This window comes from Saccostrea echinata, unplaced genomic scaffold (genome assembly GCF_033153115.1).
Source record: "Saccostrea echinata isolate AGI-Se365-2 ecotype Australia unplaced genomic scaffold, CSIRO_AGI_Sech_v1 ptg000006l, whole genome shotgun sequence".
NCBI classification, from domain to species: domain Eukaryota; kingdom Metazoa; phylum Mollusca; class Bivalvia; order Ostreida; family Ostreidae; genus Saccostrea; species Saccostrea echinata.
In genome coordinates, this window is record NW_026889755.1 from 10,441,547 (window position 1) to 10,513,635 (window position 72,089).

Sequence of the window (72,089 nt, forward strand, 5' to 3'; positions counted from 1 at the left end):
TCCAGCAAATATTTGTGTTTCAAATTATTTTATCTCATACTGTTTCGATTCAAATTTTATATTACCATGTCTTTATAAAAAAATTGTAATGTTTTATTATTTAAATCATTGCCACAACAAAATAAAACATTTATTAATTTGTAATTCTTCAACAACACATTGATATTTTTTTTTAAAGATCTTTGAGAAAATATCAATCGTTGAATGCTGTGATCCACTAGAATATGATTTGAAATCTAACATTATTTTTGTTAATAATTGAAATTAATTATATTTGTTGCTGAAAGTTAAAAAAGAGTAGATGATCCCAATATATCATTTTAAAAAATATTCAGCCTCTACATGTACAATAAATTTGCACGGAGGTATTTAACTGTGTTAAAAGCAATATTAAGTACTATGTCTTGTATTTTCTAAAGAAAATCGAAATGGCATGATTTTGAATGAAATATTTGGTAAAACCCATGAAATTCCAGGGACTTCGCCCATGGGTCCTCATCAGGGCTTCGCCCTGGACCAACTTGTGGTCTCAAAGCGGACCTCAGCCGTTCTCTGCGTACATTTCACTTCCATTCTGGCTACGCGCCTATCTGTGTTTTTGGGTACCAACAAGAACTAAATTTCAGCATGTATATTGTGTTCACCTGTTCTTTAACAGAGTATATGTTTCTTGATTACAAAGTTTTACTTTGATTATCTTGTTTGCGCATGGATTGATAATAACTCAAAAAAAATGAGAGTAAAGCCCCCCCCCCCCCCCCTCCAATTTGTGCTACAATACCCAAATAATTAAAACCTGATGTAAACACTGTTTAATAATTTTTTTTTTCGTGCAGGTAAGGTATATGGTATCAAAGGAGCCAGAGGCAAACTGGTGATGGGGAGGGTGGGGGGTAGATCTGTAGAAAAGAAAACAGGTAATTAAATACAGGAATAAGCTCCCCAATCCCTTCCTCCTGTTCTTAAAACTTTTAACGTAGTCTAGAATCCCTAAACAGTTGAAGGTTTGATAACTAAAATAATCACATATGTAAAAAAAAAAAAAAAAAAAAAAAAAAAAAAAAAAAAACGAAGTTCTGTCGGAGATATTTTTTCTATGTGTCTGCTTGGGGAGAATAAATATTTTATCATTGATAGCGGCTGTCTATTCTTTATTACAAATGATTGAATCTTTCAATATTTTTTAACCATGGGTATTTTCCAATTGATTTACATGATAGATATTGCGGCAAATTTTAGGCCTATTGTTGACGAACGGAGGAAATGCGGTAGGTGTCAAATACGTCTTGTGTAGAGTATAAAAGAACGAAGATATACAAAATAAAGTAAAGTCAAGGATTTTTTATGCATACCGTTTTGATTTAGTGAAATTAAGTCCAGCACAGTCCGCAAGTATTATTTGTTCAAAATTGCGAGGTACACACACTCTATTAAGTACCACAGAGTTATCGCCCATGCTGGGTCAATGATGCGTTTGAAAACTATATTTAGAATGAATGTGTTAAGATTTCAATTTTTAATCAAAAAGTGCAAGGGCAAGGCGACAATCCAAGAGGTAGGTATTTATTTTAAATTCTTTACTTTACTGTATAGTTTTTAAAAAGTGATGCTCATTTCTTTGTAATTCATTTGGCAATTTAAAATTTCCGATTAAATGATGAAAAATACCCTATTTTTGAATACTGGTGTCTGTTTTCAATGAATAACTTAAATATCTCAGAAATCTGACTGAATGAGCATCAGTTTTACGATAGAATAGATACTAAGGGACACAATGAAACATTGTGCAGTTCAAATATTGTTTGCCTTGCCCTTGCACTTTTTGGTTAAATTTGACATTTCATATTTTGACCTAAAATTGGAGCTCACGTGACTGTAGAGGGTCACATGATGACAAAAAAATACCGATGTTAAAAGCGATGGACAAACTCTTCATAAAGCCATTAAGATATTTCAGATAGAGTTTCATGCTAAAAAATCAGACGGTTGAACTTTAAGTGTCTCGTTTTTGGTGCCTTTTTATAGAAAATGTTGCCTTAACTGTACTGCGCTATAGTTAACTATAGTATTTTTGTTAGGGTAAGCTGCGATGTATTGTACAGTACACGTAGTTAATGGGGTATTTTAAGGTAAACGACAAAGTTTAGAAAGTTGAATTCTTTGGCAAAGTCGGGTGCTTTAGAAAGAAAAACACTCGAAAAATTTGATCATTATACCTGCAGAAAGTGAAGTAGTGACTTACTGTAAAGTCTCAATTCCGTCAAAACACCACTTTATGAAAGAAGCTTTGGGCATGATAGAACCTCAAATAGGGGAAAGCTTTGCTAGCAAGATCAGTTGGCTATATATATATATATATATATATATATATATATACATATACATATATATATATATATATATATATATATAAAAAATGGAGAAATACCAGTCCAAATGATGAATCCATCCCATTACTATCAAACAGCGTTTCCAGGAACTTTGCAAATTTGAGTTTCTGTCGACAATGTGTATGAACCCTCATCTTCTGAAAATAAGCTGTTGTGCTGATGCTGATGTCCTGGACTGCAGGAGGCGGTCGGGACACTAGCGGACACGAGGTTCACTGAAGTAAGGGGACATGTATCAACACTGCTAATTAATGCTGGTGTTAGGTAGTTCGTACACAGTACTATTCGGTTCCACAAGACTCCTCCCCGTTTTATCTAAATTCCTTGCATTGCATAAAGCTAAAAGTTGATATTCTGGGCCAGCATTAGCAAGCCACAAAATACAAATTAACTGAAAACATCAATTAAACAAAGTATGCTTGAAAACGAACTAATAGTAACATATTTACAGTTATAAACATCCTGACCTTAAAAAATGATGTACTTGCTTAGGAAAAGTCATAATCTGCCAATGCCTTTGGCAGCCTAACACGCCGACGCTCTCTTGAGTTGGCTCTTGAAGCAGGACTTGAATTACAAGTGGCTCTAGGATCTTCACTTGAATTGTTGAGGGCACTTGAGTCTTGATTTGGAATGTTAACCTTCTGATCGCCATATAGATTTTCCAAGTAACATGCATCTTCCTCTTCCTCCTCCGCTACCTCTTGATCTTGTGGCGGTGCAGCTGTTGTCACTGCATGACGTAATCTGACCAGCCACACTGGGATGTCACGGTCAGAGCATCTCTTTAATATATCATGATGAACCTCTTTCTCCTTTCGTCGATTCTTTATGCGATAAAGGACTGGGGATCCGGAGAACTTCTCAGTCACAACAAATGGACCAATCCAAGGTTTTTGTAGCTTTTTGGATTGTCCTATTTTTTTTGACGAATCTATCATGTAGACTGTCTCCAACATCATATGTGTGGTTGTGAAGCCGCAAATCATAGGTCCGTTTTTGACGCATTTGTGCATTATGTAGATTTTCTCTGGCAATTGTGTGGACCTGTGACTTCACTTCTTCTAGCTCCTCAACATAGTCGGATGGTACTCGAGGCTGCTGGTTTTCACCCGTAACCATCATGATGTCTACAGGTTGTAGAATCTCTCTCCCTGGCATCATTTTGTTGGCGGTAAATCCAGTTTGTCTGTTTACTGTGGCCCTTATAGCACCAGCAATGAGCTGCAAATGTCGATCCCAATGTCGCTGGAAACGCACTTTCTTTAGATAGCAACGGATTGACTGCAAAATAGTTCTGTTGTACCCCTCTATCTGGCCATTTGCACATGGTCGATATGGAGTTGTGTGTGTTTTTGTGATTTCTAGCATTTTACAGAGTCGTTGGAATAAGTCACTCATGAAGTTCCTTCCTTGGTCCGAGTGGATCTGAAGAGGGCATCCCATTCGTGCAATGAATTCTTCAACTAGTGACAGAGCTACTTGTTCTGCTCCTTGGCTAGGAATGGCAGAGCATTCTAGCCACTTTATAAACTGGTCAATCATCATTGCAATGTAGCGATTCCCTCTAGCTGACTCAATGAAAGGCCTTAGAATATCTATATGTATTCTTTCCATAGGGATGCCTGCATGGTACTGGCCAAGTGGAGCTTTTGGTTGAATATGAGGCTTTCAAGCTCACCTGAGCTGAAAGCTAAGTGAGCTTTTCTGATCACCCGTTGTCCGTCCGTCTGTAAACTTTTCACATTTTGAACTTCTCAAGAACTACTGGACCAATTTTAACCAAAGTTGGTACAAAGTATCCTTTGGGGAAGGGGAGTTTAAATTGTAAAAATGAAGGGCCAAGCCCCTTTCCAAGGGGGGATAATTAAGAAAAGACAAAAATAGGGTGGGGTCATTAAACATCTTCTCAAGAACCACTGGGCTAGGAAAGCTGAAACTCATGTGGAAGCATCCTTGGGTAGTGTAGATTCTAAATTATTCAAATCATGACCCCCAGGGTAAGGATGGGGCCACAATAGGGAATACAAGTTTTACATTGAAATATGTAGAAAAAATCTTCAAAAATCTTCTTCTCAAAAACCAATGGGCCAGAAAAGCTGAATCTTATATGGAAGCATCCTTGGGTAGTGTAAATTCAAAATTGCTCAAAGCATGACCCCTGGGGATAAGACGGGGCCACAATTGGGAATCAAAGTTTTACACTGAAATATGTAGAAATTTTTTTTAAAATCTTCTTTTCAAGAACCAATGGACCAGAAAAACTGAAACTTATGTGGAAGCATCCTTGGGTAATGTAGATTTTAAATTGTTCAAACAATGGCCCCCAGGGATAGGATGGGGCCACAATAGGGGGTCATATTTTTACATTGGAATAGATATATTTTTTTGAAAGCTACTGGACCAAGATTGAGGAATCTTCTCTGTAAATTTTCTGACATAGTGCAGATTCAATTATTGTTGACTTTATGACTTTCTGTCTTTATGCCAAAACAACACTGGGCTCAAAACCGAGATTGTGAAATCAGCCCCCCTCCCCTTTTTTTGTTCATCATGGTGTTGTTATTGTTAATACCTGTAATTGTTTAAACCTCTAAATGACATTATTTAATGTTGATTAATATATTCTTAATGAAGGACCGCTGTATTTTTTAGTCACGCTGTTGTTTTTTCCATTGTCTTTAGATTTCTGTCCGATCGGGATCGTTATTCCGAAAATTACAATATCCGATATCAGAACGAGGCTCTTTTGTTTTTCACAGCCACGTTGTGCTGGAAAAAAAAGACAGAATTAGAGAACATTATTTTCGTTCATTTATAGAGGTAATATTTTAAACATGCATTAAATATCGAACCGATTCAAAAATGGAGATGCGATGTTTTCATTTGCTCATTTGAGTTGACTGTAAACTTTTTAAAGCCTTTGAAATTTTGCAAATTTATCATGAATTCAACAGTCATTCTGCAATCAGTATCGCCGATTAAGACTGACGATTTTATAAACGAAGCAATTCATCTTAACGCCATGCGTGTGCAGATACCTATGTATATTCACAAAGCTAAAAAAAAATGCACAATGGAAGCTCGCACTGTGAATACATTCTATTTCCACTATGGAAGAGTTATTCTTCCTTATGTGCTCTTTTGTGTAAAAGTCGGAAAATGTAAAAATCTCGCGGGATTTCTGGGACAAACATAACATAAACATGTTAACAGTGTGTTGAATGTCGATGAACAAATCCTAACAAAATGCAAATGAAATATTTTATTGTTGTGGATTTTATACATACATCAAGAGTAGGAATAACAACTATATCAATTTATATCTATTGTTGATCGTGTGACTCTATTTATCGTATGGTACTTCTAAATACAATACACATGCTTCGAAAATGTATTTTTTTTATTAACGAAATTAATGAACAGAAATTTCAAATGGAATATAATTTAAATAATTCTTATTGAAAAAAGCACCAAATATGATTTGATCTTTAGCATACAATTTCCAATGAAGATAATTTATTGTTACAATATAACATTATAATCAAGCAACAATAAAACACAACAACAAATTTCTGTTTAAGACTGTAATCTCTACTTGACCTGAAATATTTTTGCTTTAAAAAAAAATAACCATCCGTGATCAAACATCCCATGGTTACAGCAATGGGGAAGCAAATAATTGCACTGAATTGTTGAATACATTTTCCAATTTTCCATTGTGCAGCAATGAGTAATTTATACCCCACTCCGAAGGAGAGGTGGTATACTGTTTAATCCTTGTGTGTCTGTCCGTACCAAATTTTCGTCGCAGTTTTCTCAGCAAGTACTCATCACAGATACTTGAAATTTTAGCACACTTTTTGTTTAGGCATGCCATATGGTGGCATATTTTCGTACAAATCTGATGTCAACTTCCTTTTTATCTGTGCATCTCTCCGTACCAAATTTCTGTCCCAGTTTTCTCAGCAACTATTCATCACAAATACTTGAAATTTTAGCACAGTCTTTGTGTAGGCATGCTTTATGGAAAGGTCATTTTTGTTCACATCCGATGTCAACTTCCTGTTTATTCGTGCGTCTTTTGGTACCAAATGTTCGTCACAGTTTTCTCAGCAACTACATACTAATTGCTGATACTTGAAATTTTAGTACACTCTTTGTTTAGGCATGCCATATGTATGGATTCTTTTTTTTGTTGAAATCAGATGTCAACTTCCTGTTTGTCTGTGCATCTGTCTGTACTAAATTTCCGTCCCAGTTTTCTGATTTGATTTGAACATATTTTATTATGTAGAAACATAAATGGATTGGGCAGCAGGCATAGCCTAATTAAGCCCTCTCCCAGTTTTCTCAGCAACTACTCATTGCAGATGCTTGAAATTTTAGCACACTCTTTGTTGAGGCATGTCATATGGTCACGTGGGATTCATTTTTGTACAAATTAAGTGTCAACATGAGAGGGCTTACTCACATCAGAGCGGAGGTATTATTAGTGAGCATTCGCTCACAGACATCTTGGTGGTGATTTTTTTTTTAAATGTGCAGATATTTCCATCATTAGCAAAGCTTTATATACACACTTGTGCTTCAGAATCTGCTCATCTTTTTGCAATTAAAAGTTACAGAAGATTCTGCATGTGTTAAGGAGGTCCATCCCTGTCAGGAACAGTAACCCTATTAAATTATTATTTATTTGAATACGTCTCGAATAAAGCTTGAAATGGAAATCATAAGAAAATTGCATTGGTAGATACACATTATTTTGTGAATTGAGTGACATTTTCTTAAGTATTTTCAGTTATTAAATTGCAAATTTTCAGAGCTCGAAGGAAATTAGAAATGATTTGTTATTGCTCTCACTACTGGGCGAAAAAAGTGCTGAGAATCCCAAATTTTACTGATAATGTTTGATAATTACTGATACTGTGCTGTTCTTGCTGATAAATACTGTTATTTACTGTTATTCTTACTGTTGTTACTGATAATTTTAGTTGTTTCTGATAAATACTGATAATTACTGTCGTCTTTACTGTTGAGTCTGATAAATACTGTTGATGTGCTGTCGATGCTGAGATTTACTAATAATTACTGTGGTCATTGTTCTTGAGCTGAGAAGGTGCTTAAAAGCTTGAGTGATTATTAATTATTTCAAAGAAAGTATTTTATCAACAAAAATCATTACAATTTAATCTACTTACTAGTCAAATTCTAAATGAAAAAGTCACATGAATTATTTGTTCTCACATTTCATTATTCATCTATTTATTTTTATTTTATTATTATTTTTTTTTACATGTTAATGTTAAAATTGGATCATAAATGTTTATGTTTTCCTTTACCTTTATATTTCTCCTTTGTTGTCAATATATGAAGGGGGTGGGGATGTTCATGCAGTGGTTTCTCTACCGATGCAGTTACTTTTTAAAATTTTTTTTTCACAAAGGTTTTTTTAAAAAAAAGTCCCATCTCATTTTTTTCCGTGTGTATTTGTACTGTCCTTAAAAATTTTAGGAAGCATCTTAAATACATTCAATGGTTGCAATTAAACTTATATTTTCATGTAGAGAACCTGAATATTTGACAAGTAAGGTTCCGTCTGCTCTGTTAGTTGAGACCCCCCACCCCACCCCCTTTACAAACCATTCTCCTTTTTACAAGGCAGTATTAAATATTTCTCACAAAAAATCTATTCATATAACATATATTATGCCCTTTAATGAAGAATGTGACAGGTTCAAATAATAAGATTTAATCATGATCTTTAAATTTGTTGAATTATCTCTTTTAGCTAGTGCGCTTATGCCCTCCTCGCAATTTTTTTAATATCATTTTGTGGTATCAAGCTATCTATCTGTCTTTTTTTATTTTTATTTTCATTTTATTTTTTAAGCCACCAGGAACTAGAAATCTTATGCAGTGTGATTTTCATTCAATGAAATACGCATCTTTCTTTCTTCGTTAGTACGATGTACGTAATTACTGGTAACAGCTAGATGAATTTAAAAAAAAAATAATAACCTGCTTATACGCGGTCAGTCAGTTAAAAAACAAAATAAAACAAAACTTGAAATTTACTCGGTTGTTCTAAAACACCGTGTTAAATATTCACATGTCCACCACGTGTAGAAGTTTCTACTTTCGTTTTGAGAATCGGGTCAAATATTAGTACATTTTGTATGTCTTACGATATGCATTTAGTAAAATAAGTAAAATTAGAAATAACCTTGTACGAAGAGTATAATATTTCTTGTCCATTCTATTTCTCGTTTTGCGAGACCAATGTACTCAAAGCACACGCGACATGATTCAATTAGTTATTCAGACTATAGCAGTAAAAAAAAAGGGGGAGGGGGAGACTGTTTAAAACTAAGATGATAGGCGCAAGGTTGATTCTTTAGTTTTAAGTTCCATAAGTTATACATGTAATAATTACTTAATATCCATAATATACTTGAATAAATTATTTTAAAGAATCAAGGAACAATACAAAATTCAGCTATTATAATAACATTTATTCCTGAGTGCGATCAGCATCTTACTGACATTCATTATTCATAACAGATTTTTTTTTCTCGGATTCAGCGATGTGGAGTTTTCGCGTTTCTGAATTGTGAACAGTTGATGCTAATATCATTACACAAATTGCTAAATCATTAAACCATCATTTTAAAAAAAAATCTGGTATAAATTTTGCATAATTATTTATTTGATAAAGTCGAAATCTTCCTTATCAATTTCTCGTCTCCGTTTTACAGGCCCTTAAACACTGTTAACAGAGATTCAAATGCATTTACATGTAGCCCCCTCCCCCCGGATATTCTTTAAATTTTATCTCAAGAAATGTACGTAAAACTAGCAAATGAAATTAAATACTGAGCAAAGATCTACGTGAATTAAAATAAATTTATTTTATCTTAACATGTTTAAGTTACTTCATTTAATTAATAAGTACAATGTATATAACTTCATTTCTTTTCTTTTTTTTTATTTTGTGCTGTGTTCTATTTTGCTAAACATTTTTCTATCAATTTAATTTGTTAACAAAATCGATAACAAATATTAAATTTTTTGTGCGTCCATAAAGATTGTTCCTGCTACAAGTAGCAAGTACATGTACAGTGTAGGTTCATTTGTTTATTATTAACACCGGTGGCCGCAGACGCAGAACAATAGGTACTAGTAATTAGTGCCCATTGTTACGCTGACCACTACAACTTACATGGAATATACATGTTGTACCCCGTTCTGCCCCAGTGCCTAAGACATGTACACAATAAAGCCAAATCACGGGTTGATCTTCGATTTCTGATCAATACAAATTAATTTCAACATGTATTTTCAGATCTGTGACCTTACAATATTAAAATCGATCAACTTAATCATCCATTATTTACATTTGGTAGGTCCAATTTCTTATTTTCCATTCCATAAAATTAGATTAAATGAATGAGATTTTTAAAACTTACTGAATAAAAATGTTTTATGTGGTGACTTGTGAAATTGTAAGAGACCAACATCAAAATTACATGTACACGTGTACATGTATAACATTGCACTTACACTATAATTCTGACAAATAATTTTTGATCAGCCCCCATCTGCCGGTTGCACATGTATAAACATGAAGCAGAATTATATTCTGGGACGATCTACGAATGCTTGCATTAAGTATTCCTAAAAAAAAATAAAATAAATAAATAAATAAAATATGTGCTTACAGACGGAATATATTCACCCCTGTTTTCATCTCTCAATTTATTTTTTAAAAAGAAAGCAAAAAATATATCAGTTACGGGCAGATTTTCAGGGGGGAAAAAGACCAGAAAGACCCAACATTTATTTATTTATTTATTTATTAAACTATGCATATCTTTGGGAAAGAATAAAAATAATTGCTATCATGTAAGGCCATCTTTAAAACAAGAGGCCCACGGGCCTTATAGGTCACCTGAGTATCATGCAACAACTTCGCCACATTGGATTCATGTTTTAAACCAGAGGCCATGAAATTCACAATTTCGAAAGAGGCACACTTGCTCATCATAATTTTACATTTAGTAAGCTTACTTAATACCCAGAAAGAGAGCAGAGGATTATCAAAGAATTAATGCATTTTCACTATGTAATCATAAGAGCCCTGCCCTAACACAAGAACCATGATGCAGGGGCCATAAAATTCACAATTTTGGAAGAGGCATCCTTACATATCATAACAATACTCTTAGTTCATCAGCTTAATACCCAGGAGAAAAGAAGAAGATTTTCAAAGAATTATTGAATTTTTACTATGTAATCATTAGAGCCCCACCCTAACACCAGAACCCCTGACCCAGGGGCCATGAAATTCATAATTTTGGAAGAGGCACCTTTACTCATCATAACTATGCATCAGTTTGTTTGTTAAATACCCAGGATCAAAGAAAAAGATTTTTAAAGAAATAATGCATTATCACTATATATTCAACAGAGCCCCACCCTAACACCAGAACCCCTGACCTAGGGGCCATGAATTTCACAATTTTGGAACAGGCACCCTTACATATCATAACTATACTCTTAGTTCATCGGCTTATTACCCAGGAGAAAAGGAGAAGATTGTCAAAGAATTATTGCATTTTTACTATGTAATCATTAGAGCCCCGCCCTAAAACAGAACCCCTGACCAGGGGCCATGAAATTCACAACATAGGAATAGGCACCCTTATTCATCATAACTATGCCTTCAGTTTGTTTGCCCTGGATCAGAGAAGATTTTTCAAACAAATAATGCATTTTCACTATACATGTATATTCAACAGAACGCTGCCCTAACACCAGAACCCCTGACCCTAGGGCCATGAAATTCACAATTTTGGAAGAGGCACCTTTCATCATCATAACTATGTATTTATTTTGTTTTCATAATATCCAAGAGCACAGAAGAAGCTTTTTTAAAGAAATAATACATTATCACTATTTATTCAACAGAGCCCCACCCTAACACCAGAACCCCTGACCCTTGGGCCATGAAATTCACAATTTTGGAAGAGGCACTTTTTCTCATCATAACTATGTACTTAGTTCATCGGCTTAATACCCAGGGGCAGAGGAGAAGATTTTTGAATAATTAATGCATTTTCACTATATAATCATTAGATACCCGCCCTAACACCAGAACCCCTGACCCAGGGGCCATGAAATTCACAATTTTAGAAGAGACACCTTTCCTCATCATAACTATGCATATTGTTTGTTTCCTAAATACCCAAGAGCAGAGGAGAAGATTTTTTAAGAATAATGCTTTTCACTACATATTCAACAGAGCCCCACCCTAGCACCAGAACCCCAGACCCTGGGGCCATAAATTTCACAATTTAGGTAGAGGGCTCAATGCTTATTACATTCATGCCAACAGTTTTTCAGGTGACCTAAAATGATTGTTTGTCCTCTCTTGACTGAGTGAAAAATAAAGGTCCGAATCAAAATTATCAAAAATCAAATTATCAATTATCAAGAATCAAAAACTATTTTCACTTAAGTGTTTTTTTAATGGAAAAAAATCACCAACCTCCTTGCCCAAATTTCTTGAGTCGGGCTATCAATCCTTTTTTAAAAGCCTTTATGTTTTAGTATTACAGTGACTTATGCTAAATGAAATCTTCACGCATAAGGAAAATTCATTTAATCTGCTAACAGACATACATGTACTATTTTCATAGATTCTTGGAATACATATGCCTTTACGCTGACAATTTTATTTAATGGTTAACTTTAATTACAATTGTCAAGATTTTCACAACCGTATTGTTATCGAGATCAGTGTCATATTTTTGTCACAAGCATAAAAATGTTGTTGTGAAAATTAAATGAAAAGAAAGTAATGATTAAAGAAGGTTTTAAAAACCCTAAGATTCATGACTGGGTTTTCTTCCATATCCACCGTTCACGGTAGCTCAGTCGGTAGAGCGCTCGCTCCGTGATCGGGAGGTCGTGAGTTCGAATCTCGGCCGCGACAGACCTAAGTCGATAAAAATAGGTAGCAACTGTTCCTTCGCCATGCGCTCGGCACTTTGAAGTGAAAGTTGCGGGTCCTTCGGATGAGACCTTAAAAACCGAGGCCCCGTGTCACGGCAGGCGTTGGCACGATAAAGATCCCTCACTGCTCAATGGCCCTGAGTGCCGAGTAATCAAAATTTGAAGCCCTTCACCGGTATATGGTGACGTCTCTATATGAGTGAAAAATTCTCGAATGGGACGTAAAACAATACACAATCAATCAATCAATCGTCTCTTAGTTGTTGTAGGAGCTCAATGATAGTTGTTCTGTTTACGAACGAGTGTTCTTTTGTACCTGGTATGATCTCTAATGATTCGTAAGTGAGTGTTCCATTTGTGAAATGTGAAGGACACCATCGGGCTCCACCTGGTATTAATACGTTATGCGACATAAAGACTTTAAACCTAGTCTCAGTTGATACCACTATTAACTTTGGTCCTGATTTCTTGCATAGGACACGGTAGGCATGACTCTTGACAGTGCTGTGTATTGGCGGAGTAACAGATGGTGGACTTTGAATGTTTGCTCTTTTTTCCCTGTCTGGGCTGCTGGGTATTTTAAATACTGAAGAAGGAAGTTGTATATTTTCTCCAGTGGAACAGATAGCTGACATTTTTTGCATAGATGAGCATCTTGTCTGCACTTGTTGCATATGACTTTCCAATCTGTCCTTTCTATCATGAAACATCTATTCAGGATTCTACTGATAGGTTTGTTTACCGTCCTTCTTTCTCTCGCTTTAGTGCGTTTATTACAAAGAACGCATGGATACTGCTTTGGACCTTGCCCAGGCATCCTGGAAGTAGAGTAAATCTCTTGATAAAACTGTATATTTAATACTTAAATTAACTAGAACAAGATTAGAACATGTCAAAAACAAAACTCATTTACTTTTTTTCTCGTGAAATTAACTGTAGTATGAAAGGAAAGAATTACGTCGATATCAATTTGCGTAAAACTCTTAACCCCTCTCCCCCTTTTCAAAAAAATAAAAATGATGGAGTAAATATTAAATCATTTATTTATCTATTTAATTTTTAATGAACACTATTTTGTATTTTCTATTTGATAGTAAAAGTATTATGTTCAACAATACATTGGTAATAGACAGATGAAATGCAGGTAAACCCAGGAAGAATTTAGAATATATTAACTATAGTGAAAACATGAACAAATATGAAACTTTAATTCTGTAAATATAAAACAAATGAGTATTAAGCGGGAATTCACATAATTGAATCTGTTTTTAACGAACCACAGGCACTTGCCCCCCCCCCCCCCCGTTTCTATTTTCACTTTATTCCTATTCGTGTTTTCTAATATACATTACATGTTCTCAGTAATGTAACCCTTTATTGTTAACATGTAATGCATACCAGAAATAAGATGTGTTTGTGAAACACTGATGCCCCCGTATGGCAACTTGTAGCGAAGGTTAAACTTTCTCAAATGCAAATATGAAGGTACCGTACCCAAAGTGTACTTGTACCGAGGAATATACCTGTGAAATATGAAAGCTCTAGCAGCAACCATTGAAAAGATATGGAAATGGTTAAAGTTTTTCAAAAGTAGGTCAAACTCCAAGGTCAAAGGATCAAAGTTGTTGGTATCCAAAGGAAGGTCTTGTCACAAGGATTAAACATGTGAAGTATGAAAACCCTAGCATTAACCATTCAAAACTTATTGCCATTGTTAATGTTTTTCAAAAGGAGGTCAAACGTCAAGGTCAAAGGTGTTGGTATCCAAAGGAAAGTCTTGTCACAAGGATTACACATGTAACGTATGAAAGCCCTAGCACCAACCTTTTAAAAGTGATGGCCAATGTTAAAGTTGGGAAAATTTTTTGGTAAAACTGGGTCAAACTCCAAGGTCAAGGTCAAAAATGATGGTACCCAAAGAAAGGTCTTGTCACAAGGAATATACATGTGAAATATAAAAGCCAGAGCTTCAACCAATCAAAAGTTATGAGCAATGTTAAAGTTTTTGCGGATAAACAGACAGATAGACAGACAGACGGACTGACGGACAGGGCAAAAACTATATACCCCCGAATCTTCGATACGGGGGCATAAAAAGAGGGGGTCCATACCCCATATGCCTGTGAAACGGACTTGAAGGAAATAAATCTTTATGTTTACAAAACATTAAACATCATTCGTTCATGAATGATATATATTTATTATAAAAATTATTTAAAAAAAAAACATTTGAAAAATTGATCAAAAATAACGCGGAGTTGAACCCGGGTCGCCCACACGACAGTCTGGAATCATACCACGACGCCAACCGATTCTTATACAAATCAATGAAAGAACATGTAGTATATCTATCGGCTAAAACAAATTATGGATCTTTTCATATATCTGTGCCCTTTTTCTCTGTGCCTTTTTATGCCCCTGGATCGAAAGATCCCGGGGGTATATTGTTTCTGTCCTGTCTGTCTGTTTATCTGTTTGTCTGTCTGTCTGTTGTCAACTTTAACCTTGCCCATAACTTTTGATTGGTTGGAACTATGACTTTCATATTTCACATGTGTATTCCTTGTGACAAGACCTTTCTTTGGGCACCATCATATTTGACCTTTTGACCATGGAGTTTGACCCACTTTTGCAAAATTTTATGAGACTTTAACCTTGGCCATAACTTCCGAACAGTTGGTGCTTGGGGTTTCAAATTTCACATGTGTATTCTTTGTGACAAGGCCTTCCTTTGGATACCAACAACTTTGACCTTGACCTTGGAGTTTGACTTACTTTTGAAAAACTTTAACCTTGGCCACAACTTTTTAACAGTTGGAGCTTGGGGTTTCATACTTCACATGTGTATTCCTTGTGACAAGACCTTCCTCTGGATATCAACCTCTTTGACCCTTTAACTTTGACCTAGGAGTTTGACTTACTTTTGAAAAACTAACATTGGCCATAATTTTTGAACGGTTAGAGCTAGGGCTTTCATACTTCACAAATGTAATCCTTGTGACAAGACCTTCGTTTGGATACCAACCACTTTGACCTTTTGACCTTTACCTAAGAGTTTGGCTTACGTTTGAAAAACTTTAACCTTGGCGATAACTTTTGAATGGTTGATGCTAGGGCTTTCATACTTCACATATGTAATCTTTGTGACATCACCTTCCTATGGATACCAACCACTTTGACCCTTTGACCTTTACATAGGAGTTTGACCTACTTTTGAAAAACTTTAACCTTGGCCATAATTTTTGAATGGTTGAATGGTTGGTACAAGGGCTTTCATTGTAATCCTTGTGACAAGACCTTCCTTTGGATACCAACCACTTTTACCCTTTGACCTTGATAACGAGTTTGACCTACTTCGAAAAACTTTAACCTTGGCCATAACTTTTGAATGGTGCAAGGGCTTTCATACCTTACATATGTAATTCCTGTGACAAGACCTTCCTTTGGATACCAACAACTTTGACCTTGACCTTGATGTTTTACTTACTTTTAAAAACTTTAACCTTCGCCATAACTTTTGAACAGTTGCAGCTAGGGCTTTCAAATTAAACTTTTGTATCTTTTGGCCTGGATTTTGACTTGCATTTGAGAAACTTTAACCTTCGCCATAAGCTGCCATACGGGGGCATCAGTGTATCACAAACACATCTTGTTTTCTCTTTGTATTGTTTTTATCGTGTTTTTAAATTCCAGCTGACAGAAATAGAGAATTATCTTTTCTTTGAATTCAGTAATACACTTACGCTATTGCACGATTTGTTTACATTGATGATGATCGCCTCTGTCCTGTCTGCATTCTCTTTCGTGAAACGTTTCAAATATACATGCATGCAAACAAGGGATATATTGAAGGTTACTTAAAATGTATATATTTGAAAATTAAGAATGAGACGTGCAGACGGTCATTAACAAATATATAAGGTGATCAAATACATGTACGATGGTTAGAAACAGAGGATTGTCAGATGAAGCGGGACACATACACAAGATCTTCTGACGGATTTAGAAGGGGGCCCAGGCCCCCCTTTTGTGTCCAAAATATACATAAGATATAAATCAATTTGTTTTTGGTGTGGCCGTGGGCCCCTACCCCGACCCCAAACTGCCCCCCCCCTTTTTCAAGATTCCTGGATCCACCACTGGAATCTTGATAAATAAATATAATTAAATCAACTTTTTCATATCAGATGTATTAGGAAATAAAACGTACCTGTACTGTTTTGATTATCTCCAAAATAAAGTATTGCTGAGTATTAGCTAGGCTTATACAGTATGTTTCACTTGGTGGGTAAATATAAAATCCCAGGCACGTTGACAAGAACTACAGCCATAAACGATAATCAAAACTACGATTTAATTAGCCAAAACGAATACATACATAATTGTACAAATACGATCCATGTTAACAAAACGAATAAACATAACATGTTACATCTTTTCTCCTTTGTAAAGTTTCTTTCATTGTACAGTAAGTCCAGAACAAATTTCGAATTGATTACGTTCAGAGAAATCATCAACGTAGCATTGAGTTTGAAAATGCAGAATGAATGAATTACGATTATCAACTTCACATACAGATAAAATACAGTACAATAATGATAGTAATTGAGCTCTTGCTCAAAATTGGTAAGCCAGGGATTATTGTGCCCTATTCACAACTTACCAACATAAATTACATACAAATAATACACTGACGATGTTACTTGACATAGTCCTTGAATCGAATTGGCACTTTCACTTGGCGTCCTGATCTGGTGATTGCCTGTGGTGCCTTAAAAGTAACCTGCTCTTTTGCTGACTCGGTCATCTGTTTCGAATCAGGTGGTTGAATTGGTTTCTCTTGTTCGACACCAGTCTCACTGTATTCCTCAGGGACAATATCATCACTTTCGGACTGTTCCTGATGCTTGCTAGGTCTTAGATGACGTCTGTTCCTGCGGTAATGTTGACCATCAGACTGGACCTCATTAGAGCGATTCGGTAGAATTTTGGTCACCACTCCTTTCTTCCATTCTCTTGACTGTCCGATTCCATCAGGTGGTGCAATGCGCACAAGATCTTGAATCTTCAATGGTTTCAGGTCCTTTGCCCCATGATTGTAGTAATGTGCTTGTCGTTCTTTCAGTCTCACAAGCTTCCTTCCCTGCTCCTTCAGATCTGGAACTTCCGGCACTAGTAATGACTGTTTAGTAGGCAATAAGGTTTTAGTTCTCCTACTCATGAGACGTTGTGCTGGGCTTGTTCCCATGCCTTGTGTAGGTGTATTCCGAAAGTCCAGTAAGGCTAGATAAGGGTCAGAATTAGACTTCACTGCACGCTTCATCAACCTCTTTGCCATTTTCACGGCCTGCTCTGCTCTCCCATTGCTCTGGGGGTATTTTGGAGAACTCGTTATGTGTTTAAATTCCCAAAGGTGAGTGAATTCAGCAAACTCATCTGAGCTAAACTGCGGTCCATTGTCACTGACAAGAGAGTTAGGAGTCCCGTATCTCGCAAAATGTGCTCTGAGTTTCTTGATAACTGTTTTCGATGTCGAACGGGAGAGGTGGTCAACTTCCCAGAAATTCGAAAAGTAGTCTACAGTTACCAGATAATCTTGGCCATCAAATGTAAAAATGTCACAAGCAATCTTCCCCCAAGGTTTATCTGGAACTTCATGTGACCTCAGTGTCTCTTTACACTGTTTATCATCTAACGATCTGCATATTTCACATCGGCTGATAAAATCTCTAGTCTCCGCATTCATGCCTGGCCAGAATATGTTCTCACGTGCTCGACGAAGACTTCCTTCCACTCCTATGTGAGACTTGTGAATCTTGCATAGCATGTCCTGTCTCATGCTGATGGGTATCACAATTCTGTCTCCACGGAAGATAACTGCATCCTGAACGACCAGCTCATCCCGAAAATTGAAATATGGCCGCACTGTGTCCTTGACTTCAGATACCGTCTTGGGCCATCCAGTAAGTATTACATGAATGAGATCCTGTAATGTTCTGTCTCGTCGAGTTTCGTCCCTTATTTCTTGAAGACTATCTCCTAGCGTCGGCTGTAGATGTGTGAAATGAACTATTTCATCTAGGAGTGCACCTGTTCTGTCACTGTTCTGCAAGTATGCTCGACTAAGCGCATCAGCCAAGTGCATTTCCTTGCCAGGGCAGTACTCTAGCTTTGTTGAGTATTTCTGCAGTCGAAGCAGCATCCTCTGTAAACGTTTCGGTGCTGTATGAAGTGGCTTCTTCATTATAATCTCTAAAGGTTTATGGTCACTTTGTACCGTTACGTTTCGTCCGTACGTATACTGATGAAACTTTTCTAGTCCAAACACAACAGCAAGAAGTTCTTTTTCTATTTGGGCATATCTTGTCTCTGTGTCTGTTAGGGCTCTGCTGGCGAATGCTATTGGTTTCCCTAGTTGTAGCAGTGCTGCACCCAATCCTGTCTCGGAAGAATCACATTGTAAGGTAAGTTCCTTGTTTGGGTCATAATAACTAAGAACTGGTTTTGATGTTACTAGTCTTTTGACTTTCTCTACTGCTTGGTCATGAATCTCATGCCAGCTCCACAATGTGTCTTTCACTGTAAGCTTTCTTAGTGGTTCGCAAATGTCACTCAAACTCGGTAAAAATTTGCTCAGATAGTTAATGAATCCCAGGAAGCGTCTCAATCCTGCGACATCTGTAGGATTTGGCATTTCATTCACAGCTTTGACTTTCTCAGGGTCTGGTTTCAAACCGTCCTTTGTTATGAGATGTCCTACAAATCTTACATCAGTCTCTCGAAGTCTTAGTTTATCCTTGTTGAGCACAAGTCCTCGTTCACGACATCTCTTCATGAGTGCTTTCAGTTTCTGGTCATGGTCTAAAATGGCATCCTCCCCTGTGTCACCTTCACCATAAACCAGTATGTCGTCAGCAATACTCAAGACACCTGTTAGCCCTTCTACTGCCTGATCTTGACGACGTTGATACTCTTCCGGTGCCGTCGAAATACCAAAAGGCATTCTTAGCCATCTGAACCGTCCAAATGGGGTGTTGAATGTAGTGAGCATAGAGCTTTCCTTATCTAGTTCAACATGCCAAAATCCATTCCGTGCATCCAAAACACTGAATACTTTTGCACGAGAAAGGTTTGGAAGTATTTCCTCTATCGTAGGAAGTGGATAATGGCTCCTCTTAAGTGCTTTGTTCAAGTCCTTTGGATCTATGCAGATTCTGACTTTGTTCGGTTTCATGACCATCAAACAGCTGGAGACCCATTGGGTTGGTTCACTAACTGGTGTGATAATGTTCATTTCTTGTAGTCTGTCAAGCTCAGCTTTTAATAATGGCTTCAGTGCGATAGGTACTTTTCTCGGTGGATGAACTACAGGCTGTATGTTTTCATCTAGAACTAAGTGATATTTCCCTGCGAGACGACCTACACCTTCAAAGACATCTGGATACTCTGCGAGTAGCTGCTTCTTACTGAGAGGTGATGGCAACAGCTGTCTCACACTAAGAATGTTCTCCTTTCTCCAGTTTAAGAGCTCCATGTGCTGTAGAGATTTATTTCATAAGAGTGGCATGCAGTCCTCTTTAATTACAACAAATTCAGTGTCATATGAGGTACCGTTCCTTGGATTGGTAACTTGTAAATGTGTTTTTCCTAGAGGCCTTATGGTAGATTTGTTGTACATCTTCATGGTATAATCTGTAGGCTGAAGTGGTGGCATGTTTGGAATCACACTACTAGGTAAAATGTTACATGTGGCCCCACTGTCCAGTTGAAATGTCACTTTCTTTCCATGAATGACCATAGACGCATGTACACTGTTGGAAACGGTGTGTGCAGAATGTGTGTTTTCTTCTTGTATGGCCCAAACAGAATAGTCATCATCACTGTCAGTGTTTGAACAACCTGTCCCAATGTGATGTACAGTTTTCTTTTTATATTTTGGTTGTGATTTCTTGGAAGCACTTCTGCATACTGTTTCAAAGTGATTCATTTTATGACACAGTCGACACTTTTTTCCATATGCAGGACATTTTTCTTTCTTGGGCTCATGTATTTTGGCACAATATTTACAAGGTTTGTTATCAGTATGTGACTGTTTATTTCCACTTGTCTTTACACTAGGTTTGCCTTTGCTGATTTTTGTTGACAATTTCTGTATGGATGCTTGATGAATTGTTGCCATCCAATACACTAATTCCTTGTTTCGTGATTTCAGCTGCACGTGTTATCTCGACACACTTTTCCAGGGTAAGTTCTGGTGTTCTCAACAAACGTTCTCTCAGGTGTGAGTCAAGTATTCCACAAACTATTCTGTCTCTGACTAATGAGTCAACTATTTCTCCATAGTTACACTTTGCAGCTAATGTTTTTAGATCAGTGATAAATGTTTCTATAGTCTCACCTGGTTCCTGTTTCCTCATATTGAACCTGAATCTCTCTACCGTTTCGTTTCTTTTGGGTCTACAGTAAGCGTCAAAAGCGTCGAGGACGTCTTTCAATTTTCTGTCCTTCTCTTCTTTATCAAACTTTATCGTGCTGTAGATCTCTCTGCCATCCGCGCCAATCAAATACTTCAGTAACTGTATCTTAGCTTTGTCTTCTTCATCTTTCATCGATAGAGATACATAAAGTTCAAATTCTTCTCTCCATTTTCTCCAGTCTTCACTAATATTCTTAGTGTTGAACTTTATTTTGCCAGGGGGTGTCAGTCTTTCGAGCGCCATTTCCCGACTGGGCTGCCGTAATCACGATGCAGCGCGCCAAATCGAAGAAATCAAAATATGCACACTAATACTCAAATTATGGCGAGAAAACAGTTCTGCGTAATCCTGTTATCCTCTTCTACAATCCCGCATCTGACACCATGTTTCACTTGGTGGGTAAATGATGCAATGTGCATATAAAATCCCAGGCACGTTGACAAGAACTACAGCCATAAACGATAATCAAAACTACGATTTAATTAGCCAAAACGAATACATACATAATTGTACAAATACGATCCATGTTAACAAAACGAATAAACATAACATGTTACACAGTACACGTTTCTTTGCACCATTTCCCTCTTTCGTGACGAGAAGCAGACGACAAAAGCAACGTTTTTTTCAAAATTACACATGGACCGCAGTCCTCGACCAAGATAAAAATTATTTTTTCATGTGACTTTTGAATTTTAATTTCTCATTTTAATATTTTTATTTTGGTCGATCCATGCGGCCACATCAAAATTTAACACTTGTTGATATTTTACGTAATTTCACACAATTTCCGGATTTATGTTCGGTTTGGATAATACATTTCTTCCTTACAATGCCCAGATCTGCCAACGTATTTATAAAAAAAAAATAACTGCGGTTCCTAGGCTAAATATTTGACTAGTGGGTATTGTTTTTTTTTGTTTTTTTTTTTACAAAAAAACACATGTCTCCCCTTCTTTACCAACATTAACGAGTGCAAATATATGATCAGGGTCAAAAATAATAATGCAGTGCATCTCAACTCAAATTCTGTGTACAAAATTTCAAGTCTTCATGTCAAACGCATCTCAAGTATTGGTCTGGTTGTGTTTTTCTTAATTTGACCTTGAAGAAAGTGGTCAAGGTCAAATATTTTGATGCAGTACATTTAGTCTCAATGTTGTCTTTCCTTGTTCCAAGTTTGAAATCCTAATGTCAAAAAGTTCTCAAGTTATGACCTAGATTATATTTTCATGTAAACGATTGACCTTAACTTTATTAATAGGTCAAGGTGAAAAAATGTTGCCATTCACCCTACCTCTATTCCACCTCTCCATGTTCCAAGTTTGAAGTCTTAATGTCAGGGTTCTCAAGTTATGGTCTAGTCATGTTTTCTCTATTTGACCTTGAAGAAAGGGGTCAAGGTCAAAATTTTGAAGCGTTGCATCTTGTTACAATGTCTTCTTTCTATGTTACAAGTTTGAAGTCCTAATATCAAAGGGTACTCAAGCTAAGGCCTGGACTCTATTTTGATGTAAAAGATTGACCTTGACATTATAATAATTGGATCAAAGTAAAAAATTTTGGTGGCATGCATCCTTCCTTCATACCACTTCTGCATGTTCCATGTCTGAAGTCTTTATAACAAAGGATTCTTAAGTAATGGTCTAATCAAGTTTTTTCCCTATTTGACCTTGAGGAAGAAAAGAGGTCAAGGTCAAAAATGTTGGTGTATTGCATCTTGTATCAATGTCTTCTTTCTATGTTACAAGTTTGAAGTCCTAATATCAAAGGGTACTCAAGCTATGGCTTGGACTCTATTTTGATGTAAAAGATTGACCTTGACCTTATAATAATTGAATCAAGGTCAAAAATTTTGGTGGCATGCATCCCTCCTTTATACCACCTCTGCATGTTCCAAGTTTGAAGTCTTAATGTCAAAAGGTTCTCAAGTTATGGTCAGATCGTGTTTTTTCCCTATTTGACCTTGAAGGCAGAAAGGGGTCAAGGTCAAAATTCTAATGCAGTGCATTTTGTCTCAAGGTCTTCTTCCTATGTTACAAGTTTGAAGTCCTAATATCAAAGGGATCTCAAGTTATGGGCTAAACTCTATTTTGATGTAAAAGATTGACCTTGACCTTATAAATAGGTCAAGGTCAAAAATGTGGGTGGCGTGCACTCCTTCTCAATGTCATCTATCTATGTTCCAAGTTTGAAGTCTTAATGTCAAAGGGTATTAAAGTTACGGCCTGGACAAAATTTGGATGATGAAGAAGAAGAAGAAAATCGACAAAAACAATATGTCTCCCCTGGAAGGGGAGACATAAATATATCAAACAGAATGAGTTCCGTTGGTATTTTGATTATAGACAGGACCGCCAAACATTGACTACCGAACCTTGTTCTTTCACCACTGTACTTCTTACTTGTGATCAGAATTAAATTTCAGTCATCGCAATGTCGCTTTACATTGTAAAAAGCAGAAAATAAACAAAGTTTAACATCGAGCGTGACACATAAATTTCTTTAACATCTGAATGTGACAATTATTACTTCTTTACACTTCATTTTGGGTGCTAAAGTGAAACTGTCATTAAATCGCAATGCAAGACCAGCTTGGGTATTTTGAATTCTATCGTCCACGTACTCCCCAAGATATTCGATGCGGAAAAGTTGGACTTTACGGAGACCAGTGAAGTGGATGAATGTGGTAGTTTGCGAAAAAAAACGACAAACCCTGGCAGCATTGGGAAGGGAGTTAACATGCCGAAAAAAATAGGCCAACGACGCACGAGTGAGAGGAACACCAACGTAAAGTTGACGAGCTCACAAACCAAATTCGCGCAATCGATTTCCTTCAGTTTTGGGGTGAATGTAACGACTATCATAGCCTACTGTAATAATAGCAGTTTTAGGGTAATGTGATGGTGTTTATACAGGTGCCAGGATGAATAGCCCGATCTTGACGTGGCGCTGTTACGCTTCATCGTCATCGTCACGTTTGGTTAGAAACCATTCTAGGCCCTTTTTTATGACGGTTAAGACGTTCTATGGTGGAAAAATTCACAACAATCGTCACAGAAACCTGTTCTTGCCTTTGTCCTTACTTCGGCAATGCAATAGCCAGACCCTATGGAACTTCCGTCAACCGTACCATGATTTCAAGAAATGCATATCGTCTGTAAATACCGAAACACGATTTTTATAACTTAAGTGCAGCAAGTGGTACGAAAAGATGTGTTGAAAAACATGTCGTCATCAATATGCACGTGTTTTCGACTTTTTACCACTTTCTCTACGTGATGTCATACATTTCACGGTTGAGTAATTCTGAACACTGATTTTAATGCACAGTAACCAAGATATCCATCTGACCAATTTTCATAATTTCCGGTTAAGCAGTAAAAACAAATTCGCATATTATGTTACCCTGCATATCTTTTTCTTTTCAGTATATATATATATATAACCTTCTTTCTTGTATTCTCATTCAATCAAATAACTTGTAAATTAAATTATATACAAGGATATTTTGATTAACACAATCTAGCAAAGGTGGGTAACTTTCGTTTGCTTCACTTATTACATTTGTGTACTATATCTCCTAGATACCAAGGAACAAAGAAAAGGCATATTTACAAATAATTGTATTTAATACATTTACATTTATATTGAATTTCGTTTGCTTGCTTAAGGACAGAGGAGAAGATTTTCAAAGCATAAATGCATTTTTTGCTAATCAATCAATACAGCCCCACCCAAGCACCAAAACCCCTGATCCTAACGCCATGAAATTGATAATATTGGAAGAGGCACCCTTTCTTATCATAACTATGTATTAATTTTGTTTGCTTAATATCAAGGAGCAGAGGAGGGGATTTTCAAAGCATTAATTTATTTTCAGTTTATAATAAATAACCCCCCCCCTGAACCCCTGATCCAGGGTCTATGAAAATCACAGTTCTGGAAGAGGCACTCTCCCTTATCATAACTATGTACTTAGTTCATCAGCTTAATACCCAAGAGCAGAGGAGGAGATTTAAAAAAAAAATTAATGCATTTTTACTAGTAAACATAAGAGCATTACCCTAAGACCAGAACCCCTGATCCTTGGGACATGAAATTCACAATTTTGGAAGAATCACTCTTGCTCATCATATCTTTGTATCTTGTTTATCGACTTAATACACAGAAGCAATGTGACGGATTGTTAAAGAATTAATGATTCTTTTTATTAAAGGTGCTTGGACACAGATTTGAAGTTAATATTTTCTCAAATTTTCTGTATAATATCAGGACTTATATATTTCAATAGCATTTCACACGAAAATATAATTAAAAACTTATTTTATCTGGAAATTATTCGAACTACGAATTCCTGGACGCGTTTGATTAACACATCCTTGCACTTTCACAAATTTTATCTTTATCCTTAATATTTAAGAAAAGAAGCGATTTTATTGTGTATTAATGAAAAACATTACATCTATAATCCAGAAAATTCAGTGTAGAAATGTGCGAAAGCAACTCCCCTCACTAATATCGTCAGCCCGTGCTCAGTGTTGAGTACAGAGTTTAACAAATTGAATACACCCGTGAAACGTAAACTGTTTTTGTAAACAGGGCACGAGCTCTGTTATTGTTAATGTTTTCAATTCACCGGGTGTGTTCAATTGTTAAAGTCTGCACACACCACTGAGCACGGACTGACAATACTGTGAGTGGGTTTTGCTTTCGAACATTTCTACTCTGAATTTTCTGGATTATAGTTTTAATATTTTTCATTAACACACAACAACATTGCCACTTTTCTTAAGTATTAAGAACAAAATTAAAATTTGTTAAAGTGCAAGGATGTGTCAATCAAACGCATCCAGAAATTTGAAGTTTCAATAACTTCGAGATGAAATAAGATTTTTATTATATTTTAGTATGAAATGCTATAGCAACATATAAGTCATGAAATTATACAGAAAATTTGAGAATATATTAACTTCAAATCTTTGTCCAAGCACCTTTAAATGATCATTAGAACCTAACACCTAAACCTGAGAGCCAGGGGATATGAAAATCATAATTTTGAAAGAAGCACGCTTGCTCATCATAACTATGTACCTAGTTTACCGGGTTGTTACCCAGGAGCAGCCTTCCTCAACATAAATATACATTTAGTTTGCTTAATACACAGGAGCAGAGAAGAAGACTTTTAAAGAAATAATGCATTTTCACTAAATATTCAACAGAGCCCCGCCCTACTGTCAAAACCCTTGACCCATGGGCCATGAATTTTGATAGAAGGCTCAATGCTCATTACAATCATGCCAACAATTTGACTGCTTAATGTTCTGGAGTAAAGAGGAGGATTTGTAAAGATTGCATTAATTTTGGTGGTTTTAGCCTTACCCCTCAGACCCTAGGAGGCAGGGGCCATAAATTTGACAATATTTGTTTCCCTTAACCCATATATACTGTATGCCAAACTTGGTTAAAATTGGTTCAGCCTTTCCAGAGAACAAAACTGAAAATGTACAAATGTTAATACACGACGCACGTCGCACGACGACGGACGAAAAGAGATAGCAATAAGTCACCCGAGTGACTCAGAAAAGGCGAAGGGTCATATTGTGTGATGGGTTGGAGACTGAGCCAATGAATATCATGATCGTAGATAAATTTTGTTTGGAAGGCGGTGCCATGTTGGGTTTCATTGGTCAATGGACAGCGATACAGACAAAAGTGGTTGAAACGGGACTTCAGGCCATCCAATATAAAGTTCTTTTAAATAGCGAACCAAGAAAACTCACGGAGTCAAGAATTCCTATTTAGTTCAAAAGACTCTCATAAATCTTACAACCATTTTGACTTTTAAATTCACGAATTTTGATCTAAATAGGCTTGATGAGAATTCTTATAGTTTATAGTTTTATAAACTTTAAAACTGTGGATTTCACAAATGCATACGATAACTGTGGAAACTATGATCTTTCAAAAAAGGTATCTATCATTTTATGAGCTTTTTAAAAAAAAGATTGTCTCCTTTTATATCTGTATGGTCGCAAGGAAATGAATGAATTTATTTACATTAAATGGACGGTTAGATATGAAATACCATAAAAGAAAGTTTGTTATTGTTCTGTATATCGATATGAGCATTCCACTCACAATATAACGTAAAGAAGGGATATGTATTGATATGTTTTTCTTTTTGATAATGTTTTACTGTATATCTTTCTTTCCCCGTGCACCCAGGAATGTCCATGCTGCAGTATTTGTAAATAAGAAGAACAGATTTTTAGTTTATATTTTATTTACAACACTTAAATAAATTACTGAGATCTTTCATTACAGAACATTCAGTTACAGACATATAAATAGACTAAAAAGATAATCACAGGAGAGAAAAATGTCTCTTTTAATACAATTGTAAAGTGTCTTTTTCATTGGAATAATTTCATTAGCATTATTTGCTTGTTGAAGTTCTTTTCTAATTATCATCTATTAAGTGAGAGAAAATTAAAGATAAAAATAGAAACACCTAACGACCATTCTTCTGAAAGCATATATCAAAACTGAAAAGAAATATTTGTTTATAATGTTAATGAAATTATAAAATTGTAATGTATTTTATTGAATGTTGTACCTAATGACGTTTGACCATCATCACTGTTCCCCTGACAGATGTACTGGATGTAACTGTAGGCCTCCAAGGATCATGCCAGTTCTCTGGATACCAGGGACCATTGAGGAAAGCGTCGTGACAGGCGTTATACCACCAGCCTCCTTTCCACTTAGCAGCACAATTACCTCCACTCCATCTGTCGTTGTCTCTGTCTGGGGTAGAGAAGTACATCCCTGATAAATCCGCCCCGGACTTACCAGTGTTCAACATCCTATCACCTATAACATTTAAGAAAACAATAGGTCCATTGGCCACATCCCTCACCTGAGCACAATGACTAGGAAAAAGCACAAATCAATTCAGTATTGAAAAGTTTACATGAGGGTGGGGACTTGAAATTTAAACCTGAGGATGCTTCCATAACAATATAAGAAATGGCTTTGCTGTTCTTGAGCAGAAGATTTTTAAATATTTGTTCTTATATATTCCTTTGTAAAAATTTGATATCCCATTGTGGCCCCTCCCTACCCCCAGGGGTCATCATTTGAACAAACGTTAATCTGCAATACCTGAGGATGCTTCCATATCAAAATTACTAAACATGGCTACGCTGGTCTTGAGCAAAAAGATATTTTCCCTTTTATATTCCTATATAAAACTTTGATCCCCCATTGTGGCCCCAGCCTACTCCCGGGGGTCTCAATTTGAACAAACTTGAATCTACAATACCTGAGAATGCTTCTATATCAATATGACTAAACATGACTTTGCTGTTCTTGAGAAAATTTTTAAAGATTTTTCATACATATTCCTATGTAAAACATTGATCCCCCCTTGTGGTCCCACCCTAATCCCCAAGGGTCATGATTTTAACAAATTTGAATCCATACTACCTGAGGATGCTTAAATATCAATATGACAAAACAAGGCTTAACTGTTCTTGGGAAGATTTTTAAAGTTTTTTCCTATACATTCCTATGTAAAACTTTGATCCCCAATTATGGCCAGACCCTAACCCCAGGGGTCATGATTTGAACAAACTTGAATCTACACCATGTATCTAAGATTTCCTATAAGTTTCAACTTTTTTTGGTAAGTAGTTATTGAGAAGAAGATTTTTAAAATATGCAACCAAATTTTTACTATTTCTGAATTATCTCTCCTTGAACGAGGGCGTGGTCCTTCATTTGAAAAAAACAAAAAACAACAAAAATTTGAATCCCCTTTACCCAAGGATGCTTTGTGGCAAGTTCGGTTGAAATTGGCCTTGTGGTTCTGGAGAAGTCGAAAATGTGAAAAATTTACAGAAGGACGGAAAGACAGACGGACTACAGACAAAGAAAGCTCACTTGAGCTTTCAGCTCACTTGAGCTAAAAAAAGAACACAGCTACATAATACAGATCTTTGATCATTTTGATAGGAATTGTAAATCTGGTATAAATCTTTGTCATCATTTTGAGTTCTAAAGCCATTCTCTCACTGTACAGAGGTACAGTAGAATAAAACATTACATACCATGATTAATTGTATGTACGTATCTTTTTTTTTTTCATTTTCTCGAGGCGTAATAAAAGTAAAAGTAATAGAAAATATGAACGAAGTCACTAAAAGGGATAGAACATGCAAAAAATGGATGAAATATTAAAACCTGTTTCAGACTTGGGTTTTTAGCTCACCTGAGCCGAGGGCTCAAGTGAGCTTCTCTGATCACATTTTGTCCGGCGTCCGTCTATCTGTCTGTAAACTTTTCACATTTTCGACGTCTTCTCAAGAACTACTGGACCAATTTCAACCAAACTTGCCTGAAAGTATCCTTGGGTGAAGGGGATTCAAGTTTGGTCAAATGAAGGGCCACGCCTTTTTCAAAGAGAGATGAATACGAATTAGTGGAAAAATAATGGCATCATTAGAAAATCTTCTTCTCAAGACCCACTTGGCCAGGAAAGATGAAACATATGTGGAAACATCCTCAAGTAATATAGATTCAGGTTTGTTCAAATCATGACCCTCGGAGTTAGGGTGGGGCCGCAATGGGCAATTAAATTTTTACATAGGAATACATAGGAAAATTCTAAAAACTCTTCTTCTCAAGAGCAGGAGAGCCATTATTGGTCATATTAATATGGAAGCATCCTCAGGTAGTGTTGATTCAGGTTTATTCAAATCATGACCCCCGGGGTTAGGGTGGGGCCACAATGGGGGATCAAAGTTTTACACAGACATATATGGGAAAAATTTCTTTAAAAATCTTCTTCTTAAGAACAGCAAAGCCATGATTGGTCATATTTATACGGAAACATCCTCAGGTGGTGTAGATTCAAGTTTGTTCAAGTCATGACCCCCGCGTTAGGGTGGGGCCACAATGGGCGATCAAAATTTTACTTACATGTAGGAGTTTATAGGAAAAAAAATCTTCAAAAATCTTTTACTCAAGAACAGGAAAGCTATGATTGGTCATATTTATATGGAAGCATTCTCAAGTAGTGTAGATTCAAATTTGTTCAAATCATGATCCCTGGTGGAAGGTTGTGGCCACAATGGGGGATCAAAGTTTTACATAGGAATATATAGGATATTTTTTTTTCTGAAGAACAGAAAAGCCATGACTAGTCATTTTGATATGGAGGCTTCCTCTAGAAGGGTAGAATCAAATTTGGGCCCCCAGGGGGTGGGTGGGATCAAATTTTTACAAATGAATATATATAGTAAAAAATCTTCTGCTCGAAACAGCAAAGCCATTTGTTATATTGATATGGAAGCATCAACAGGTAGTTTAAAATTCAAGCCCCCCCCCCCCGTAAACTTTTCAATACTGAATTGATTTTTGCTTTGCCTTTTTTCCCTAGCAAATGTGTTCAGGTGAGCAATGTGGACCATGGGCCTCTTGTTATACATTGTATGTACTATTGTAAAAGATATGAAAAGAAATACAGTCAAATCTCGAACTTCTTGGGACCGAGAAGAAACTTCGAGATATCCGAGGTTTCGAGATATGGAGGGTAAAATACTTAAAGTATGTCTGGTTGGGACTTGCAGATCACTTCGACATATCCATGGTATTCGAGATATTCGTGTAACAGAATAATCGGAAATCATTCGGGCTTTTTCGTGATGTCGAGATCAATATCGACCTTTCCGTCAAGTACAGAAAATTAATTAAAAAGAAATATTTTTTAATTTACCTATCCTCGAGATTCACGATCAAATGTTCAACATGTCCAAAAATTTATTTTCACAATAGTTCCAAAAGTATGTGGTTTATAAAGATAAAACTTTTACAGTTTATAAATATATCATTGATTAACAGATAGAAAGTATCTCTTGATAACAAATACTTAGAAAAAATTAATTATCGAGAAAAATTCTTTTAAAAAATGCATATATTTTTAAAAACTACGCCTAATTAATTCTGTACTTTTAGTGAAAGCCATCATTGCAGAAACAATATTTGTTTATCAATGAAGGGCAAGTTGGACTTCGATAGCCTCTGGAAAGTTGTTTTTCCTGTTTATTTTGTCCAAATGTTAAGATTTTAAACCGGAAGTACATTGCAAATGGCGGATTTTATATGGGTCTTGCCTTTATACATGTCATGCTTTCAATAACAGCCTTTCAGAGACCATTCACGTCCAACTTGCCCTTCATTGATAAACATATACTATTTCTGCAATGATGGTTGTCACTAAAATTTCAGAATTAAGCAGGTGCATTTTTTTTTAAATATGCAAATTCTTTGAATTTTTTTCTCTCAACAATTTTTTTTTTTGAAATTTGTTTTCAAGTGATACTTTCTATCTGTTAATCAATGATATATTTATAAACTGTAAAAATTTTAACTTTATACCTCACATAGTTTTGGAACTATTGTAAAAATAAATTTTTGGACATCTTGACCTGAAGACAACTAATAGAACAATCGAAACATGTCTTTTTCCGTTAAGTCAAGAAAGACTGAAGTTTTAGGTCGATAGATTGAAAAGGCCAAACTGTGTTCTAATATTTCATATCGCGATTACTTAAATTAATGGAACTCTTTCTCGGTGAAGGTAGAAAATGTCTGTTAGCTGGGGGCAATGTGCTGTTGCATACAACGCAAGATGGAGCAATATATGTTTTTTAAAAGACAGATGTTAAAGAAATATCTTGCGGAACATTCGCTGAACCACGTTTATAAATTTTAAGAGAATCTAGTCCTCATATGTTATATTTTATTCATACTTTTTCACTAAGCCAACTCTTCTAATTAAATTCAACCATTTCTTTCTGACAATCGTTACTTTTGGAAGCTGGAAAAAAAACCTAAACACTCCAAATTAGACAACCTACTATTTGAAGTTCAACCCTTTGCAAGACATTGTACCTTCGGCAAACTCATTGTTGGGATCATTCAATTATCACTAGCGTAAATAATTCATACCCCGGAAATCTCGCGAGATTTAGAGTTTCCTCGACTTCCCTGCAAAAGTTAGATAACTGTGAGGTAATCGCGATAATAATTATTGCTTATTGAGTGCAATTCAGTTTCAGTTTTTCTGGTTAATATACATGTAATTAATACGAGATGATATCCCGCTCAAGCGCATGAAATTGAATTTATACCACTACCGACAGAAAAATTCCAATAATATATATTGTAGCTTCTACTGACAGCCTACAGGCTTATAGTAGGAAGAAATACTTCGTTCAAAATCCTGTATTTAGCTATGGAGCAGAAGCAGATGTACGCCCCCCCCCCCTTTGTAAAAAACTTGAAAAATAACAATTTCATTAATTGACGTTTATATTGTGAAATCTGTAATACTATGTTATGGATATCGTACTTACTTGATTTCCGTCAAGGATAAAATCAGCGGATATGCACATTTGAATGATAAATTGATTTTTTTAAACATTAGCCTTTAACGCCATATGAATGGGACGAGTATTTGATACAAAAACCGTATTCAGAAGAAAAAAAATGAAATGTATTGATTAAAGCACAAAATTTTAACAGCTTAAATTGTATTTGAACAATACCTTATCTATTAATTTTCTCTTTTTATGTAAGCAAATTTATTACGAAGTACAAAATGTACTTCGGAATCGTAGTCACTATGGTCTCAGTGAGAAATTCGAATATACAAATTTTACCGATAAATTTATTAGGAAAACCTACTAAGTCTTTCGATATATAAATATATTAACAACTTATAGTGTTATGAATGATTTACCATAATTTCAATGACCATTCACACAAAACCTTTTTTATGTTCATGCAGCTATAATCGCCTTATAATTTCTTAACATTGGGCTCGATGCTATATGATGTTCTAGAAGTTTCCGTCAATATTAACATCGGTGAATGACGAAAATAATTTGCACATTTTCCTTTTTAATCGGTTATCGCAACTCATTTCTTTTATATCATTAAAATCAAGTTTTGATTGAATAATTCAGTGATGACATTTTATGAAACAAATAAACGATTGCCTGTTTTCAGTTTCATTAAAAATTGCCAGTAATTTAGATCCGCCAACCGGAACCGCCTCCATACTCATGTTTTTGCTATTTTATGGCTGTTTATAGAAAATAAAAGTAGACTTTTAATTTAATGTATGATACTTACTTTGCGAGTGAAATCTGAATATAGTTTACGGACATCTGCATGTATCTAGTGTATTCATAGAGGAGCTAGTAAGAACTCTGGTACACCTGTTTCGGAGTTTATTTGCAAAATTTAATAATTTATAAGTATAGATACTTTGAAATATAATAGCATTAGGTTATAAACATGTTTGTAAATGTTAGTTATCTAAAACCTACTTTTAAGAATTCATGACATATAAATTAACGGTTTGATGTATTCTTGAAGATAAGCCAAAGGTCATTGTCAGGGAAAGTGTAACGCTATTTTTCAACATGTCTTAGGTCAAGTAGTGCACTTGCCAAATAGCACAGACTTACCTCTCAAAGGTCAAAGAAAGCCCTCGATGCCCTCTGAGCTTGGACCGATATCAACCGCTCGGGATGATACCAGGGCCGATATCAAAACAGCAATGTGATATTATACATGTACACATTTGTCCCTTTTTTACTTTCGCTCGTCTGTCTCCATCTCTCTCTTTCATACCTCGTTCTACTTGTCACGTACCCAAGGTTCCTGTGGCAGTTGGAGCCAGAAAGAGTCGATACTTCTCCGCTTCATTGGAAATGGAGAAGCCAGCATACAACTCATATAGTCTGCTACCATTCGCTAGTGTGATGGAAACATATAGTTTCGAGTTCTTTCCCTTTGTTAACTGATGAATGACGTCATTTCCTGTATTCAGATTTACTCGATATCAATTGACGTATACAGCAGTGATTTTTTTAAAAATATAATTTAAACTTAAGAATAAATTACATCTTATCCTGAAGTTATGTAATTTATAAATAATACTTAATAATTGTTTAACTTAAAGACATTGCGGTGAAATGTTATCATTATGGTAAAATATTTGAGCATGGTCATATTCTGAAGTGAATTTTATTTCTCTTACTGGATTTTTCATCTTCTCCTTTGTTTCAGTCTATTTTTAAGAGTGCAACAACACACTATATTTGAATATAACCGATCGTACATCACAAAAGTTTAAAAGAAGATCTATGTTTCCTTTAATTTCATATGCCCCTAAAAGATCACTCGTTAAATACGATAAATTTTATATTTACCGATCCAGTCATTCTTTTTCGGTGTCCCAAATCCGTTCTTATATTCTTCCCAATTCTTTTCGAAGCTCTGGGATCCATCCTCTCGTTTCTGTATAACCTTCCAAAGATTAATATATTTCAATTAATATTGTGGCGAACATTTCTGAGATAAGTGTAATACTCAGTGTGTATGCTTTCTGTTCCCTTTCATTCCCTTGCATAATAGAACTACAGGTTCACGTCATACGCCAAGTCTGAAGCTTTTTAAATAAGGCCATTCCAAGTTTTTTTCAATGTTTAGCGTCCGCGTGCGTCTTGGTTTTTGATACTCCATATCAGAAAAAAACCCAAACAATATCAGGAGTCCTGAAATCGGTTATTGTGGTCACAATCTTTGAATTCTATCAATTTCTATCAATATTTGTCTATACTATGTCAAATTAAGAATATTTTAAGCATTTAATACCTCGGTTTTGCTGAAGAATAGATCTTTCGACGAGGAAAATAGATTTATAAAATCAAATCTTTTGAATTACGTCATTTTTACGACTATAAAGTCTTTGTTTTATTTTTTGGCTTGTGTGTTTTTTGCGAATAGGTAGGTAGGTTTTTGAAAAATGGGTGGACGCTAAACTGAGAAAAAACTTAGAATCGCCTAAGATAGATACCGTCCATCCACCATCCATTGTGTCCATATCACAGTGAACTCTGACAGGACTGGTAATGGTGCCATAGGGATAAATCTCATACACACCGGAGGTATTGTGACCATTTCCATGGTGGTCCTTACAGTCTTTAGCCAGAACTAAAACAGTAAAAAAATACCTCTTGAAAAATATGAAAGTTTCACAGATGATTGGTTGTTATTTTCCAAAGCCGAGTCGGCAATATTTCAGCGGTAAATATGAACATTTTTGGGGGGAGGGGGGTTCTTCGGCGGCCTCCAATGAGCATTTTCTTTTTTGAAAACCAGAGAATCTTTTACGTTGCCAAGGGGGAACTATTTATGAATCTTAAAGCAGTTCAGCCAACAGGTTTCTTATATTAGAAATACATGTATTGATGTAAAGATATTGTACCCTATCGTGAAAATAATAATGGTTCTGTTCCTTGTTTTAAAATCATTGTCTTGGCTGTGGGGATGCATAACTGAGGTGCGAGAGGACTCGGAAGCAAAATCTTTCAACTTGGACGATCACACAGTACGATTTTAGTCGAAAACAAATTAAATGGAAAAATCTGATGGAAAATCGAATGAATTCTGTGACCGCACCTAAAGTCAATCCTACATTATTTTTAAGATGTGGAAGGTCATAAGTAGAAAAAATGTTCATCTTTGTTTAATTCTGAATATTTAGCCCTTCATTAATCTGCTGATAAAGTTAATCCACACATATTGAAAGATAGCTGTTAACTGGTCGAATTTAAAGACTGTGAGGTTTCTTGTGCTTTTTGAGAGAAATTCAAGATTTTAAGTTGTATTGAGAACAAAAATGAACAAGAGGCCCATGGGCCACATCGCTCACTTGAGCACATTGGCTAGGCGAAAGGACAAATCAGTTTAGTATTGAAAAAATTACATTCGGGGGGGGGGGGAGATAGAGAGAGAAGGGGGTTGAATTTCAAACTACCAGATGATGCTTCCATGTTGATATAACAAATGGCTTTATTGTCCTTCAGAAGATTTAAAAAAAAAAATTCCTATATATTTCTTGAAAAATTTGATTCCCCATTGTGGCTCCTCCCTATCACAGGGGTCACCATTTGAACAAACTTGAATCTAAACTACCTGAGGATGCTTCCATATCAACATGATCAATATGACTAAACATATCTTCTCTGTTCTTGAGAAGAATTTTTTTCTTTATGTTCTTATGTAAAACTTTTGATCCCTCATTGTACCCCCCCCCCCCCCCCCTAGACACGGAGGTCATCATTTGAACAAAATTAAACCTACACTACCTCAGGATGCTTCCATGTCAAAATGAATAAACATGATATTTTCCTAAATATTTCTATTTAAGACTTTGATCCTCCATTGTTGCCCCACCGTACCCCCGGCGTCATGATTTGAATAAAATACAATCGCACTACAGAGGATGCTTCCACATTAATATGACCAATCAGAGCCTTGCTGTTCATGAGAAAATTTTAAAGATTTTTCTTATATATTTCTAAGTAAAACTTTGATCCTCCATTGTGGCCCCGTCCTACCCCTGGGGGTCATGATTTGAACAAACTTAAGGGGACCGACTGGGGTTTTCATTGCGCAATACTTTGCGCAGCATAGTAAAATAAAGCGTATTTACTCTTTTAAAGCAACTATTTTTACATAATTTATAAAAATTAACAAATTTAGGAAATCTCAGGTTAAAAAATCTAATAACGTTTTCAAATAACTGATTTTTTAATCGATTTTTCAAATGATGGGTAGATAGACGTCGTAATAGTGTGTTTTTGACGTTATGAATAACCGAAGTTCTTTAAGCGGGGTCATTAATTCTGTCATAAAATAAAAAAGTATAAAATAGATGCTCTTGAAATTTTAAACATAGGAAATTGGGAATCTCAGAATCATCTTTATTATTTTTTATATAAATCTGTGGTATCTGTCCTGTTTTGTTGTAGTCCATAAAAACAGGAAAATATCACGAATTTTGACATTTTGAGATGAATTTTGTGTTTCTTCAATAAAAATGTACAATATAGTATTACCCCTCAAATAATATAATTTGAACAAAATGTCTATAGTAGTATTTGTATAATTTGCTCCAAAGTGTGAAAAAATGGTATTTTCCTATATAATCCTATAGTAAATGTACCTGTATTTTGAGATGGTCCCTACAAAATAACTAAACGGTAGATTTTCACTAAACTTGGCATGTATACTAAAGTCATTCTAAGGTACATATGGTATAAAATTAAAGAGTTTCTCTATAGTAGTTTTCACACAATAAAACCTCAGTCGGCTCCCTTAAATTTACACTACCTGAGGATGCCTCCATATTAATATGACCAGTCAGGGCTTTGCTGTTTCTGAGTAGACGATTTTTAAAGATTTTTCCTATATATTTCTATGTAAAACTTTGACCCTCCATTGTGGCCCCTCCCTACCCCTGGGGGGTCATGATCTGAACAAACTTGAATTTACACTACCTGAGGATGCTTCCATATAAATATGACTCATCATGGCTTTGCTGTTCTTGAGAAAAATTCTTTTAAGACTTTTCCTATATATTTCTATGTAAAACTTTGATTCTTTATTGTCGCCCCACCCTGCCCCTGGGGGTCATGATTTGAACAAATTTGAATGTACACTACCTGAGGATGCTTCCATATAAATATGACTCATCAGTTCTTTGCTGTTCTTGATAGGAAGATTTTTAAAGATTTTTCCTATATATTTCTATGTAAAACTTTGATCCTCCATTGTGGCCCCGCCCTACTCCCCCGGGAGGTCATGATTTGAACAAACTTGAATCTACACTACCTGAGGATGCTTCTGTATAAATATGACTCATCTTGGCTTTGCTCTTCTTGATAGGAAGATTTTTAAAGAATTCTTTTATATATTTCTATGTAAAACGTTGATCCTCCATTATGGCCCCGCCCTACCTCTGGGGGTCATGATTTCAACACACTTGAATCTACACTACCTGAAGATGCTTCCATATAAATATGACTCATCATGGCTTTGCTGTTCTTGAGAAGAAGATTTTAAAAGATTTTTCCTATATATTTCTATGTAAAACTTTGATCCTCCATTGTGGCCAAGCCCTACCCCCAGGGGTCATGATTTGAACAAACTTGAATCTAAACTACCTGAGAATGTTTCCACACGAGTTTCATCTTTCCTGGCCCTGTGGTTCTTGAGAAGAAGATTTTTGAAAGATGCTATTAATTTTTCACTAATTCTTAATTATCTCCTCTTGGAAGAGGGCGTGGCTCTTCATTTGAACAAACTGGAACCCCCTTCACCCAAGGATGCTTTGTGGGAAGTTTGGTTGAAATTAGCCCAGTGGTTCTGGAGAAGTCGAAAATGTGAAAAGTTTACAGACAGACGGACTACGGACAAAATGTGATCAGAAAAGCTCATTTGAGCTTTCAGCTCAGGGGAGCTAAAACTATATTGCATGCTTTCTTTTTTTTTTTTTTATTTATTCTTAAATACGAGTTTTATTACCGGTTTTATGCTTTAAAGAGACACTGTGACTGAAAAACAGGAAAATTGACAAAAGTAGGATTTTTGCAAGACACATGCAAATTTTATTCAATTTTTGAAGTAATAGGTTTCAGAAAATTACAGGTTTCAGAACCTAAAAAATCTACTTTTATGGAGAAAAATAGAAGTAAAAATAATTTTAGTTTGCCCCAACACGAAAATATTGCTTCACTTCTTCCTCTTTAAGGTACATGTACGCATGCGCAGAAAAGTTGAAGAAACTACCAAGGTGTCAATTCCATAGATATAAATGTCTGATGACCGAGTATTTTGATATAATCTTCAAAAAGATCATCAGATCTTATTCCTCAGTTATGATTGCTCCAATTCAATGTTGTTTACAAGCTTCACGTTAAAAATAAAAGATACATGACCTTGACATTGTTGACATTGTCAGTAACAACCACGCCATAGACACAACTGTTCTTTTTCCGGTACTTACATTTTACAGTCTTTTCTTGCTTTTACCGTGCAGTTGACATCTCAAAACTTCGCTTTATTCATATTTCTCATAAATCTTTAGCTTTATGATACAATTATTTTAGAAGAAACACATGATATTGACTCACTATATAACTTTAATATAATTAATATGGTAAAAGGTATTTTTTGTCACATGCTGAAAACATTTTTTTTTTCAATATTGAAGATCTATGTACCTCTATTTGCAAATAAATAATTATAAATAATTGACTAAGTTTAGCCACAAAAATATTTTTCTCAAACTCCCCAAAATGTTCTATCAAGTGAAAATATGTAATTTATAAGAAAATGGCCAGTTAGTGAGAATTTTGAACATCATAGAAACTCATTTTCTTGATATTTTAAGAATTTGATATTATCTCAATTTATAATGAAACCAAGTTTTAAAATGTATATGAATCTGGGATGCATGTTTGTGGCAAGTGTACTTAAAATGTTTGTTTAAAAAAGATTTCAATGGTCCTTTGATATAACCAACAAACCTTGTATTGAAGATGGCATTGATTTTGTTTACTAACGATTTAAAAATATTGAATTGTTGGATCAACGATGTATTGATTGGACAGTAAGTACTTTTATGTCAGACCAATATTTAATATGATGGTTATGGAAAACAAAATCACTAACCTGTGCCTGGATAATTGATTTTAATTTTTTTTCTCGAACTTTGTGTTTTACATTAACATTAAGGCAAATTTTATTTACAGGTACCTTGAAAAACCCTAACAAAAATACTACTACTGTGGTTAACTATAATTAACTATAGGAAATCAAAGTTTTCAAAGTGATCACTATAGTGTCATGGTGATCATTTAAGTAAAAGATTTCAAAATGATCAGTATAGTGTCATTGTTATCACTATAGTAAAACACAGTTTTCAAAGTTATCACTATAGTGTCAAAGTTATCACTATAGTACCAAAGTTATCAATATAGTAAATTAAAGTTTTCATCATAGTAAACCAAAGTTTTCTTAGTGTTCACTGTAGTATCTCACCGTTTTCATAGTTTTCACTGTAGTGTCATAGTGATCACTATGGTAAACCAAAGTTTTCATAGTTATCACTACAGTAAATCAAAATGTCAAAGCTATATCTATATTTAACAATAGCTTTCATAGTGTCAAAGTTTTCACTTAAGTTAACTATAGTAAACTATAGTTAACTGTAGTATTTTTTGTTAGGGGAATCTCATGGGAAGTGCATTGAAATCAATATGACAGATTGTTATTGGAATTGAATATTGTTAAAGTGTTTGAAATAAAAAAAATATTCAAAGTATTTTATAATTTTACAAAGTACTTATATTACTATTTTGGTTCGCCTATTTCCATGTTATGCATAAGAAATGACTTAGTTGAGTAGTTAAAAAACGTACTGGTCCATAATTTGAACAAACTTAAATCTACACTACCTGAAGATGCTACCATATAAATATGACTCATCATGGCTTTGCTGTTCTTGAGAAGAAGATTTTTAAAGATTTTTACTATATATTTCTGTGTAAAACTTTGATCCTCCATTGTGGCCCCGCCCTACCCCCGGGGGTCATGGTTTGTTCAAACTTGAATCTACACTACCTTAGGATGTTTCCACATTAGTTTCATCTTTCCTTGCCCTGTGGTTCTTGAGAAGAAGATTTTTGAAAGATGCTATTAATTTTTCACTAATTCTTAATTATTTCCCCTTGGAAGAGGGCGTGGCCCTTCATTTGAACAAATTTTAACCCCCTTCACTCAAGGATGCTTTGTGGCAAGTTTGGTTGAAAATAGTCCAGTGGTTCTGGAGAAGAAGTCGAAAATGTGAAAAGTTTACAGACAGACGGACTACGGACAAAATGTGATCAGAAAAGCTCACTTGAGGCTTTCAGCTCAGGTGAGCTAAAAACTATATTGCATGCTTTCTTCTTCTTTTTTTTTAATTTATTCTTAAATACGAATTTTATTACCGGTTTAATACTTTAAAGAGACACCATGACCGAAAAACAGGAAAATTGACAAAAGTAGAATTTTTGAAATACACCTTTAAATTTTATTCAATTCTTATAAGTAATAGGTTTAAGAAAATTACAGGTTTCAGAACCTAAAAAATCTACTTTTATGTAGAAAAATAGAAGTAAAAATAATTTTAGTTTGCCCCGACACGAAAATATTGCTTTACTTCTTCCTCTTCAAGGTACATGTACGCATGCGCAGAAAAGTTGAATAAACTACCATGGTTTGAATTCCATAGATATAAATGCCAGATGACCGAGTATTTTGATATAATCTTCAAAAAAGTTTTCTTAGTGTTCACTATAGTATTTCAACGTTTTCATAGTTTTGACTGTAGTGTCATAGTGATCACTATAGTAAATCAAAGTTTTCATAGAGATCGCTATGCTAAACCAAAGTTTTCATAGTGATCACTATGGTAAACCAAAGTTTTCATAGTGATCACTATGGTAAACCAAAGTTTTCATAGTGATCACTACAGTAAATCAAAGTGTCAAAGTTATCACTATAGTTAACTATAGCTTTCATAATGTCAAAGTTTTCACTTTATTTAACTATAGTTAACTAGAGTATTTTTTTGTTAGGGGAATCTCATAAGAAGTGCAACTTATATTACTATTTTGGTTCGCCTATTTCCATGCAATGCATAAGAAATGACTTAGTTGAGTAGTTAAAAAACGTACTGGTCCAAGAACTGCGAACAATAGTATTGTTCTCCCGCCTACCTCCAAGTCAATTTTTAAAAGTTAACACATTTGATTGATTTTTTTTTATACCTATATAGAGATTTAGATGAATTTTCATTAAACATTACTTCTTTGGGAAAACAAAGAGAGATAACTGTATAATTTTGGTAAAAGTTGTAAAACATCTTCCCCCCTCCCGTGAAACAAAAATTCCTTTTTACAGGTAATATGGGCTGTCATTTCACAAATTCATACCAAAGATTTTTGTGTTTCACGGGGGGACATATGTCTACAGACAAAAAGCTACAAAAATGCTTAATTTTTCACTGATTTCAAAGGGGTTTACAACTAAAACATTGTATTTTATTAAAAATATATGTTTAAGAAAAGATTTAAGGAACATTTATTCATATCCAAGAATATTTTAAAATGTGATGATGCTTTAAAGCACGATTTCAATGAAAAATATCTTCTACACCCATTATTTAAAGTCTTGGAATTAGGGGTAATTAACTTTTTAACACTGGCATTAAAATTATCAGTCAATTACCATTGAACTATTCTTTGCATTCAACAAAGATTTTACGGCGAAAATGCCATTAGTATTGAATTAAATGGGTGTAAAATGTTACCGGGAATCGAGATTTCTGACAGGTGCTTCTATGTGGAATATGTCATTCGTAAATTCTTTATTTTTTGGTTTCAAGTAGCTCTTTGAGCTAGTCACTATTGAGATAAAAGAGGACATTTCTTTCATGTAATATGGTTATTAATATATAAATTACATGATGATAAGATCGTTTGCTTATTGCAAATTTGAGGTAAACTTGTCCATGTTTTTTAAAACGCAACGGCCGGATTAGGAAAACGTCGATCATTTCTTCAGATTCTTAGGACAAATTAGAAACATAAAGATAACTTTTTCTAAAGTCTAAGCTTTGATTTCACAAAGCAGATTGGGTCAAATTAAACTGTATCTTCGTCGCTTCCAAAAATAAAATATTTCAAAGTGTTAGTTTGCTTTTGTTGTGTATACAACTAATATCCCTTTTTGCTTGGGGCGTGTTGTAATGTAGAGTTGAAATATCTTTTCCGAAAACCATTTTTAAAAATCCTTATCGGACAGACATTATGAAATATTAAGTCCTTTTTCTTTCATCTATTTATTTTCTTTTAATTTTACGGAGAATTGCTATTAAATGCTGCTTCCCTCGTGCATGACACTACGCATTTTTTTCTTCATTTTTTTTTTAAATAATGTTGAAATTTAATAATCATATTTTATGTATGGAGTGACTGGCCCTAATGTTTTATTTATTGATTTTATGTATTGATTGATTTAATCATTTCACAGAATCGTGCATACATTTACAGCGTAAGAATTGTGAAAACGCAAAACAGTTGCAAAGTGTGAACTGGAAATCAGTTATATTTAAAGCTTAAAATGCGGTATTTATCAGTACAAAGTGACATTCTTTTAACTGCAATTCTATGTCCCACTTTCCGGTCTTTATGTCAGGAGTAAAATAGTTTATGACATTGAAAACTGATATCAACTGACGCTGCTTTTACCGTACTTTACTGGAAAGTTCTATCTTCTCTCCACTTCCCTTCATAAATACTTTTATGAAGAAAATTACAGTTATAAGTAACATATTTAATATTCATTTTCGGCCGAAAATATTCAACTTATCAATGAAAGTCACCTGAAATATCAACATTCAACGTCATATAACTGTTACCTCTCTCTCTCTCCCCTCTTTCGATGATCTCAAAAATATTCGATATTCTTCAATCAAATGTTATCAAATAATAATCCAATTACAGTTTCTTGGTATCATTACTATTATTTGATTTTCGTCGAAAATGTATTTAAAATTTTCAAAATGCAAATTACTAAAATATATAGATTAACTCAACGCATCTTTAAACCCAGCCCAATCTTTGATATGATTTTGAGAAAAAAACAGATTGTTTACAATAAAAAGTGCATTTCACAGATTAAACCTCAGAAACCAAGAATCGCAGAAGCAAAAGGAAAACTCTAAGAATTTCATCATGTACATTTACTTTGCATAGATAAAAGCACGCAAATTTAAGTTATATTTCCGCCTACGAACATGTACATTAATTGATGAAAAAAAATAAACAGAAAAGAATTAAATCCTTTCTTTCGCAAGAATGTATTTTAAATGGCTTAACGAGGTTCGCTCCTGAGCTTTTGAGCAGATTTATATCTTAACCTATATTTCAAAAATTCTGCATAAAGTTATAATTCTTACAATAATTTTGAATTCTATAATGCCAATTAAACTATATTCAGCTAAAACTCCATGATTTAATTCCATACCAAAAGCATTAAGTGAGGAACTATATTTTGTGGCGGAAGGTTTTTTAGAAGAAAATAATCATTTTTTTCTCATTCGAAGTATTTAAAATATGCTAAGTTTGGATTCCTATTTTTACATGCAGTCTGCACACAGAGTTATTTTGTGCAGTGAACTGTTTTATACTGGTCCTTATTATATGTTAAAAAAACTTTCATGAATTCTACCATCATATTTGATAAATATAGCAAATATATTGTGAAAATCAAGAAAAAAATATCCCTATTTTAAGCTTAAAATTAGCACTATTTTAGTAATATCTAAAAATTAACATCACAGACCCCCACTTTTTATTTTATTTTCTAAATATATAAGATACTTTTAACCATTCCTCTTAAAGTCAGTAAAATGTCATTACTCTCAAATGATATTTTTGCTTGTTAAATTTTTAATGCCAGAAAAATGAATTTTTTGAGTGCAAAAAGGTCAAATAATGAATATGCGGTGTAATTTGAAAATTTTATACTTGTCACAAATTTTAATGTGTCTATTCAAGATGAAGTAAGACTGTGTTTGTTCCCATAATTTATTTGAATAAAAAATATTGAAGGAAAAACTTTAAAAATTGATTTATTTGAAAGACGTATTTACAGTGCAAAAAGGTCAAACTAAATGCTCTGTAGTGCCAAAAGAAGCGCATTGACCCCCATTTTTTGTTTTGATTTTTAATTAAGCTATGTGTATAAATTCTAAAAATATACGTGATTAAAAATTCACATTACTTTTGATGGCAGGATCCAACCTCCTTAATATAATGTAAATGTACCTATCTTAGCAGTAATAACATTGTGCGTTTTATTTCGCTGATTCCTGTCCGACATACAATCAACCAACCAAAGCTTCCTGTCCGCTATGTTGTGTATATACTAACCTTTAATTAAAATTTATGAATGTCGTTGCTAAGACACCAGTTCGATAATTCATGATTGCGCGTATCCGTCCCGGAGGACGATTGAGCTAAATTTTAAGTGCACTAGATATACACGTTTACAGTATGCTGTTGATTGAATCTTTAAAAGTTGATGCGAATCTCACACCTTCTGCATGCATAGGCGACGAATCATTTTCATTGTTATTCCTAAGTGATGTACGACATGACTAGTACCGTATTGTGCTAAGCATTATTATTTATAAAAAAATAATCATGGTCTGTCCGAAAACTTGGAAATACCAAAAAATTACAAGAAAGGACTGTTTTTGATTAAAAGGAGAGTGCATTCATATGGGAAGATTTCAGTATACAAATAAATTAAAAGACCTCTTTCACATGTATTTTGAAGATCCACAGCTGATTAACAGACACATTCTGAAAGTTGGGGAGGAGTAAGTCAGACAAAACAAGAAGTCTGTAAGTCAATGCTCACTAGTAATAACCCCGCTTTGATGTGAATATACACTCTGATGTGAATGTACACAAGTTCAGTTACGGACAGACACAGGGATAAACAGGAAGTTGTCATCAGATTGACATCAGATTCAAACAAAAATAAATCACACCATATGGCATGCCTAAACAAACAGTGTGCTAAAATTTCAAACATCTGCAACGAGTAATTGCTGAGAAAGCTGCGACCAAAATTTGTTATGTATGGTACGGACAGACACACGAATTAACAAGACGTTGACATCGGATTCGTACAAAAATTAGTCCCACCTTACGGAACGCCTAAACGAAGAGTGGTCTAAATTTTCAAGCCTCTGCAATGAGTAGTTGCTGAGAAAACTGCGACCAAAATTTGTTAAGACACAGATTAACAGGAAGTTGACATCGGATTCGTATGAAAATGAATTCCACCATATGGCACCCCTAAACAAAGAGTGTACTAAATTTTTAAGCCTCTGCAATGAGTAGTTGCTGAGAAAACTGCGAGCAGAATTTGTCATGTATGGTACGGACGGACGCACGGATAAACACGAAATTGGCATCAAATTCGTACAAGAATGAATCCCACCATATGGCAGGCTTCAACAAAGTGTATGCTAAAATTTAAAGCCTCTGCGATGTATAGTTGCTGAGAAAACTGTGACGAAAATTTTTTTACGGACAGACAGACAGACACACACAGACACACAAGGGGAAAACAATATACCCCCTCTCCTTCGGAGCGGGGGTATAAATATTAACAATTTTCCCCCAAAGGGAAACTTTTGCTTAAATTGTTTGTGGGGAAGGGGGAATATGTTCCAACATTTTCATCACTCCCTACACGAGATACTACGTGCAAGATTGACAATGCATTTTAATGATACGACAAACAGCTGCAGACTTGAAAATTACCAAATCTATCTTTCCACGTAAATTCAAAGCTGTGAACTTAGTTTTAATCTTAATGATCAAAACAAGAGTCAGTAATAACGATATATATATAAAATTTTCAAACCTTGGCAAACCAAGTCCATTTTCCAGGTCCCATCCTTACGACACACAATCGCTCCGGATCCTCGCTGTTCGAAAGAATCCAAGCATTTTATATGCATAAGTTTATAGATTCCTATCCCGTTCCCTTCCTGTAAATCCCAGGTGGTATTCTCCTGGTGTATGGGGATCCCACAGTCTAACAAAAAAATGTCAAGAACTGCTAGAATTTTCAAAGCCAACAGAAAGATTAAACAATAGCCAAAAAAAAAAATCCAAAGTAAATTTATCTATGACCTTTTCTTTGTTTTACTTTACAAATTGAAAGAAACAACGATATTTTCTGATCTCACCTGACAAAACGCACCGGGGTTCCCCAAAGTGTTTGTGGATGCATTTTTCATTCTTTCCACAAATTAATTCTGAGCAAGACTCAGTAAGAACCTGAAAGTTATTTACGAAAGAAAAAAAGGATGATATTTTGATGATGTAGGAATTTTCGACTAACAATTTTGAAATTAAAAAAGAGACAAAACAAAACAAGTGATTGCGCCCATGTAAAAAGGGGGGTTCTTCACTGACATTCATCGTCGCTCAGCAGAACTTTATGGCGTTTTATGACATTTTCTAAAGCTATTGTCATGAGCACAATTATATATCTTAGAAGTCGCAGAGGAAGGGGTTGATCCTTACGTCGCTGGTTCGAATCCCACTGTGGGATGTGGAGACCGGTCCTTTGGATGAGACCGTATAAACCGAGGTCCCGTGTCGCAGTAGGTGCTGGCACGAAAAAAAAGAGTCCTCACTGTTCAAGAGTCCTAAGTGCCGAGCATAGGTCAAAATTTGCAGCTCTCCACCGGCAAGTGGTGGCATCTCCATATGAGTGAAAAAAGAAAATCGAGAGAGGGGCTTGAAACAACAAACAAACAAAAATATATATTAGATAAATTCAACGGCATGGAAAAAAAGTAAGCAATGGACTTTAAGCTTGATTGCTGTTCGCCGTCTTCTTATGAATCTATCGTATAGTGTAATTTCAATATGGAAATTAATTTCTCCTCTCCCTTCTCGCTCTCTCTAGATACGTAGATAGATTATATAACTAGCTATTTACCTTATCCCAGTTTTCTATGTCAGTGTACATCCAGCCCGAATCTTGTCTGTACATTGCTGGTTCAGTTTTGTTACTCTCAAAGTTATTTTCACAGAAGTTCGCTCCTCTGTAATAATTCACTGATTTGCATCTCGTGGTTCTTAAACATTCCTCAACACAGTCTAATATACTATAGTTCATGTAAGATTCTATCAGTCTCTGAAATAACCTGTATCCAAACTGTAACGTGGAATAACTGTCTTTTAAATTTCCATTGCAACACAAAATAATATTAAGCATAAGAAAAACCGTTTTTAGATATTTGAGGTTTTGCATGATTCCTTTTTCTTATTAAAAGTAACGTTAAGTTGGATAATTAGTATATATGTATTTAATCCTCTAGGTAATATATAAAGCGTTAGAACTTGTAGTTTTGGGTTTCCAAATGCAGTGTTCAACCAATTTCCGTTTTGTTAATACTTAGCTTTTAATCAATATAAACCGTATAAAATTGTTAAGTATTCATTAGTAATTTATAGACAGACTGAAGACGTTAGAGAGGAAATGTAAAAATAAATTGCGTCACGCCGTTCGCTCGGGATGAAAATGACTGTCGGGATGTTTGTGTGATCTTTCTGAACTTCAATTTTCAACAACTTTTGATGATTTTATGAATCAATGAATCCAGTTTGAAAGTCATTAATAATCTAAACGCTCATTTAAGGTACTGTATGTAACTAACGAATTAAATCATGTTAAAATGTACGAAAGTTTTCCGGTAAAATTATGGACAAGTTGACTAAAGTTAAAAATAATTGACACTGTGTTCTGAAATCTTTATTTTTCTCTAGTATATATTTCATTAATAAACATGACCGTTCACGGTAGCTCAGTAGGTAGAGCGCTCGCTTCGTGATCGGGAGGTCATGAAATCAAATCTCGGCCGCGACTGACCTAAGTCGATAAAAAATGGGTAGCACCTGTTCCTTCGCCATGCGCTCAGCAGTTTGAAGTGAAAGTTGCTGGTCCTCCGGAAAACCGAGGCCCCGTATCACGCGTACGACAGGCGTTGACGCGATAAAGATCCCTCACTGCTCAATGGCCCTGAGTGCCGAGTAAAGGTCAAAATTTGAAGCCTTCACCGGTATATGGTGACGTCTCTATATGAGTGAAAAATTCTCGAATGGGACGTAAAACAACATACAATCAATCAATCAATCATCAATAAACATACTAAGTTTCAATTATATAAACATACAGAAAATATGAGTTTTTTATTCTATGTGTGGTATTGCCTTACGTTGCATGGATAATAACGTCAAAGTGTCTAAAAAAAACGTGCCGTTTCATCTTGTCTTAAAAAAAAGATAAGCACCACTTAAAAACGGGAATTCCTCTGATGCACTGATACACTCGAGTTCCCCCTTTATTTCTCCATAAATAGGCGAGGGCACTTGTAGTGCACACATATGAGACCTTAGTAAGTTATGGACAGTACCCTCACTACTTTCAACTAAATAGGGAATCTTTTTTTTCGACGTTCAGCAGTGATAGCCTTTTTTGTTATTGCCAGTAGCTGATCGTCTGTATATTTAGCTATCCTGGGACGACTCTTGAGAAAAATTTCCGCTTAAAAAACGCCGATTGCACAAGAAAACTAAACATCTACTGATATTTTTTTTAAATTCACTGTTATTATTTAAGGTCTGAAAAATCGTCATTACTAAAAGTACAGCCGTACGTCATCAAACATATCCATTTTTAGTGCATTGTAATTACCACTTTCTCATTTAATTCATCCGGAGACTACCGAAAGTTAAGGAAATACATTGAAATTTTCGGAGTGACGACATAACAGATAGTGACTTTGAAAAATGATAATACTTACTCCAACCTTACATGTATTAGTTAATACTTTTATTTCAAAATGCTTGCATAAAAATCCCTGATGAAACCCTGATTTTTTTTATCGTGCGCCATAGTACCATGCCCAATGCACATTCAAACATAATAAAATCCTTATTTCTATACTAGTACTTACTTAATTTCTTTAGATATACTCAAACATAGTAAATAATATAAGCATTTTCTTGAAATTTCAGCTTTGTCCACGAATTCCAATGACGTTGTCCACGATTTTAGATATCAACACTTGTGTATATACTAAGTTTATCTATTTTTTCTCAACGTAGGGTAGCTAGGGTACATGTATCTGCAATATTTCTCCATAAAATATGTTTTAAGACATTGAAATATTAGTGAAGAGAAATCCGCTGCTCATTACAATTAGAAAAAAAAAACACGAAAGGAAAATATTTAATTCTTTTATATTTGAATAATAAATATTAAAAATACTTTGAATTTATTACAAATTGTTTAATAAATTGTAGATATTCATTGATTCTATCTTACACTCACGGGGAGGTCACTTTAACTGCATTAAACTATCCCGGAATGAGGATTTTTAGTGAGCAATGTTAAGAGCTTCCTCGGGTTGAAAAGCTTTCATACCCTCAATCGACTGTTGTCAACAATTTTATGGCCCAAGAAAGCAAAAAAAGGCAATATTGGTAAAAATTGTGCAAACCTGGTCATGGTATTTTGAACAACCTAATTCTTGATAAGTGGAAAGACAAGGTCAAGGTAATTTTTTTAAGTTTATCTACAGTCTGTGAACAAACAGGATTTGAGTGTAGTCTCTAATAAGACGTTTTCTGTGTTCTACTTTCAAGAGCCCACAGTACATCCCTGGCTTTCCAGAGATTTCTCTTCATATTTCATTCTTGTTAAAAAAAAATACACCACTAACAAATGTTTTCACTATGTTCACAAGAGACACAGTGTTAAATTATAGAAGGTTGGTCGGGAAAGATATGAGGACGCTTGACAGTTGAATAAAGTATTCAAGATTAGAAAATAAATTTTTGATATTTGTTGCATGTATGCATTGATATTTTCCAGCAGACTTGCAAATTAAATACCAGAAAAAGTAGGTGAAGAAGAAAGGTACCGAATATCATTCACATTTAAGAATGAAGACAAATAAAACATATTAACTGTGACTGCTGTTTTAAGCTGACATAAAACAACTCCTTAACGAGGTTCGCTCCTGAGCTTTTGAGCATATTTTTGTCTTAACCTATATTTCAAAAATTCTGCATAATGTTTTAGTTCTTACAATAAATTTGGATTCTACAATACCAATTAAACTATATTCACTTAAAACTCCATGATTAAATTCCATACCAAAAGCATTAAGTGAGGAACTATATTTTGTGGCGGAAGTTTTTTTTAGAAGAAAATGATCATTTTTTTCTCTTTCAAAGTATTTAAAGTATGTTAAGTTTGGATTCCTATTTTTACATTCAGTCTGCACACAGAATTATTCTGTGCCATGAACTATTTTATGCTGGTCCTAAATTATTGAATAAATAAACTATCATGAATTCTATCATCATATTTGATAAATATAGCAAATATATTGTGAAAATCCAGAAAGAAATAGCCCTAATTTAAGCTTAAAATTAGCACTATTTTAGTAAAATCTAAAAATTAACATCACAGACCCCCATTTTTAATTTTCTTTTCCGAGTATATAAGACACTTTTAACCATTCTTCTTAAATTCAGTAAAATGTCATTACTTTCAAATGATTTTATTGCTTGTTAAATATTTAATGCCAGAAAAAAGATTTTTTTTGAGTGCAAAAAGGTCAAATAATTGAACATGCGAAGTAATTTATAAATTTTTGTTGTCACAAATTTTAATGTGTCTATTCAAGATGAAATAAGATTGTGTTTGTGTTCCCATAATTTATTTGAATAAAAATATTGGAGGAAAAACTTTAAAAATTGATTTATGTGTAAGACGTATTTACAGTGCAAAAAGGTCAAACTAAATGCTCTGTAGCGCCAAAAGAAGTGCATTGACCCCCATTTTTTGTTTCGATTTTTAATTAAGCTATGTGTGTAGATCCTAAAAATATACGTGATAAAAAATTCTCATTACTTTTGATGACAGGATCCAACCTCCTTAACAATATATGTGTTACTCAACATAGTATGAACTTTTTCTAACTCTGGATCCTGATCCAAAGGAGCATGAAATTTAAATTAGCTGAAGGGCGTAATTTCAATTCAACAATATTTAACAGGAAACCATTTCGCTAAATACACTTACTTGAGTCATCTTTGATCAGCTGCTCGTAAGATTTTAAACGATTTAATCATTTTCAGCCCCATGGATTGTGGGAAAAATCAATATATACACACATCTGGCAAAGCGAAAATTCAATCTACGCGACATTGTGATTCGCCTGACCATCAAAAAACTCAAAAGAGTTGTTCTTTAAAAGGAAAAGGAGAAAGGGATTTTTTGATAAATCAATACGTATTGTGGCCATACATTAGTCCAACGGACATAAACTTTTAAAAATATAGAATTTTAATTTTGTGTAACTTTATGCTTCTCTGCTGTTCTTGAAAAGGCCTTTAAATATTTACCATTGTGTCCCCTCCTTTACACTATGGGCCATAATAACCAAAAAAAATCAATATGTAGTGTAGCCCTTCAGTTTTTAAAAAGGAGATATTTAAATATTTTACAATTTATTCCTGTGTCAACGTTGTTATCTAAACTTCAGTTATGTGGGCAGGATTTGAACAAAACTTGAACAGCTGTTGGATATATTCACTTCTTTTGTGTATGTTTTTTTTTTGTCTTTACATGACTGACTATAGAACACTCCCCCCTCGTTTTGAAATAAAATTATATTTCAACATCATATAGAAGGTCATGTCAGAAAGGAAGACAGTTGACTAATTCTAACCAATGTGTATCTCTATATAACGTTTGCTTACTAATCTTGAAAAGCGAAGTGTTATGTATTATAGACTGATACGGACACGGTTGAATTGCTCTTACCAGTTTAACAAGCATTCTGAGAGTATTGCATTAGCAATACTAGTCCCTACCGGCAAAGTGTAATCTGGTACCCGTTAAAAATTGAAAATGCCATAATTCCGTCAAAAATCATTAAAGCGGAACGAAATGCGAACTTGATCTAGAAGTAATCAAGGTAAAGTCACATACCAAAAATCAGCTCAATATCTCCAAGCGTTTAGACAAAAATGGCGGAAAACCCTTAAAAATTGAAAAGGTCGTAATTCCGTCAAAAATCAATGAAGCGGAACGAAATGCAAACTTGATCTGTTTCTCATCAAGATACATTCACATACCAAAAATCAGCTGAATATCTGCAAGCGTTTAGGAAAAAAGTGCGGAAAACCAAGTGGGACAGACTGACAGACAAACAGAGGGACAGACAGACCGACAGACGGACTCAGAGGAAACCTATAGTCCCCTCCGGTTTCACCGGTAGGGGACTAACAAGCATTTCTATAAGCATATGGAGCTTGCTAAAATATTTTGAACATTTTCGGGGGGATGGGGTGGGGAGGGGATAGGGATTTCCAACATAAAAAATCAAACACTATTTAATAGCTGTCGGCAATATTCAAATCCTGAGTGTTTAACAAATTGAACTCAATCGAAGAAACATTAACAATAACAGAGCCCGTGCTCTGTTTGCAAAACAGTTTACGTTTCACTGGGTGTGTTCAATTTGTTAAAATCTGTACACATCACTGAGCACGGACTGACCATACTGGTGAGTGGGTTTTGCTTTCTCACATTTCTACTCTGAATTTTCTGGATTGTAGTTTTGGTATTTCTCATTAATGCACAACACAAATTATACTTTTCTTAAGTATTAAGGATAAAGTTTACTTTGTGAAAGTGCAAGAATGTGTCAATCAAACGCGTCCCGAAATTCGTAGTTTCAATAATTTTCCAGATAAAATAAGTTTTTTTATTATATTTCCGTTTGAAATGCTATGGCAAACTAAGTAAACTTTATCCTTAATGCGTTTTTTGTGGAACGACCTTCCTAATGACATAAAACAGGCCTAGTCCCTGGACATTCTTAAAAGACATTTAAAGACACATTTTTAAAGAATAGCGTCTTAAATACTTGGAGCACACATTTTAGCAACAAATCTCAACAGATTTTCTAATATTCACAGTTTTTTAAATACCATAATTGTATGTATGTAACTTTAGAATTTTAATGTTATAATTTCTAATACACATATGTTAAATTGCATGTAACTAATCTATTCTAGTTCTTAAATTATGTTTATTTGTGTTTAATTGTACAGCGCTTTAGAGTAATTTTATTAATATTTAGCGTTTCATAAATTTATTTTATTATTATTATCAAATAAAAGTCATGATATTATACAGAAAATATGAGAAAATATTAACTTCAAATCTGTGTCTATGCCCCCTTTAAAATTGGGGATTTTTCAGTTTTTTAGTTATATTGTATAAATCGTGTTATGAGCTTTATAATTTGGATTATCACCTTCTATAATGTTTAAGGCAGCCGCAAGAAAATAAATGAATTTATATACATTAAATGCACGTTTATATATGAAATACTGTCTACAAAGATGCCAAAACTGTTTTCAATTAAAATGCATATCAAGATAAGTGAGCATTCCACAAACAATACAACATGTAAATACAGATATATATTTACATGTATATATTACTGAAGAATCGATTTTTGTTAATATGGCTTAATCTTCCTTTCACTTTCCGAACAGGTATGTCTATGTGACAATATTTGTTAATAAGAACAAAAGATTTTTAGTTTCTATTTTATTTACAATACAGAGATCTTTTACTATTGAACATTCCGTTAAATCGAGAATAAATAGACTTGAAAAGGTTTTCACGGGATAAATGTGTTTCTTTCACCAGAGTTTCTATCATGGTTCCATCAGCGTTAGTTACCTGGTGTTTGTTTTATGGAGTCTTTATTTGAATCATCATCTGTGAGTGTAAGAAAACTGAATTTCCTCAGAGAGCTGATATCAGAAGCATCGAGAACAGAAGACATATTTAAAAAAATAAAATTTGTTTAAAATCTTCATGAAATTATTAAAAAAAAATAAACAATATATAGTAGGAACGAATGCTGTATCTAGTGATGTCTGATCATCATCACTGTCTGTCTGACATATGTCCCAGTCCTAACCTTAGGATACCAGGGATTCAACCAGAAATCCGCAGACTAGGGACCATTCAAAAAGGCTAGGTAGCAGGCGTTAAACCAGCAGCCTCCTTTCCTGGTTGCAGCACAGCTTACTCTTGACCATTTATCATTGTTGTTGTCTAGGGTAGAGAAGTACATCCCTGACAGATCCGCCAGGGAATAACCAATGTTCAACACACTGTCTCCTACAGAATGAAAGAAAACAACACAAATACAAGACATCTACATGATTCAGTTCATTATATTCTTCTTGTTTATTATTCAGTAGTTCATCTGGTATAAATTCTCTGTCATCTGAGTGTAAACAATATTGTCGCCTAAACAGAGACACAGTATATCAATATAGTAAAACACACGAAGGCGTGTAAAATCGGGTATTATTTTGTGCATAGAAGTGAGTAGTAGAGCAACACAGAAACAGACACCTTAAGTCGTTGTACAACAAACAGACGGTTCTTGTAACCCATTGGACACCGGAAGATGGTCAGCATAAGTCTATACAACAAACAGATAATAACCATAAGTCGTTATACAACAAACAAATAGTAACCATGAGTCGTTGTACAACAAATAAATAGTTATCTTAAGGAGGTTCGATCCTGATTTTTAAAGTCTTAAACTTTTCTTTAAATCAGTTTTATTATCATCTTTAATCACTTTATTTAAATTCTAACCACTTTTGAATGGGTGTTCATGCGCTAGAATTTTGAAATGTGGTGCTTTATAAAGAGCAAGGGTTTGAACGGTGAATTTTTTAATAATCTCAGTCCGGAAAATCTAGCATCCACCTTTTGATCCATATGAAATAGATAAAATGACAGAATACCGAATAAAAATCATTTAGTTTACATCATAAAATGACACTCAACCAAATATGATGCATTTTGACCCTTGTCCCCAACAGAAAAATTAATTCAGTAATACCAACCCACTCCCTACATTTCCTCTGCATCATTTTTGGTACACTATAGTACTAATTAATACAGTTCTAGAAAATTATTAAAATGTCTTAAACTTTTTTTGATACACTACATGTAGATAACATATAAGTCGCTTTGTAATACGAAATAATGAAACATGGGGGTACATGATCATTTTTTTGAGTTAGCCCGAATTTTTTCTGATTAACTTAAATTTCCTCTGAAATTTCCTTCTTTAAGGAATATGAAGACATTTGATCTATACATACTTACAAGATACAGTTTATTTTACTTTAGAATGTATCATTAAATGGTATGTACTAAATAGATGAAAGTATTGAAGATTCAATCTGATTCATATATACTGTTCTTCATGATACTCAGCTTGAATTTCCTCTGTTAATATTCAACACCTATGTACAGATTTCCTTTTTTTAACCAATATAATTGGCAGAGACAGACATTTTTTTTAACATGATACTTTTTCTTGAATAAGAAACATCAGTGAGTACTTTCAAATTCTGTCCACCAATATTTCTTAAAAAGTAAATGCATGTATAGCTCCAGTATAATCATGAGGGACATGCATATGTTGATATGTACAGTTTCCAATGACTTTGTCTGAGATATTATTACGACCGGGTAATATTAGTTACATAGTTTTGTAGTGACTGGGTACGGGGTGATACCTGATTAGTAAATTTTATACCTGGTGAGGCGAAGATCAAGGAGGATAATAATGTAAATACCGGTATAAGGAATTAACTGTGTATTTTTTCAGCTTTAAGGGTTCCTGTTTCTCATGTATATATATATATATATATATATATATATATATATATATATATATATATATATATATATATATATATATATATACATGTCCTTGGGACAATGTAGTATCTATATATTGTATATTAACAATATATATATATATTAAAAAAAACAACAATATGTGTGCAATTCAATTAAAAATATATTTGTATTTTGAAGAAGAATTCATTAGAATCACAAAAAACAAACTAAAGTACTTGTAAATGTACAATTTTACAATGCCATCTGATATTTACAAGAACTGATATTGAGCTTGTTTTAGTCATATTTCAATTTGATTTATAATTCGGTGACATTTCTCTTCAAGCTTATACAGATGAACATGTATAACTGTAACAATCACATTATTTACCACATGATACAAGATGTACTTTACTGAATCACTTCCTGAAATCTTACATCAGAACATGTACATAAAAAAAAACAGAAATATGTATTAATCACAGTAAACAGGTAGGTCAGAATATAACAATAGCTAGATACAAAGTTAACTTTCTCTCATTGATGCAAAATAATTAACAAGTTTTACAGTAACATTTTTTGACTTTGTAACTCGGACAGAAGACTTCCCACTCTGTTCACTGAACAAAGAATAGATACCCTCTATTGGATCTCGAGTGAAAGCAAGTTCAAGATATTTGTATTGTAATCCAATACCTGCAATCTTTTTAGCAAATAATTCATGTTATTTTCTATGTAGTTTGTAACACAAGATTTGATTGGTTGCAAAGTCGAGTGTAAATTTCCGTACACCCGACTTGGGCTGGGGATAAAATCATGACGTCACAATGCTTAGTTTCTCTATGATAAAAAGCAAATAACATGACGTCAGGATGCATTGTAGGACGTAGTAAATCTTATCGATAGCTTGAAACACAGTTGATTGGACTTGTTTTTGAAAGAATTTATTTGGGTTCACAGGAAATAAATTCGTTATCCAGATCCAGTCAAGGGTGTACGGGGATTTACCCCGGGGTGTATGAAATGAAACCCGGGGTAAATCCCCGTACACCCTTGATTGGACCTGGATAATTAATATTATACAGTACAGAAAACCTCATCTGATTACTCTGTGTGATAAAGTTGGGTAAGTGCGCTTCAGATGGTACAGGCTATTTGTTAGGTTTCTTTTTAATATGGTTTTTGTTTGATCTTTTTTCAATATTCTGGTCGACTGTCTGATGCAGTTTGGAAATAGTTGATGCATCATCATCACCAACAATAGCAGCTGTATGAATGCCCTCATCCATTTTCTTCTTCACCATTTCTACAACCATGTCTTGTTCCATTGCTTTTGCACTACTTGTTTAAATAACTAAAAATTAATTTGGTTAAAAAAGGCAAATACATTGAATACCAATTGTTCAATTCATGGATTAAATGGTGTGTAAATTCAAATGTACTTGAAATAGATGTTCCATCTATGTTAATTAAAGTGATTTTTTCATTGTTGTTCATTTGTATCTTTCCAATTTTGTCTGCAGTCATGTGATTTAGGAATAGTTCCACTTTTAGAGGCGTTACTACAGACACTACATGTCTTGTTACGAACACTGTAGCCAACTACCTTTCCTGTTTGTGTCCCAATCATAGTTGCATGTCCTGCAAATAACAAATAATTCCATAACAAATACATATATAATTATATCCCTTCATGTTATTTAGTAATATTTACTGTACATGTACATCCTTTTAGTTCAAAATATGTACTGGTTATGTTAATTTATTTGTTTTCACCATCTGGGGATGGTTTCATATAAATATGACTAATTAGGACTTTTCTACTCTTGTGAGAAAGATTTTTATAGATTGTTTCCAATTTTTAATTGCCTTTTGTGGCCACACCCTACCACCAGCGATCATGATTGAAATCAATACTATGTACTGAAGCTTTCACATATAAGTTTCATCTTTTCTGGCCCAGTGGTTCTTGAAAAGAAGATTTTTGAAATATACCAATAAAATTCCAATAATTCTTAATTATCTGCCCTTGAAAGGGCTTCATTTGTGGTTAAAATTGGCTCAATGGTTCTGGAGAAAAGTCGAAAATGTGAAACGTTTACAGACAACACACAACAGACAGAATGGCACTAACATATTTGAACCACTGAATAAAGGAATGAGGTGCTGACCCCAGGGACCTCAAATATTTGAAGAACTTGAATCTGCAGTATATTAGGAATGCTTTCACTTGATAAATTGTGCACTTGTATGTACTCTGTGCGAGAGGAATTTCAAAGATGTATCCCTAGACAAATACTGTAAACATATTTTTTCCATGAGGTCATGATTTTGCGGAATCACACTTTTTGTTTAATCTACAAGAAGAAAAGTACGCAAATTTCTTAGAATGTCACTATCTGCCTTATATGTACTTTAAGTACACTGGGACAAAGGATCAGTGCACTTAAGCTATGAGAGTTGGATCCCGGTGCTTTGCCAATAATAAATTTCCGAAATTTATAAACTTTTTGAAACAGAATTATTAAACAATATCTTAAGAGCAGGGTTTGATATATTATATCACATAAAAATATTAAATTATGCGACAATGGTTTTTGCGACAGGGGTCTAGCAGTTTTGTCCCATTTCTATTGTTATTAATATGCATACCAGTTTTCAACGACATTGTTTACATCGAGCCGCAACTTGTCCATTCTTCTCATTTGCACAGAATGTGTATTTTGATTTAAACTTATACATATCCAAAAGGCAATGTTGGACAATTTGCGGCTCATATGTAATTTTTAAAAAAAAATTCTCCAAACTTCTGTCGGGTTAGCTACTAAATTAACAGGTCACCGAGTGTCAACCTATTTTGACCTGTTTGATATTATAATCACTTTACTCACGTGACATTCCACTGTTCGATATGCTTTCATTGTGTCTATCAATGGACTTCAGGGCTGTACACACGGATATGTATTTAAGTACAAAATCTGACTATGTATAGACTTTTAATACGGTAAATCCTAAGATTTTTCGAAGATTATAAAACTGTATTAAGAATAGGGCAATGCTCTATTTCTTAATAAAAGTCTTAACTTACCTTTCATTTTTAAACCAATCAAAAGTACTCACATTGTGGTCATCCTATTTTTATCATAACAAAAAAAAAGCACGTGGTAAATAATGGTCTTATTAATTCAGCAGTAAAAATATCGAAAAACTCGTTGTTTTATGGGAAGAAGATCAAAAGGAGTAACTACATGTAATTGTAAAAGTTCCTCAAATGCAGCGTTATCTATTCTAAAGAAGTTTTTATAACTACTGGGGTTTTCTCTTTGCACCTCATCTAGCGATGCATTGTGTGCACCAAGTACATATACGAGTGTTCCGCCGCTGTTTCCATTACGATGTTTTTTTTTTCAGTTTTAATGCAATGCATAATACGATAACAGATACTGCTAACAGAACCTCGTTTTCCATTATTGGGAGAGAGAGAGAGAGAAATATTGCGAGGGAAACACGTAGAAATCCTTTAAGTCTATTAACAATCTAATAAAACGTATAAACGTGTGTATAGGAAAGTATTACAATACAAATATAATACTTGTATTATAAAGGAACTACAAATCTCACCGTTTATACCGGCCTGAACAACTTCAAAATAATAAAGAATTTTGTGAAAAAAAATTTAGGGTCTTAAAGTTTACCTTGTCTTCTTTCACTAAATTGTGTTTTTCGTTTGGTATTTTGAAGGAAATTCTGGTATTGCCAGTGCAAATCAAGTGCACGATTAGTATATAGCTGTGTTAGCTCATGTCGCCTCTGTATTATGGTCTGCAGGCATCTACAGACACACCCATAAACACTAGAACAAGTATTAGCTTTCCTAAAAAGCTTGTCTGACTTGAGCAAATTTATTTTTAAGTACGTGAAGAATCAAGAAAAGTTAAATCCAGTGTATAATCAATATGAGTCTGAGTCATGAAATGAAATCTTTTGCTAAGAAGAAAAGTTCAATTCAGTGGCATCAACATAAAATAAAACTTGACATGAATTTATTCTATGTACATTATATTACTTGTAACTTGTTTTTTCTTAGATGTAGGAACCGGGGGAGGAGGGGGGGGGGCAATAATTTTGCCGATTTATATACATAGCTATTTTATGATTGTGTCCCCTAAATCATGTAAATATTAAATTCTGATTACTCTTTTATGCTCTATTAGGAATTTTTCCTTGATAGTGTCCACCTTGAACTGAAAATTTCTGAAATTTCTTCCAACGGGCTTGTTCATGGATGCAAAGATATAACCAGTGTTTTTGAAAGAAAAAGTTACAACACATAAAAATGTTAACATCAATTGGTGAACAATTTTGATGATTAAGAAATGTCTTATTTAAAAAAATAAACGTAGCTAACATTTTTGCATTTAAACAAAAGAATATACAAAATATATCCTGCACTTTGATAATTTTTAACTATGTTATAGTTACATTATAGATATTAATTGGTTATTGGTAAATACACTCACAATTTTTAATTTCACGAGGGGCGGAAATCAAACATCTGAAAGTTATGAATATGTGTAGATTTATAACACTTCTAAAGGTGGAGAGACTTAGTATGCATTGAAAATAAACATCCATTAGTTAAGGCCAAATAAAAAAAATATGTATGGTTCCGGTTACCCGACCTTCCCTATTTTATACCCCCGACCCTAAACTTTTTTTTTGGCAATTTTCATATTTTTTCCAGAATTTTCCCCGATTTCCGTCAATGGCTCCAGTTTAAGTTTTAGTTTCAGCAATGACGGCCTCCTTGCAAAACATAGTGCAAGTGTTTAATAGTGTTAAATCCAAAGCAAGCTAGCATGTAAGTGTCCCCTACCAATATTGACTGGTATATTATCACACCACATCTAAATGCCATTTGCAAAGCAGTGATAGGTATTATTTAGAAAAAATTAAGAAAATCATTTTGTTAAAAAAAAAAAAAATCCCTAACTACCCACCCTAATTTTTTTGGAAGTGTAACCGGAACCACACATATTTTTTTGTTTGGCCTAATCTGAAAAAGATGATCGACAAGTGTTGACCTGATCAGCTTCATTCCTGCTGTTTTGCTGGACATGAATGATGCATTCGAGAATGGCCAAATGTTATGTAACCTGTATAATGTGATAATAATGACATCAGCTCCAATGCTCTGGCTTGTTTGGGTGTTTAGCATGTTTCCTTTACTCCCCATGCTCTCCAGTTGATAGTTTAGATAGTATGAAGTTTCCAAGATCAAGTTATCACAAGAATTTTATTGAACGACTTGACCAATAAGCCTTCGCTAAATCTAGTACTGTCTGACGCTGAAACGTCAGACAATCACACCTGACAATATTTGGATTGCCGAAATGAAAGAGATATTGAAGACATAAGCGAGTGATTATCGATATAGTAACGTTGTAGAATTTTCGTTGACCATGTTTTTTAATCTGAAATATACTTGTTCCGTCAATAAAATGTTAATTTAAATTGTTTGTATTTTAAATTTAGATCGTTTGTATTTCTTGGAGTTTTCATGTTAACCTAGCGACTCAAATTTGAAGTTAAAATTTTATATTTCATTTCCGAATGTTATTTATCTATATAATAAATATAATATAATAATAATAATAAAATATATATCACCGTGAGAACTACATACATGTATAATTTGTTTCACTACACGTTTGTATTACTCTACGTACTTCCTGTACAGTGAATTACGATTAAATGTAGTGTGACATCGAAGTCATGTACATGTGAATCTTTCTTAAAACATACATTCATTCTTTGAATTGAAAAGCATTCAGCATATAAAACGAAAAATGATAAAGCTAAAGAAAAAAAGAGGGGCATTTTTTATCATATACGAAAACTTAAGATTGATCCAGAGACATATAAGTCTCTGATTGATCTAATTCGGTGCTAGGCATCAAACATATGGTTAGGAATCATGAAAATGATCAATATGTATGGCCCTGAATCATTTATTATTTGTGTGAATCATGAAACTACACAATCTTTCTCTCCTCCATTTAAATTCATACTGTAGAATCAATCTGGAAATAATGTGCAAATGTTTACATTCCACTTCCATGCGATTTAAATATCGCCGCCCATTAGCGGGTACCTTCAATTCGAAAGTGGTCCAGTTCAAATTTCCGGAATTTAAGGCTTATACATGTTCTTTTCAATGACGTTGTGTGGAATTATAGCAATATGTTTAACAAAAAAATCGAAGTATAAATATCAAAAGCATATGTATGCACAATAATCATAGATTAATTTAGCAATTAGTGTAGTTTAAGGCTTAAAATGGGTGGCCGAAAAGGCTCCAAATGACACTCTAAAGTGCACTCATTCTTTCCGTGGAAACATGTGACCATGTACAGTGTAAATTTTTACACACAGAAAAAAGTACTTCTACAGTATACTTTGGATGCCTATTGTAGTGATATGCCATTATCTCCTCAAATTAAAATCAATGATAAATATACTTTCCATAAGTATTGATTAAATTCAAATGACCCAATAAAGTAGAGAGAAGTACTTATATAAAGGGGGCATAAAAATCAATATGACTTGGCATTTGTAATCTTTTGAATGTCACTACAATTCTACAATGTACAATTTGGGGAGTATATAAATTTGTTTTACTAATTACCTGATCAACTGTCATATGCTCTTCCGCCTCCTCTCTTTTGCCACCCAGCATCTACCGAGACATGTATATCCCTTTGACCAGTTTCTCTGAAAAATGGTTCTACATAATCATATCCTGGTCATAGAGAAATTTAAATGATCAAGAAGAATCCCAAAACATGTGTTCTATCCTGAAGACAGACAATGGGTAAATCTTGTTTTATTGGATAATAAGAAAATTATTATACCTTTCTGTTGCATCACACTCTTCTACCTATTCTGAAACAGAATCTTGTGCAACATTTTCTACTGCCTGTCCGACTTCTTCCTCCCTCTTGCTCATCAGTTTATGGTGAACTGGGGGAACATTTATCGCTGAAAAAATGCTGTTGATTTGGGAAACCCCCACGCCAGCATAAATCAAAGCTGTAATGCATAAAGTAATTAAAATGAATTTTAATACAAGTTTGGCTTTCCAGAAAGCCTGAAATGTCATCTCTTTGGCTTCATTAACAGAATAAACAGTGGAATGTAACATTTTTCCTCAGCTATTACAGACAGAAGAACTTTTTTTTTCCAAGGGGGGGAGGTAGTCAGACAAAAAAAACTTACCTGAATAATCTTTGACTACGATAAAAAGGGGGTGTCAAAACTCGAAAATCTTATTTCGTGGATGGAGAGGGAAGATTTAAACTTTTTGACTTGAGGGAGGATGTATATATATATTTGCATTTAGGTAATGATCTTATAAATAGATACATGTATACATACTTTCAAATGAATAAATATAAAACTGCGCATTAAAAATTTATCACGCACAGTAAATTATTGAATATTCCAAATGATTCTTATCAAAAGAAATACATTTAACATTTTTAAAAGAGGTCTTTACTCGTGGACTCTTGAAGTTTACATATGTTTACCTACATGGAGAATGCAATATATACAATTTAATATAGATGTATACTTGTAACAATAACGTACATACGTACATTTTTCATTCAGTTTTCTCACATCAAGACATGCAAACACTTGTCATCCCCAAATTATTTCTGGCTGACAAACTGTTGCAACGCTATTAAGGTGTTTTAATTATTAATTAACGGAGAATTTTTATTCAAACACTGAAAGTGTTTGTATAGAAAAGTATTGCTTTACAATGAAAAAATAAAATATTCCAGAAACTTCATTTGAGGGGAAGTCTCACTATGAAGGGGGGGGGGGGAGATAATTGCTATATAGTGAGACTTCCCCGGGGAGTTTCACTATATAGCCTGTCTTCCCGGGGGATATATATATCTCATTATATAGCTAGTCTTCCGGGGGAAGTCTCACCATACGACACCGGCCCTCAATTGATTTCCAAAGATTTTCCACTTTTAAATATATGGTTTATCTAAAGATATAACTCTCACAGGCATTTAAATTTAGGTCAGTAATAAAATTTAAACGTTTTCAGCTAAAATTTAGCATTTACAAATTATCTGAAAGAGTCCCGATGTACCAACCCTGATTTTTAGGCTGTTCCAGGAAACAATCATTTCATATAATAATGTTGGATTTATTTCAAAAATAAGAGAAGTGATTTGATGACTTTTTTTTGCTAGTAACCAATAATGCAATTTAAAATCACACAAAGAAAATGAGTGCAGGTGTCTTAATTATAAATCCTTAAAATACGAGTAGGGTAAATAAATTTCGTCTTTTATGCAGATGTACATGTAGCCATATTGTATTTATGACATTTATTTTTTATAGAACAAAAAAGAATAGTGCAGACATGCGTGAAAATACTCACAATAATTCTTTGTGATCTTATCAATCATTTACGCAATAATAGGTGGATCACTTCATGTTCAGACCCCCCCCCCCCTCTTTGTTTTTCTGTAAATTCTTTGATCCATGCCTCAGCCGATCTAATCGATGCCATGTTTAGTGCATTTTGCTACACACGCAATGACCATCATTTACGCAATAGCCTAGATAACTGCATGTATTTTGATTAACCACCACTACCCAAGCGATCCTGTCTGTGCCTCTCTATGATTCATGGGTAGTTTTTCATTAAGATGGCCTGTTTTGTTTGATATCAAGACAGATCGCCCATTGTTTACATCTCTATATTTAGAAAGTTTGTCATCCATCTGCCAGACGCCAGCTTATCACTGGGACTTCGTATCCGGGTAACAAACTCGAGAGAGATGACAATTATTCCATTATTTGACGTATCTGTGATAATGATTTAATTTATTTCTCAAAATATTTATATTACAAGTATAATTCAGATAATCAATAATTAAAATTAATATTAGATAGTGCTAGTTTTGTATTTATATCCCATATATGGGTTTTCCCATGTTGTTTTCCTGTGGGGATGTTGTTCAAATATCAACAATTTATATTGCTACATGGAAACCTACAAAATTAAATGTACTCTTAATATATATATATGAACAAGATTCTAAACTGCTGTTCTTGTATTCACGTATGTAATGTACATACTATGAAACACAAATTATCAAAAATTTCAGTGTCCTGTTTTGTACGATCTAAATCTTCTAAATCAGAAATATATATGATTGCGCCCATGACAAAAGGGCCTTATGGCAATTTTGCTAAAACAGAGAAATAACGTCATAAAGATGTGACGTTGCAGACGGTGAGCGTCGACGCAGATTTTTTTATCCACGTGTTTTACGTTTTGACACGTCTAGCTCACTTTTGTCGTTGTTCTCAACATTGAAATAATTATTTATTTTCATTTATATCTTTAATTCATGTCTTGATCTTCTAGTCCACTGATATTGATTAAAATATTTATAAAATTAGAATTTTATTCGAGACCCGTTTCTTTACTACATGTTATTGAAGCTTTATATACGTCTCTGATCTGGGCTATGCATTTCCTATACATGTATAGAAGCTTGAGACAAGGTGATTTTCTGAATAATTGAATATGGATGAACGAATGCGATTTTGATATATAGACAAATTGAACTTATTTGTTAGACACGGGTATATTATCAAAATATTGCAGAGGAAATCGTTTTCCTGTATAAGATCCGCCCCACCACTCTCAACACATCGATCATGTAAACATTGAAGCATTGGTACATCGTGCATAAATTTTTGTTGTAAAATGCTTTAATTGCCAAAAATTTGAAACTGATCACAATTCTTCCAACAGAAAAGAAAAGTATTCTTGTAAGTTTTCACAAATCTAGCAAAAGTACGAACGAATGACAGACGTGATATTATTTTTATGAACTATAAATAAAAACAAGAGAGGTAACTCTGACAAGCGAGATACTAGAGAGGTACCAGAGAGGGACTTTCTATTTTTTTTAACACCATTCAAAATCAACATACTCATACAAATTTGCTCCCGTAGTATAAAAATATTTTTTTTTTTTTTTTAAATCTTACTTGTCATCAGTTAAAAAACGTTTTAATTGTAAGTATTATATTTATATTTTCTTTAAAAATATTTTTGAAAGCTCATGGAACTAGCTGCTGTCAAAGTGAAAGAGAAAAAAAATATAGAATAAGAAATAGATGCTACATTGAACCAGACTTTCATTTATTTTTTAAATCTGTTACATGTGGATCTATTTATTTAAACATGAAATTATTTTTTAAAATAACTTTAATTTTAATTTTTTTTTTCAGTAATGATCAAAATTTAAATAAAATTAAATGAAATTAAAAAAAAAATTGTTTCGTATTGTTTTTGTTGTTGCCACTTCCGATGAAAGTACTTGAAAACAAACAAAAACTACCGAATGAAATAAAATTGTTCTTATTGTTCTAGCTTAAAAAAAAGTTTACATGTATGTATACCTGATGTGTGAGAGAGAGAGAGAGAGAGAGAGAGAGAGAGAGAGAGAGAGATGTTACATTAAATCCAGTTTATTTATACAATGTGAAATGTGAAACTTTAATGAAAAGGCAAATTTTCAAAAACACAACAATATCGTATTATGAAAAGAAATATCTATCTCTTTTTTTTCATTTGCTGTCTATTTATTTTCAGTATCTCGAAAATATAACACAAGTGAACTTGTGATGAAATTTATTAAAAGATAATTTATGAAATATAAATGTAGAAGTTTGTATGTCCAAAAATAAATCGAGTAAAGTTGCATAAAACAAAGACGATTTGAAATGCTCACACACGGACACACACGCAAACGTTTTGGTAACTCGGAATAGTCCAGAGTAAAATTGTATTTTCTTGATGACGGAATGTCCAGTACATCTAATATTCACGTCCCGGATTGTCCACGGCGGTTCTAAAAGTGACTCTCTCACACAACACATGGCATTCACTCAAACTTCAATTAACACATGTACGCAATTATCACACATACGAGTCGGACACTCTTTGAGGCAGAGGATTGACACTAATTCCTTAAATAAATATTGAGTGACAATTTCCTTTTTACTGTCTAAACATTAATTGTTAGATAAATAATTTAAACATATTTCAAAAATAGGCATTAAAAATAATTCTTTTTGTAAAATCATATTTTGTTAAATTGTAAATTAATTTTGTAAAATTTACTATGTGACAAATATAACATTTGGATACTCGTGTTGTGTATAAAAAAGTTCAAAGGTTTTAGCTTTATCTGCAGTATTTAGTCACTTAAAAGTCAAATACATGTACATGTAATCCTTGTCATTCATAGAATCTCAGCATTGTATGTCATTACAGTTTTATTAGCTCACCTCAACGAAGTTGGGGGAGCTTATGTAATACCCTCGGCGTCGGTGTTGGCGTCGGCGTCCCAGGTTAAGGTTTTGGAGCAGTTTTCTTTTCAAGTACTTCTATGCCATATATCAATCAGAGATGCATGGAGGATGCTTCTAGTGTGTTTCATTGTACCAGTCAAGGTTTCAGATGCTGCAATTTCAGCTAAAGAATGACCAGGTTAATGTTTTTGGAGCAGGTTAAAGTTTTTGGAGCAGGTCTCATTTCCAAGTAACTATAAGCCCTATATTGACCAAACTTGCATGGATGATACATCTAAGGATGCACACTACTGAACTTGCTTCGGATGCTGATCTGACCTACATTTTCCGGATGAGTGACTAGGTTAAGGTTTTTGGAGTAGATCTCATTTCCAAGTAACTATAAGCTCTATATTGACCAAACTTGCATGGATGATACATCTAAGGATGCACACTACTTAACTTGCTTCGGATGCTGGATTTGACCTATATTTTCCGGATGAGTGACCAGGTTAAGGTTTTTGGAGCAGATCTCATTTCCAAGTAACTAAAAGCCCTATATTGACCAAACTTGCATGGATGATACATTTCAGGATGCACACTACTGGACTTGCTTCAGATGCTGAATCTGACCTACATTTTCCAGATGAGTAACCAGGTTAAAGTTTTTGGAGCAGATCTCATTTCCAAGTAACTATAAGCCCTATATTGACTAAACTTGCATGGATGATACATCTAAGGATGCACACTACTGGACTTGCTTCGGATGCTGGATCTGACCTATATTTTCCGGATGAGTGACCAGGTTAAAGTTTTTGAAGCAGATGTCATATCCAAGTAACTATAAACCCTATATTGACCAAACTTGCATGGATGATACATCTTAGGATTCACACTACTGGACTTGCTTTGGATGCTGGATCTGACCTATATTTTCCGGATGAGTGACCAGATTAAAGTTTTTGGAGCAGATCTCATTTCCAAGTAACTATAAGGCCTATCTGAACCAAACTTGCATGGATGATGCATCAAGGGACGAACAATCTCAAAACTTGCTTTGGATGCTGGATTTGACTTACATTTTCTGAATGAGTGTCTAGTTTTAAGTTTTAGATAAGTCCATTCCCAAGTAACTGCAAGCCCTATCAGACCAAAATTGCTTAAATGTTGCATCTAGGGATGCACACTCCTAGATTATTAGTTTAGTGTGGGACTTTGCCTTACTTAAAGACAACATTCATTGAGGTGAGCTCTGTAATCTATGATTACCTATGTTTATTAATCTAAAACTCGTTTTCTTATTGAAATAATAATCTCAGTTATCGGTTTAGTATGATATTGCTTAACTTGCCGTTGAATTATGAAAACGGACTGATTTTGTTATTTGGATTTATTCAAATAAATCTTGTTAAGATCAAATTGTATTTAAACATGCATTGTACAAATTAAATGAAATGCTAAAAATATACTGCACAAAAGACTAAGAATATGTTTGCAAGTTTTTATTTTTGTGGCAGTGCTGGAGACCGGGGAAGAGGGCCAAGGTCATTTTATATTACCGGGACTTAACTACAGAACTGTGTATCTGTAAAGCTTTACAAGGATAAGCATATCCAAGTCTCTGGCATGGGACCAGAATGGAATTCTTATATTGTAAAACTTCATATACAATAACACTTGAAAACAATAACATTAGAATTTCATACGATAAAGAAGCCGCAAGAAATGGGGGTGGGGGAGGGATTCTACACACACCATTACATAACAATATTTACATACATGTACCTAAGTGTGTGCCACATCGTATAAATATGTCATTTAGAAATTCAGCTAGTCAAGAAATATTATGAACCAGTCGCATTTAACTGATTGGATATATAAAACTTTCAATTAATTTTTACACCCTCAGCTGAAAAAATTCTATTATTTAATCTGCATGTCATTGATTCATAACGATAACATATATATAATTATTTATGATTTATTTCTTAGAAAAATCTATTTGATATTAATTCTAAAATATGACATATTGATTTCATTCAAAGTTCGGATAAATTTGTTGAAATGATAATAAAATACCCGATATCTATTAATACCCAGTGTATACATGTTTTTAAAAAAAAAATTTAATTTTACAAAATCAAACAAAATCGTTATTCTAGGACGCAATTTTTCTCATGACTAACTAGATTTGATAACAGTTAAGTTTCCAGTTCCAAGCATGTTGAGCTCATGATCGCTGTTTGTTTTGAAAATGACCCTGCTCATATACATGTACGTAAGGAAAGAGTTCAAGGTGGAAAAATAAATTGAAGAATTATTTCAATATTATTTCAAACCTAACCAAATGACGTATTTGGAGGTTATGGGGTTGGTGGTGGGAAGGCATCCCCCCTGCACACCTAAAATGTAGGAAGATTTTAAAAATACGACAACCCTCGTATGCTATTAAACTCATGTTAACTACAAGTATTGCATGTTTCTGTCATTTAACATTAAATCCCCCCTTCCCCCCCCCAATCAATCCAACTATTGGTCATCCTGGATCTGTTCCTCTCATTAATGCATGTGAATTATTATTCATCCATTTGTTTATAATTTATCAACCTGCTTACTTAAAATTAATTATTCAAAAATTTTCCTTGCTGTGACTGAAAAAATGTGTATCATTTCAATTTAAAAAAAGAAGTTTTATTACCACATGCGGGCAGAAGTCCCTCTGATTTTTTGTTTGAAAATTTTTTTTATCGAATATTGCTTAACATGTAGTGTATCGATTTAATGTCCTTAAATTGTTGTACAGCGTATACGGTAACTCACTACATTTCACAAATTTTCTGTCTAATTATATTTAGAAAACAAAAACAAAAAAAAAAAAACAAACAAATTTTCACTACCCAGCAGCATCTATTTTATTGTTGTTCCCGAGAATTTTTTTGAAATTACTTTTTAACTTCACATTTTGAAAGAGATATCGTTTATACTGGATTCACCCCCCCCCCCCCCCCCCCAAAAAAAAAATGACATCTTGTCCTATCGAAAGCCATGCTTAAAGTGAGATGATTTTCGAATGAATTCTACAGGTTTCTCAAACGATTATTACACGAGAGAAATACTTTGGTTTTGAGAGAATAAATTGATATTGAACAGAAGCCGCTTGCTTCTCGGGTTTTCCTGACATTCCAGCATAGTGAAATGTAAAACAAACAAACGAACAAACACTCATAATTCTATACACCACTGCATGATGGATAATAGTTAATACAACTATTTATTATCATATTATACAATTATTAAAAGAGACAATGACTCAAAAATGTTTCTGGAAATGCTCAATAACATACATTTATTACCGTAGTAACATTACAATGCAAAGTGAAAGTCATGTTCACTCTGAAAACTTTTGACGTTGGTGCGAAAATACCATGACGTCATTGTTTACCTGTTAAAGTATTATTGATATAAATGAAGAAAAAACCTACTTAGAGTTGACGTAGGGCCATAAAAATTCAGATTTGGCAACTTCTAACCTTGCTCTTTTAATATCCATGAAAAACTTAAAATGTATAAAAATTGCCATAAGGGCCCTTTTCCCCTGGGCGCAATCATATATATATATATATATATATATATATATATATATATATATATATATATATATATATATATATATATATATAATCCTGATTTCTGGGTTAGGGGACCAATGCCATGAAATCTGGCTTAAGTAGACAAAATTTATCTTTTTCCCCTATGCTTTGAAATAAAAACCAAATGCATTTTTGTTGGTACTTGGGCTTATTAATTACCATTTTAACGCTAAATTTTACAGAAAACTTGTAGGTAAAAATATACAAAAAAATTGGTCTCCCTAATATTTTGTAACCCTTTCACGTGAGTTAAGGTGACCAGTGTATATTTTCGTAAGTACTAAATCTGGCTTAGGTGGACATTTTTTTTTTCTTACAGTTGTAAGGTTATAGTGAACTAAAATTTAACAGAGAATAGTTAAATGATTCAATTTAAGAATAATATACCGTGGCAGCACAAAATACTTGAAATCTTTCAAGGCACGATAAACAGGAACGCCAGTTACAATATGTACAGCTTCTTGCTGAAGTTTATCAGGCCTTTCAGAGCAGCTGCGGAGATGCTGTTCCATGCTTCTAATGCATATTCCAAAAGTGGTATCGGTCTTACATGTATAAACGTAATACTAGAATACATTTAAGCTAAGAAATCACGATACGTAACCCTTTTAATTTACGAAAAACTGCGATTTCTTTGGAAGCCTTTTGTATAATACTGTCAGTGTGGTTTTTCCACTCCCCAGGGTTTGAGAATGTAAGTCTAAGATGATAGTGACCAAGAGAAGGATCGATTTGCTGATTATTCAACACTAAGTGCAATTATATATTTTATCTTCATTGCTGAAAAATATTAATAATTTCAGCTTGGTAATTGGGATTAAATTTCACAAGTC

The 72,089-nt window shown here is 34.1% G+C and overlaps 1 protein-coding gene across 1 annotated transcript; it reads right to left on the bottom strand.

The window, feature by feature from the left end:
• Window positions 1–27,503: 27,503 nt before the first annotated feature.
• Window positions 27,504–54,335, bottom strand: LOC133180112 (fibroleukin-like). The gene is made up of 5 exons (XM_061314688.1): window positions 54,230–54,335; window positions 34,821–34,957; window positions 34,174–34,270; window positions 33,614–33,781; window positions 27,504–27,760 (listed from the first exon to the last, which is right to left on the bottom strand). Exons 1-5 carry the CDS (start codon window positions 54,333–54,335, stop codon window positions 27,504–27,506), a joined length of 765 nt encoding a protein of 254 aa, XP_061170672.1.
• Between the last annotated feature and the right edge of the window lie 17,754 nt (window positions 54,336–72,089).

Excerpts from the sequence above, each read along its gene's own strand:
- LOC133180112 (XM_061314688.1), bottom strand. The coding sequence starts at position 54,335 with ATGTCTTCTGTTCTCGATGCTTCTGATATCAGCTCTCTGAGGAAATTC. Across the intron at positions 33,782-34,173 it reads GAAAAAGAATGACTGGATCG|GAAATGACGTCATTCATCAG; the intron begins GTAAATATAAAA and ends ATCTGAATACAG. Across the intron at positions 27,761-33,613 it reads AACTGCCACAGGAACCTTGG|GTGATAGGATGTTGAACACT; the intron begins GTACGTGACAAG and ends TAAATGTTATAG.